The 63,810-nt window shown below is 39.2% G+C and overlaps 7 protein-coding genes across 9 annotated transcripts; all 7 read right to left on the bottom strand.

Moving 5' to 3' along the window:
- Nucleotides 1-9,342: 9,342 nt before the first annotated feature.
- Nucleotides 9,343-10,906, bottom strand: LOC121893519 (nuclear factor 7, ovary-like). Its single transcript, XM_042405562.1, has one exon. The coding sequence runs from the start codon at nucleotides 10,893-10,895 to the stop codon at nucleotides 9,507-9,509; it is 1,389 nt and encodes a 462-aa protein (XP_042261496.1). The 5' UTR covers nucleotides 10,896-10,906; the 3' UTR covers nucleotides 9,343-9,506.
- A 2,478-nt stretch (nucleotides 10,907-13,384) lies between these two features.
- On the bottom strand, nucleotides 13,385-18,072 carry LOC121893434 (nuclear factor 7, brain-like). The gene is made up of 2 exons (XM_042405555.1): nucleotides 17,978-18,072; nucleotides 13,385-14,895 (listed from the first exon to the last, which is right to left on the bottom strand). Exon 2 carries the CDS (start codon nucleotides 14,876-14,878, stop codon nucleotides 13,487-13,489), a length of 1,392 nt encoding a protein of 463 aa, XP_042261489.1. The 5' UTR covers nucleotides 14,879-14,895; nucleotides 17,978-18,072; the 3' UTR covers nucleotides 13,385-13,486.
- Nucleotides 18,073-22,036: 3,964 nt separating this feature from the next.
- Nucleotides 22,037-42,823, bottom strand: LOC121893483 (zinc-binding protein A33-like). 3 transcript variants are annotated; one of them, XM_042405561.1, is made up of 2 exons: nucleotides 42,646-42,823; nucleotides 22,037-23,576 (listed from the first exon to the last, which is right to left on the bottom strand). In XM_042405561.1, the coding sequence occupies exon 2, from the start codon at nucleotides 23,557-23,559 to the stop codon at nucleotides 22,171-22,173; it is 1,389 nt and encodes a 462-aa protein (XP_042261495.1). In that variant the 5' UTR covers nucleotides 23,560-23,576; nucleotides 42,646-42,823; the 3' UTR covers nucleotides 22,037-22,170. The 3 variants fall into 3 exon arrangements, with proteins under 3 accessions (XP_042261495.1, XP_042261494.1, XP_042261493.1); XM_042405560.1 differs by lacking the exon at nucleotides 42,646-42,823 and adding an exon at nucleotides 33,575-34,355; XM_042405559.1 differs by lacking the exon at nucleotides 42,646-42,823 and adding an exon at nucleotides 27,682-27,788 and having other exon boundaries at nucleotides 22,085-23,576.
- Nucleotides 31,872-37,579, bottom strand: LOC121893418 (nuclear factor 7, brain-like). Its single transcript, XM_042405554.1, has 2 exons — nucleotides 37,211-37,579; nucleotides 31,872-33,465 (listed from the first exon to the last, which is right to left on the bottom strand). Exon 2 carries the CDS (start codon nucleotides 33,446-33,448, stop codon nucleotides 32,054-32,056), a length of 1,395 nt encoding a protein of 464 aa, XP_042261488.1. The 5' UTR covers nucleotides 33,449-33,465; nucleotides 37,211-37,579; the 3' UTR covers nucleotides 31,872-32,053.
- A 6,627-nt stretch (nucleotides 42,824-49,450) lies between the features above and the next one.
- LOC121892234 (zinc-binding protein A33-like) lies at nucleotides 49,451-50,952 on the bottom strand. The gene has a single exon (XM_042405143.1). It carries the CDS (start codon nucleotides 50,849-50,851, stop codon nucleotides 49,451-49,453), a length of 1,401 nt encoding a protein of 466 aa, XP_042261077.1. The 5' UTR covers nucleotides 50,852-50,952.
- Nucleotides 50,953-52,197: 1,245 nt separating this feature from the next.
- LOC121892242 (nuclear factor 7, brain-like) lies at nucleotides 52,198-53,904 on the bottom strand. The gene is made up of 2 exons (XM_042405153.1): nucleotides 53,743-53,904; nucleotides 52,198-53,633 (listed from the first exon to the last, which is right to left on the bottom strand). The coding sequence occupies exon 2, from the start codon at nucleotides 53,614-53,616 to the stop codon at nucleotides 52,198-52,200; it is 1,419 nt and encodes a 472-aa protein (XP_042261087.1). The 5' UTR covers nucleotides 53,617-53,633; nucleotides 53,743-53,904.
- Nucleotides 53,905-58,429: 4,525 nt separating this feature from the next.
- Nucleotides 58,430-59,851, bottom strand: LOC121892246 (nuclear factor 7, ovary-like). The gene has a single exon (XM_042405167.1). It carries the CDS (start codon nucleotides 59,849-59,851, stop codon nucleotides 58,430-58,432), a length of 1,422 nt encoding a protein of 473 aa, XP_042261101.1.
- Nucleotides 59,852-63,810: the final 3,959 nt, after the last annotated feature.

The raw sequence follows: 63,810 nt of genomic DNA on the forward strand, positions 1-63,810 counted from the left end.
TGGCTCCCCTCCCTCCTCTACTAACTTCACTGACATTTACTTTTACTTTGACTCCAGTTTCTAGTCAAACTCACATTCAGTGTGTGGAGAGTCAGCAGGTTGAAGCAGCAGAGTTCTAGTTTTCCACTTTTCTCTCGTGTAGCTGTACTCACTCAGAGGAAGTTGTTAGTTTGGTCTGAAGGTGATTCTGATCGTCTGTTTTTCAGTCTGTGTGTCTCTTTAGAGACGAAGAATAAACTGTTTCCTGCTTCATCTCAGGTGAGTCAGGTGATTATTGGAGCTTTGTCAGACCTCTTTTAAATGCTGTCGTTTCACATGTAACACAGGGTGTGTTTCATTCCAAAGTTCAAAAATACACCTACCAACACCTCTAAAGATCAATGACTAACAGGTTTTATATGATTTTATCTGTGAAGTACAGAACATCATGACATTTATGAAGCTTATAAAATAATCAGAAGTCAGAAGGGCATTCAGAGGATCAGTGGTTCTGTTGTGATGGACTTTTATTATGCAGGAACTTAAGGTTCACATAGCAGTGGTGTAGGCAGAAATCGTATTTTGGGTGGTCAATCTTTTCCCAGAAAAACTGACTTATGAAAAGTTAGAAGAAGAAAAAAGAACAAACATTCAAACTGAAAAACAAGCGACCAGTTTACTTTGCAATGTTCTGCATCACAAAGACAGTAACAGCAAAACACTGTCTATCCAACAAGCTCAACCAACAGAGCATCAGACCAAAAAGGCTGAACACAACACTATAGACAAAAAGAGTCTTTTATAGCCTGTCCAGCCTAAAATACAGTATATATGCACCATCAAGACCAGCTGCTCATCAGCTCTATAGCACACAGCTGTTAATTAACCATTTTATTGCACAAAGTGGCAACTAAACATAAACCCAGACAGCAGAAAAGGTGTTAATTTAGACACAAACATCCCTCATGCATTCATTATTACAGCCTACAGCCATGTTGCTTCAGTACCAGTCAGCTCACGTAAAACAAATTTTACAGAAAATTGTGTCCTTACACTCTTTTAACTGTCTATACCACTGTGGTGAGAAGCAATTTGATTTCCCATTCTTGGCTGTGCAGGGAAATACGTACACATTCAGCTGTGAATGTGGTTCATAAATGGCACATAAATCAGCGGGTGAACCCATAGCCGCAAGAACATGATTTCAGTTGGAGGTGCTGACGATTAAACATCCCCTCCCAATTAAATGTTTGAGTTTATAAAATACCTGCATTGATCCCACTGCAGCAGAAACAATATGTGCGTCTCCCCACTAAGAGAGAGCTGCTGCACATTTAAGCACAAGGCAGAGCAGTTTTACTTCATTGATTATTTAAATCTCCAGACATGCCAACAGGATCAGTCAGGATCTAATATTAATTAATGTTCTATATTCTTCTACACATCCAAAAGGATAGTCCAGGTTCATACAGTAAAATTGAAATCTTACCGGCCACTTTAACAAGACTTCCAAGTCTATTCTTATTGGACAGATTAAGGTTTCCAAACCAAACAGTAAATCCTGAGCTCCATCAGAGCTGTTTAAAAAAACATTTCAGAAGCTAAAAGTTTAATTCTGTTTCCTCTGGAGAGTTTTCTCTGTCCTGTCAGTTTGATAACTACAGTTTTTAGTAATCGAGCTGCCGGAGAAAATTCTAACCGGGATATGTCAGCCGTGTGTCTCAGGTTTCTTTTCCCCACTCAGCTGTCACTACACGCAGGGTCTATTTTTGCTGGACCAGCTCACACTTGACAGAAAAAAAATACTCCAACAACAAAAATGGGCCTATAGGCTGCAGTCACCTGGAGGCTGCAGCTCCCTCAGCACCACTGCTTCCAGCAGTTATGGGTGAACCTGCATCGGGCTGACCAGAAGAAAGCGCTATACCGCCAGGGAGTGAGCGGCCAGGCTGATGAATCTGGTGGACCCAGTTGATGGAGGCCGTGGAGTTTCTTCTTCCTTAACTTTTTGTCAAACAGCACATTTAAAACTTTGTGTAGCCATTGTTGTAGCGTTAACGTTATATCACCTGAAAAGCAGCAAGCTGGCTGATGGCAGCTCAGGAAGTTACAAAATGTGTTTTGATCAAACTTGGCTGGGTGGACCAGTGCCGCCCATTACTGGCTACGCGCCTGCAGCCCACTAAAGCCACAGATATATTGTAAATGATAACTGCATTTATATAGCGCCTTTCTAGTTTTCTGACCACTCAAAATGCTTTACAATATACGTCAACATTCACCCATTCACACACACATTCACACACTGATGGCAGAGGCTGCCATGCAAGGCGCCAAAATGCTCATCAGGATCTAATCTAACGCACATTCACACACCGCTGGCGCAGCCATTGGGAGCAATTTGGGGTTCATTATCTTGCACAAGGACACTTCGACATGCGGACTGGAGAAGCCGGGGATCAAACCACCAATCTTCCGATTAGTGGATGACCCACTCTACCTTGAGAGCCACAGCCGCCCCATGAGATATACTCCCGAGGGGACACATACACGGACAGCTGTGGCCACCACGGACGCATAGTAGTTCTGTTTCTACTACTTTCTGGAGTCCGACGCGTTCCACACATGCACAGTTGATCAGAATCTACAGGAAGACAGTGTAGTGGCTGTGCGGACACACAACAAAAGCCAAAATTATACCAAAATGAATGAGGATCTGCCAGGGTTTTTGTGACGTAAATTTCATCATCAGAGGGTGTACATGTAGGCTCTGTGGGGATTTTCAATGGATGTATTATAAGAGCTGGATGCCGGATTAAAATGACGGCCATTCAGTCCGATAGGAATTGCTTGGCTGGCACATACGCCAAAAAAAAGGAGTGGGTTTGAAAGGAGTGCATTCGGTTATTAGTTATAATTCATAATCATGGATCATTAGATCAGAAATTATTAAACTAACTTAATAATACCTGGAAACCGGGACCAATAACCAAACTGTAAAAGTAGTCTCATAAACAAATTATTCAATTAGGGGGAGCTGATACCTGGTGTATCAGCACCATTAAGTGAACAGTAATCATCCTCTTATCACAGTAAAATATGCACAATAATGACCAGAAGACTTATCTTTAAAGCTATAAATAGTATTTATTAACCTCCACAAGGATAAACAAAGTCAACAATTGTTTCAATCAATAAATACTATGCTGCCAACTAATACTAATACTAAGTGTGTGTGTGTGTGTGTGTGTCACAAGATGGCTGACGTGAATCATGTGACGATGCACGTGGTTCAAGATGGTGCAGCTTCTGGGGGAAGTCATGTCACGTGAGAAACAACCGGCGGAAGACACTGCAGAGTTCTGGTTAACAATAGCAGATAGCGCTGACCGGTGGTGTTTCTGCACACACGTGTCTGATGGCAGATAACAAAAAGGGCAAGGCGGCACTATGTCCTGCATTATCTGACCATCAGATGTGTGGAAAACATGCATGATCAGGTGGATATGCGTGTGTGTATATGTTAGTAAAAGAGAAGGAAAGAGAAGAAGGGAGGCCGACTCTCGGTCCCGCAACCGTGAGAGGAGAGCAGCGGTTGCTTTACCTACAGAGAGCGAATGTATGGACGGTAGTCTGTACGCACGTTGTCTGGTTGTGGACTGACAAAGCAATTACTTTTCACAAACACAGAAATCCCGAATGGGATAACACAAACAGTTTAGCGTGGTGAACACAAAACTAAACAGGCAGCAACTTAAAAATACTTCTGTTCCGTTAAAACCTACAACAACAATACAAGCACTAAGCTTATAAACACAAAAATCTAATATTATCTCTGCCCAGACAACCTCTTACTTGTGTCACTCTCCAAAGCGAACCGGTGTGTGTGTGTGTATGAAAGTCCGTCAGTGAGATCCAGCAGCAGGTCCTCCAATGCGTAGTACTGATGGTGCCGTCCTTGTTCCTTGAGGCTGACGGTGCTGGTTTCTCGGTGGGGCAGTGAAGAAACGCAGGCTGGTCGACTCAGTCAGTAGACAGCGGGGTGTAGAAGTTATCCACTTCTCCGTAAAGAAACTCTTTCCTTCCTTCTGCAGGTAACAGTGAGAGTGCTGGGTTGCAGCAGCAGTAGTGTTTCCCCCACTGCCTTGCCCGCAAGTTCCCGCTCAGCCCATAGACTTTACAACTTTATGACATCACAGATTTCTAAATAGTTTTTCTCCACTCAAGGAAAGTTTTACAAATACAAAACCTCCATGGATCAAAAGTTCATGGTAGAAAGAGTCATAATTGACCTTGTTTGCAGTTCAAGGTGTCCTGTCAACAGTTTTACAGGTGTCTCTTTTACAGTGGTGGTCTATGGGGAAAATGCTTTTTGGGCTGCAGGGGGATTTTCCACTGCAATACCCCAAGTGGCCACTGGGAAAATTGGCTGCAAGGGTGAGCAGCAGTGCCCTAAACAGCTCTTATTATACATCATGGGACATCCACGCACCTCCAATGAGTTGTCGGCGTGGTCACTACGCTGTCTTCCTGTAGACGCAGAGTTACTGCGCATGTGTGGAACAGGTCGGACTACAGAAAGTAGAATAAACAGAGCTACTACACATCTGTGGTGTCCGCAGCTGTGAGTTTATGTGTCAGCTTGTGAGTATTTCTGTGGCTTATCTGTGGCTAAACTGGAAGTATGTGGATCTCTGCACAGAGCCTACGTGTACACCCTCTGACGACGACATTTACGTCAAGCAGACTTATTAATTTCGGCTTAAATCTAAGCAGGGTTTGAGTATGGAGTGCAGTGCTCAGCAAATATCCGCAGGACAAATCTAGTCCTACAGCAGAAATATTTGGCCCTCTGATGATAGTTGAAGTTTTGACTTTAATGGTTTACATTAGAACTTTTACATAATTTCTCACCAATCTTCTGTAGATAACAAAATAAATCCAAATGAATATAAGCTCATCCATCTAAGGAGAGGCGTTAGAACCCTAATTTCGCAGTGCTGTTTGAACTCTGCATGCTGCTGAAATTAAGTCTAATAAACCCACCAGAAATTACATTTTACTGTGTGACTTCTAACTCTGTTTTAATTCCTCAACTTTAGCCCGTTGAACCAGAACAGAGGCTCATGAAATATAGGATACTCATGAAAGTGATTTATGAGCGATTTGTTACACACAGATCACAAATGTTGCCACTGTCCCGTTTCTCAAATTGCAGATAAATTTGCAAGTCCTACACTCTTCTCGCATGCACATGCATATGCGTGGGTTCCAAGTCTGGTGTTTCTTTTGTTTAGTTAAATGTGTTAAAATGAAAGTTAGAGGAAATTATCTCATGTTGAAAGTCGCAGTTTACATATAGAAAATTTGGTGAAACGGGTCCCTGATTTGTTCTTCACAAACACAAATGTGGCAGTTTGTTACGGCTGTAGCGTCATGGATGTGTGTGTGTGTGTGTGTGTGTGTGTTTTTTCTCTCTGGTGTCCCTCCAGGTTCCGCCCTCCTCCTCCCTACTCCTGCAGTGGGTGGTGGATCACACCACACTGATTAACTATGATATCAAGGTCTGGAGCTTAACAGCTTGAAGAGAGCTGCAGACGGGGCCAGTTGGCCAGTAGGCAGCATTTCTGTTGTGTGATGGTGATTTTTGTATTTGTTTTTTTTGACTTTGGCTTAACTTAACTCAGACTCAAGCTGTCTCAGGGGCATCTGATACATTCAATGGGCCCCCTCTTCACAATGTTTTCCTCCCATACAGTGCACCCTATAGGGCACCTTTTTTCATTGAAAGGAAACTCAATTCTGCACTTCAGTATGTTAGAATTAGGAGAACCCTAAATTTCCCTTTTTTTGTGTTCACTAGAAGGGCACCCATACAGAAACTCCAGCTCACCCCATTACAACAGCATCATAGGGCACTGCATTACATCCCACTATCACCTTTTCCTCCACTGAAAGGGCACTATATATATATATATATATATATATATATATATATATGGGGAAATAACAAAATCAAAATGTTTTTTTTCTACAACTAAAAAATACCAGGTAAATCCTTCAGTTAAAACCATTTATTGTTTGTGAAAACAAACTAAAAGCAACACAATTTACAACAAAGGACAAAGGGGCTGCAGGTGGAGCCAAATCAGAGAATTACTTACAAAATTAACAGTAACTTCTACTTCCAACACAAATACCAGTTTGTGACCTAAGTGGAGACATCAGTTTGTATCTATCAAGTATAATACATTATTATAGTATTACTAGTATAGTACATTAGTAATAACATTAGCTGCATTAACACCTGGAGGTCATCTTACCATGTTTACATAAACCCTGCTTTATATTCAGTCCAGATCAGACCATGAAACCCTCCTGCAGTTTGTGGTTCAATGTCTCCATCTAGTGGCCGAACATTTTAACAGCTGTTATCTCAAACCTGTGGGACAACTACAAACCAGTGATACCAAATTCCCAAATTACAATGATTTTAAAACAGGGCTGTAGATACCATTGATCATACTGAGGTAATGTCCTCTGTATTTTATTTTACTGTAATTGTGTGTGTGTGTGTGTGTGTGTACTGTCATACAGGTGCAGCTGGGAATATTGTCAGTTAGGGGTACCCTGTATATTATAAGTAAGGGATACCCTGGAGTATCAAAGGAAAGGGGTATCATGGACTATTATAAGGAAGGGGTATGATGGAATACTGTTAGATAAGAGGTATTTTTAATTTAAAAACATATAGACAGCAGGAGATTTGTGTGATTTGAAGGCTACCTGTGGATGCAACAACGGAAACTGAGAGAAAAGAGACAAATAGTTAAAAAACATGATGGATCCTGTAGAGTCTGTGTGTATTGTTACATTTGATAAAATGGAAGTCAGAACTAAAACATGACGACAATAAATCTGAACACATTTCCTGCTTCAGTTTTTATTGGTTTCCATACAAAGTTTTCCAGTTAAAAAGAATCACAGCAGGTTACAGGTTACATGAACATCCAGCAAACATCAGACATTTACATTTTCTACATTTAGCAGGTTTTCTTATTCAGAGAGAAACAGCAGAGAAAACTTCAGCCCTTAAATCACCAAAATGAACCCAAACTCACATGTCCACCTTAAAACTCACATGTCCACCTTGAATAAACTGATGAAAACTGAAAAAAACAGACAGAATTATTTTGACTTCATCACATCAAATGTAAAATTGTGCAGATATTTTGAATTATTTCATATAGAGTTTTATATACAGTATATTTAATTAAATAATGAATACAATGAATGAAATGAAAAACAATGAAAACAAAACAATGAATGAAATGACACAGTATCAATAAAATACAGCTGGAGAGACCAAATGTAAAGATCAGAAAATAATGTTTAATGTTTGACAAACACAAGCGAAACAACATGAACATATTTTGGAATAATGAGACAGCAGGAGGACAGAAGCTTCAGAGGTTAAATTCAGAAACTTCTCCCTTTCATTGTTGTCCTCCGGTCAAATTTGACCCGTTTTCAAATGTTTTTATATCAGAAATATGGATTTCTTTCATCTAATTGCCTGAAAATCACATGGATGGGTCCATACTACACTCTTTGCAAGTAAAAGTAATGATCACCGCTTTAATTGAATTGTGGGTGTTTTATTAAAATTTATAGCATCTGTGGTCTTCCTGGTTCAAATTTGACCCGGCCACCAATAGGTGCAGCAATGGGGCGATTGGTCACATATTATGCTTTCCAGCAGATGAACACACACACACATGCACATGTACATGCACGCTAGCTTTGGGCAATATGGCCTTAAAATAATCTCACGATATTCAGGATATTTCTGCAATACCATGTGTCTATCACCGTCTATCACTGTTTTACTTCGCAAGGCAGCTGGATTTGCAAGATCATGAGATCACGCGAGAATCCATCTTGTCAGGCTTCAAGTTATGTGTTTGTGTCTGAACCACCCAAGTAGGTCTATCTGCAGACTTGCAGTATCTACACAACACACCCACTTTACTATATGACACACCCACTTGCTTAGGTTTAGGCATGAGGAGGGGGATGGTTAGGGTTAGGGGTCGGGGTCGGGGGGGAAGGGCTTGTCGAGTAGCTTGCCGTTAGGGTGACAGCATCAGAGGGGGGGTTTCGTGTAGTAAAGTAGGCTTGTCACAAAATAAATTGGGTGTGTCGTGTAAGTCTGCAAAACTGCACACAGACCGTTCTTGAACCACTGGTTGTTCGGACGAATCAGCGTCTTATGAAGATTCTCACATGATCTCGCGAATCCTGCTGCCTCGTAAGGTAAGACAGTGATAGACGGTGATAGACAGTTGGTTCATCCAATCACCTGCCAAGTATTTTTTGAAAGTGCATGCCCTTTTCCAAACAGTTTCCAAGGACGACTTCTCAGATGTGTAACAAACCATTTGGCGTGTGAGGTTAGCGATAATAATATCTTGGCAATATGACAAAATACTCCTGGTAGGATCTTTTGCTCTCCTCGTACTCAACCGGGTGCTTCAGCTTGAGGTGGGGAAATAACTTTGTTGTATTGCCCCCTTTTGTTGTTACAATCTTCTTGCACTTCTTACATATTACCGTGGTTTGTTGTACATCTGATCTTTTGTAACCAAACCACCTCCACATTAACTCCTCCACTGTGGAGTCGGTAGCAATGTTACTTTTGCCTCCAGCCATGCTTGTTGTTGCTGTACATCATTACATCAACATGTCAGAATACTGCCATTATCATGATATGATTTTTTTTATCATATTAAAAATTATACTGATATTAGCGTGAACGATATGATATGGCACACCCCTAACACACACACACACACACACAATCAAACACATACAACTTCAAAGCTACAGGTCTGTAAACCTGATTTCATCACAATTGAGGTATAATTTCATGCAAATGAGGTCTATTGACCTCTATTGAACAAAAAGTAGTGTAAAAATTGTGGTAATGAGTTGGAATGAAGTTGGCTAAAAAGATGTAACACAGAACTGGGTGATAATGTATACTTTATGCTTTATAAACAGTCAAACGAAACCGGGTCAATTTTGACCCAAGGGACAACGCGTGTTATTATGTGCGGCCATTAAAAAATTTGAAATAGTGTCAAAACAGTGTCCTGATTAAACTTTGACATATACCAGTCTGTGATAATCTATCAACATATTTTCCTCTGATCTTAAATATAATTAAATTAGTTCATAATTTCTGCTATTTTTTCACTCAAAAACAATGTATGACTTCATGTAAATGATGTCTATTGATCATAAATTAAAAAAGCAATGTAAAATTTGTGATACTGAGTTGGAATGAAGTTGGCTAAAAGATGTTACACAGTTTTGAGTGATAATTTATACTATATGCTTTCTAAACAGTCAAACCAGACCGGGTCAATTTTGACCCGGGAGAACATGTGTGCACAGTCGACGGGAAGACAACAGGAAGGTTAATAGATAAATTAGAGTAATTATAAGAACCATCATCATCGTCTCTAACAGCTCTGTTCCACTGTCACAGAGACCTTCTGTGGGGAAATCTTCAGTTTATCTACAGTGTCAATGAATGGAAACAGTCTGTCAGTGAAAGTGTGTTTGAAGGTGTGTATGTGTGTGTTAGTATCAGGATCAGAGAAGGACAGATTTCTTCTGTTCCAGTCCAGATTCACTCTGATCCTCTGGAGCTTCTTCTTCACTGAGAGAACAGTGGGGGGAGTGGGTGGTGACCATGCTGAGTATTTACCTTTATAAAACCATATTCCCCATAATCCAGACTGTATGAATCCCTTCCTCTGGACAGACTCTGATAACACACCCAGTCTCCAGTATGTATTGTCTCCAACCTCGACATCCCAGCTGTGAGTCCCTGAGTTAAAGCCCTCAGAGCCCAGGACAGAGTAGAAGAGATCAAACCTCTCTGGATTATCAGGAAGCTGCTGTTTCTCTCCTAGTCTCACACTGGTCAGATCTTCAGACAGGATGAGTACTGAATTTGCAGTGTTTGGATCCAGACTGACAGGAGTGTAGGAGACCATCTCCTTCATCTTGTTCCAGATGTTGAAGGCCAGGTTGCCCAGGTGTTTGGCCTGGTCTATCAGAGCTCCTGAGAGCAGCTGTGGATCATCCAGCAGGGGGCAGCGCTGGACTCTTTCCACTGCAGCCTTGTAGTTGTGCAGGAATGAGACGTCTTCAGCTCTCAGCTCCTCCTCTGTGGCTCTGACTGTGAGTGAAAGAGCTGCTATCTCTCTGCTCAGAGCCTCCATCTTCTCCTTCATCATCCGACTCTTCTGCTCCTCTTCCTCCCTCAGAGCAGCCATCCTGGCCTCCTCTTCCTCTTCTAGAAACTGGTGAAGCATCTTAAACTGCTCCTTAATCTGTCTCTCTGTGTGTCGAGCCTGGACCTTAATGTGTTCTGCTGTTTGTTCAAATTTCACTTTAACTTGTTCACAAACCTTTAACTTCTCCTTCAAAGGCTTCAGAGTTTCTTCAAGTTCCTTCTTGTGTTGTCGTGCAGCTTCATCAACAGGTCTGAATCTGTGGTTGGTGTGTTTTTCTGAATCTCTGCAGACGACACACACTGGCTGCTGATGGTCCAGACAGAAGAGTTTGAGTTTCTCAGAGTGCAGACTGCAGAGAGCCTCTGAAGCTCTCTGATCTCTGTCCTGTAAGAAGGACTCACACAGGTTCTTTAACAGCAGGTTACGAGGTGGTTCTGACTTTGAAGATCTTCTCTTACAAACTGGACACTCATGTATTGGTTTCTCTCTCCACCAGCTCTTCAGACAGTCTTTACAGAAGCTGTGGCTACATGACAGAAGAACAGGATCTCTAAAGACGTCATGACAGACCGGACAGCAGAGATCCTCCTCTGATCTGAAAGACATTTTGTCTCGGAGTGAAGCTGAAAACACAGCAGACAGTTAGTACAGTCAGTCATGGCTCCCCTCCCTCCTCTACTAACTTCACTGACATTTACTTTCACTTTGACTCCAGTTTTTAGTCAAACTCACATTCAGTGTGTGGAGAGTCAGCAGGTTGAAGCAGCAGAGTTCTAGTTTTCCACTTTTCTCTCCTGTAGCTGTACTCACTCAGAGGAAGTTGTTAGTTTGGTCTGAAGGTGAATCTGATCGTCTGTTTCTCAGTCTGTGTGTCTCTTTAGAGACGGAGAATAAACTGTTTCCTGCTTTGTCTCAGGTGAGTCAGTTGAGGGGTGGAGTTTTGTCAGACCTCTTCTAATAAATGCTGTCGCTTCACATGTAACACAGAGTGTGTTTCATTCCAAAGTTCAAAAATACACCTACCAACTCCTCTAAAGATTAATGAGTAACAGGTTTTATCTGATTTTATCTGTGAAGTACAGAACAGCATGACCTTTATGAAGCTTAGAAAATAATGTGTCATTCAGAGGGGCAGGAATTTAAGGTTCACATAGCAGTCATGTAGGCAGAAATTGTATTTTTGGTGGGCCATCTTTTTCCAGAAAAACTGACTCAACCTAACGGGGCTCACCCGAACTGATAAGAGGCCTGGCTCAGTGTCTACTTTTGTTTGCTGCTGCGTGATGACCTGTGTGTGATATTTGCTACTTTCTCCAGTTGACTGTGCACCAGATGCATTATTTCAGTAAGTTAAGGAAATTTGTTATAGTTATTGCTGTTTCTTTGTTTAATGACCAAATGAGTGCTTTGATATGATTAAGATTTACAGTATTAGAGTACCTTTGCAAACTGATTATTGCTTTGATTAAGATTTATTAGAATACCTTTGTTCACTGATTATCGTTTTCATTTGCCTTTTAGCCTTTGAATTATGAAATATGGAAGCCCATTTCTGCCACTGTGATGAAAAAAAAGATCCTTTAAGTCATTATAATGAGAAACTATCTCAAAATGATGTCTTAGTATCTCATAATAATGACTTAGTATCTCATAATAATGACTTAGTATCTCATAATAATGACTTGGTGGCATAACGCCTGTAGATGGCGTTGTTCCGTCATTTTCAAGCTAATTCATGAGCTGAAAAACATAAATGGGGGGAAGATGACATGAGAATGAATCATAGAATGAAATGGTCTTTAATTGATTTATAATCCTAAATTTTGATTATTTTAACTGTAGCATTTTTTTCTCATTGCCCTTACTCATGGTTAACTGATTTTCAGTCTTATTGCTATTCCTGCCTATTTGCTGCCTGCTCAGTATTAAAAAGTCTCAAGAAACCAATACACTAATATGTCAGGAGACATCACAGGGTGTCATAATCCTGAGTTTTATTAATTTTTACAGGAGCATTTTTTTCTTATTGACCCAAACTCACACGTCCACCTTAAATAAAACCCCTCCTCTGATTAAATGACAGAATTCAACTGATGAAAACTGAAAAAAACATTTTCACAGACAGAATTATTTTGACTTCATCACATCAAATGTAAAATTGTGCAGATATGTTGAATTATTTCATATCCATGGCCAAAGCGCAAAACCTCCTATCTGCAGAATTTTCTGATTGGCGGATTTCACTTTGGATGATGAGAACAAGGAAGGCTGCTCATATTCAGTCTGTCTGCAAGATAATCCCGCCCTTCGTTGTGACAGAAAAGTCACCTGATGAAAACCTCCCATGAGGTTTGCTGGGAACATGTTGAGGCACATCACCTCCTGTCTGCATCAGCACCAGACCAAGCTGAATTCTGACCCTAGTATACTACAATGTAGTAACTATTACATTTACTACACTGGCCCATCTTTTTACCTGAAAACAAACTTAATTTTATTTTTAATTTAATTTTAATTATTAACTTAATTTAGAGCATCATTTTGTAGAACCTCTTCCAACTTGCACCAAGTGCAAAAGCGCCTATCTGCAAAATGATCCAGGAAAAGTGGGGAAAAACCACCTATCTGCACTTTGCTAGGCACTAATACCTAGTCGGTATTGTTAACACATAATATATTATGTATTGAATATCTTTAACAAATAGCATTCTGCAAGAAAACAATACGTTTTTTTTTTTGTTTTCTCATAAAAGTGCATTTTTCAGAGGAGGTTTTGCTCTTTGGCCATCGATATACAGTTTTACATACAGTATATTTAATTAAACAATGAATTACATTTAATGTTTGTAAACTTTATAATCTGAACTAGAATTTAAAATAAAGTTCAACATGCAGTAATTGATTCTTGGCTGCTGGTCTTCATGGCTCCACACAAAGTCAACATCAGAAAACATTAACAACCATTTAAAATGACACAGTATCAATAAAAAAAACTAAAGGCTGAAGAGACCAAATATAAAGATCAGAAAATAAGTTGAATCAGTTTATGTTTGACAAAAACAGCAACAAGTGAAACAACATGAACATATTTGGGAATAATGAGACAGCAGGAGGACAGAAGCTTCAGAGGTTAAATTCAACGACTTTTCCCTTTAAGAAATAAATGAGAGTAATTATAAGAACCATCATCATCGTCTCTAACTGCTCTGTTCCACTGTCACAGAGACCTTCAGTGGGGAAATCTTCAGTTTATCCCTTGTGAAAATGAATGGAAACAGTCTGTCAGTGAAAGTGTGTTTGAAGGTGTGTATGTGTGTGTTAGTATCAGGATCAGAGAACGACAGATTTCCTTTGTTCCAGTCCAGATTCACTCTGATCCTCTGGAGCTTTTTCACTGAGAGATCAGTGGAGGGAGCTGGTGGTGAAAATGCTGAGTATTTACCTTCATAGAACCCTATCCTCCATAATCCAGACTGTATGTTTCCCTTCTTCTGGACAGACTCTGATAACACACCCAGTCTCCAGTTTGTATTATTGTCTCCAACCTCGACATCCCAGCTGTGAGTCCCTGAGTTAAAGCCCTCAGAGCCCAGGACAGAGACATAATAATCAAACCTCTCTGGATTATCAGGAAGCTGCTGTTGTTTCTCTCCTTCTCTCACACTGGTCAAATCTTCAGAAAGGATGAGTTCTGAATTTGCAGTGTTTGGATCCAGAATGACAGGAGTGTAGGAGACCATCTCCTTCATGTTGTTCCAGATGTTGAAGGTCAGGTTGCCCAGGTGTTTGGCCTGGTCTATCAGAGCTCCTGAGAGCAGCTGTGGATCATCCAGCAGGGGGCAGCGCTGGACTCTTTCCACTGCAGCCTTGTAGTTGTGCAGGAATGAGACGTCTTCAGCTCTCAGCTCCTCCTCTGTGGCTCTGACTGTGAGTGAAAGAGCTGCTATCTCTCTGCTCAGAGCCTCCATCTTCTCCTTCATCATCCGACTCTTCTGCTCCTCTTCCTCCCTCAGAGCAGCCATCCTGGCCTCCTCTTCCTCTTCTAGAAACTGGTGAAGCATCTTAAACTGCTCCTTAATCTGTCTCTCTGTGTGTCGAGCCTGGACCTTAATGTGTTCTGCTGTTTGTTCAAATTTCACTTTAACTTGTTCACAAACCTTTAACTTCTCCTTCAAAGGCTTCAGAGTTTCTTCAAGTTCCTTCTTGTGTTGTCGTGCAGCTTCATCGATGGGTCTGAATCTGTGGTTTGTGTGTTTTTCTGAATCTCTGCAGACGACACACACTGGCTGCTGATGGTCCAGACAGAAGAGTTTGAGTTTCTCAGAGTGCAGACTGCAGAAAGCCTCTGAAGCTCTCTGATCTCTGTCCTGTAAGAAGGACTCACACAGGTTCTTTAACACCAGGTTACAAGGTGGTTTTGACTTTGAAGATCTTTTCTTACAAACTGGACACTTACGTGTATGTTTCGCTTTCCACCAGCACTTCAGACAGTCTTTACAGAAGCTGTGGCTACATGACAGAAGAACAGGATCTCTAAAGACGTCATGACAGACCGGACAGCAGAGATCCTCCTCTGATCTGGAAGACATTTTGTCTCAGAGTGAAGCTGAAAACACAGCAGACAGAAAGTACAGTCAGTCAAAAGTCAAAAGTAGCACAATCCAAAGCAAAGACACACAAAAAACCCAAAATGTAGATATCTTTCATGCAAGTGGTTAGTGCTAATGTTTTAGTGGTTAGCTGTCAGGTAAGCTAGTTCATGGCTACAAGAGTCTGGGTTAGTAACATGTGATAAAATGTTACAACCTACCCCAAGCAAAAAATTAATTGTATTTATATGTTTACTTTGAATTTCAGTATGCATAGGTCATGGAAGAGAAAGACTGCCAAGGGCTTTCTCTCAACATTTTGGAGTGCCACACATACTGCATACATACTTGTCACACACTGACACAGACACACTCACACAGAAACACACTAATGTTCAATTGATTGATCTGGTGCATATTTGCACATTTTGTTTAGTTTTATCATAATGTTAAAATGAAAGTGTAACACACAGACACAATCGCAATTACATTAAAAACTCATCAAAAATCATTTAAGTGTTGAATAAAAAGTTTTCAATATCTTAAGTTTTTGTCATAATCCTTATTTCATAATGTTCAGTTTCACCCCAGGGTATCTTACAACTAACCCGGACTATGGGGTCAATTGTAAAATTTTACTCCTTGTGTTTGCGACTAAACCATGCATTTTCTGTTTGTGTTGCAGAGATAAAACCTACATCATTTAATAGCAGACACATGCCAGTAGTTTGCATCACATTTTGAACGCGCTGGTTTAACAGAGCTCCAAGCTACAGACATTTGAAATGTCAAAAATGTTACAACCATCCGCGGTCTCCCTTACATGGGACGATTGGGGATTATAACGTATTTCCAAAGTGATGAGAAAACATATAGTCATTCTATAAGGCTATTTCTACAATTGTACTTGCACGCAGCAACTAAATACACTACTGTGTGAAGAGGTCATGTTCACACTCATGTCAAAACTGTGCGCAAACCAACTAGCAGCAGCTAGTAAACACGAATAAACTATAAATGAATAAACTATAAATAAATGTCTAGTTGCTGTCACTTTGGATTCAGATTTAGGGGAGCCTGGTGACAGAAGGAAAAAAGAGGCCAAACCCAAACACCAGCAGTTCAGTGAAAAAGATATTTTGTACGGATTTACTTGTACATCCGTGGATCCACCGCCAGCCAGTGTTTACTTTGCGGTGAAATCTTGACAACTAATTCAATGAAGCCAGTCCATCTACAGCGGCACCAGAGCACCAAACACTCAGGAAGTCTTGGTAAAACTGAGGAGTTCTTCGATTGAAAACTGTCCAACTTCAAGTCAAGTCAGACTACACTGAAGAAAGCACCAAGTGTGTCAAGCAAAGCACTGAAGGTGTCGTATGCTGTGTCGCTACTTGGCTAAATCAAAAAAGCCACACTCTTATCGTTGAAGATCTCATTCTCCCTGCAGCCATAGTTTTGGCTGAAACTATGATTGACAAGAAAGTAGCCGACACACTCAAGACAGTTCCATTATCAAACAACGCAGTGTCCAGTCAGATCGATGATATGTCCACTGATATTTTTGGACAAGTGGTGCATATAATGTAACAAGCAGGTCTGTTGGCTTTGTAGTTGGATGAAATGACTGATGGCAGCAGAGAGGCTCTGCTCCTGGCCTTTGTGCGTTGTCGAGCATAAATGAGCAAATTTTGTTTTGCAAGAAGCTTACAGGAAAGACAACTGGAGAGGAAAATTTTCAGGTTATAGACAGCTTTTTCAAAGACAACAAACTGGAGTGGAAATCCTGCAGTCACATTTGTACCGATGCTACAGCAGCAAAGACGGGGATTTCTTTATGATTTCTTTAGTTGTGTTGCCTTATTAAGTTAATGCCAATGTCTGGTCTTAATTACATATGAATAAGCTGCACTGGAAATATGTTCACTGAAAAAAATGTTGGTGTGTTGAATACTTGCACCAGATGCCATATGGTCATCCTTAAAACTAGAAAGCACAATTAATGGAGGAGAATCTACTATCTACTGAAACACCTCTGTGTATGCAATGCACCAATCACTTTTGGAGGAATATATTATCTATAGAAACTTGCAGTGGAGGAAATATGTGCACTATTTTTCACTTATAATGTTTTTGACTAGCATTAGCTAGCTAACTTGGAAAGTTTACAAAGACCAGGCAAGGATTTCACCGTTGTCACTTTATTGCGCAATACCAATCAACCATATAGCCCAACTCTTCCTTTATTCACGAGTGGTAGAATTAAGATATGAACATACCAATACTAAAGAAAGTGTGACAATACTGTAGGAAATTGTTTCTTTCCTCATTGAAGTCAAGTGCAAGAGGTGAATTGCCACAACAACACAAACTGGATATAGAAGTTGATATGGCAAACATGTTGGCACACAGTGCTTTTTTATTACATAGAAGCCACTGAGCACCATTAGCTTAGTTTGGAGTGGTGTCATTGTCCATGCCTACAAATATGAATCTCTTTAACTGTTCCACTTTATTCACCAGCAGGTCTCTGAATGTGTAAAACCAAAACAATGAGTTCAAACACTCTAAAAGGCTGATTGGAGCTGAAGGGAACTGCAGAGTCTGGTAATAATTTACCGCGGGTTCATCACTATGTGCGACCCCTTTCACATCACATGTACAAGTCTCATCTTATCCTCTTTTAATATAAAATATTTTCATTGTTTTAATACTTTTAAAAATAGTTTTCAAAGGTTTTAATACCTTTTTCCTGCCGTTAAAGAATGCACCTAGAAGTTGCTCCTTCTTTAAAAATAAATCTTAACTTACAACATTTAATTATGGCCTAAGTGTCCTTAGTACCAGAGGACATTCATTTACCATTTTCTTGACATTTTATTTCCACAGATGTAAACAACTTGTGGATAATAATAATAATAATAATTTCAAATAACCTTCACAAGGGATGAACGGCAAGGAAAATGTAATCTTCCCAAATTCAACCTCAACAAAATGCAAACAGAGATACATATATAATTTAAAGACCACCAATATTGAGGTATTTTATATTTGAGCACAGATAAATGTGTTTTTTAATTTATATTCAATAAAACTCACCAAGCAGGATTCAGCATTCAGATTCAGGATTCAGAGTTCTTCACATGTAGAAACACGGACGATACAGTTAAATTATTCCATCTTACACTTCAACTAAAGGTTGCCTTTCAGTTTTGGTCACAGAGAGGTAGATGCTGTTTTGACGTCAGCTTGCTCTTTCTTCTTTCTGTTGAATTTCCAGCTCCCACATAAAAAGCCACTTACTTACGTACGTACAGGCAACACCCCCCCCCCTCCCTCTTGCTTGGTTTCCTCATTCAGGGACACTCTACGTGAGCACAGACTCGACGCATCAGACCACTACCAAAAACACATACAAGCAGAAAACAAAACATAACACAATCTACATCTATGATGGGAGATGTGCTTCCTTCTGCTCCAGCAAGATAAACCTTCTTCAACTTAGTTATTACTATAATTATAGAAGCAAAATGTTAAAAAGTTAATCTAATTTCTATGTCTTCCTCTCATCCTTGATAGGTCGAAAAGCAACTACAGTGCAGAGTGAAAACCACATGACTGATGGTAATAATGTGCAGACAAAGATCTGCCTTTCCTTTTGCTGAGTGAAACTTTCTCAAGAGAATTTTCGCACATGTTTACCACAAATGACGAAATGTTTATTACATGTTGTACGTCCTGCTTCTGTCACCTCATTGTTATTGTTAGGAGCCTATATTTTCCATAAAAGCAAAGTTATCAGACAGATAAATCCACAGACGGAGGCTGGACGCACATTATATATCATATTATTATGATTTGTTGAAATATAGAGTATATGTGATTGCATAAGCAACAATCAAAGTTAACAAACATAATTAGATGTGAATTATGAAGAGTTGGATACTCTAAACTCTAAAAGCCTCTCACTCATAAGGACTGTATGAGCGAAAAACAGAAATAAAGAAATCTCTTGTGTAAAATAGTCAAAACTGTTCTAAACTTTGGCAGAAAATTGTGTTCATGTAGAATCAAATCATTCATAACTCAGAAACTTGGTTGTTTGGGCCTTTAAAGACACTTTGATTTGTATCTCCTCCTGCATGATGCTACCAAGATGATTTGTGTGCCAAATTATGCACAATTCTGATCAACAATATAAAATCAATGAATAAAAAACAAGAAAGTGGCAGAAAACATTAAATGTGTTTTGTGTGTGTGTGTGTGTGTGTGTGTGATTCAGGTATTCCTCACGTTGTGGGGACATAAATCAACAGCACATAAGCTCATTATGATGACATGTACAGTATATGAGTTATTTACAGTGATGCACTAAAGCCCAATGCAGACGTTAGACCTCTAAAGGGTGGTCGGGCTTTTGCTGTCGGAGCCTCCAACTCTCTGGAACTCCACTGAACTCAGACACACTTGGTCTTTAGCTTCTTTTAAAACTTGTCTTAAAAACTTTTTTCTTTGTGAAAGCTTTTGGAAATGTTTGATATGTTTTAATTACTGTTTTTACACGTATTAGTTGATGTTATTTTATCGTATTTTTTATCATTATTTTGCTCCTGTGCATTCTATTGTCCTATTATTACTATTATTGTGCATCTTCTATTGTTACTATGTACTTCTGCCTTTAACTCTTTGTTCCTCTTTGCTTATTTTATCTGCCTTGTTGGTTTTATTTTCCTTTGTAAAGCATTTTGTAACATTGTTAAGAAAAGTGCTATATAAATAAAATGTATTATTATTATTATTGTTATCTACAAATTAATTCATTTTCATATGATTTTAAAGTCATTCAAAAAATTATGCCAATTATCATCAGTCCTTACAGCAGTCACACACTTTTCTTCAGGAAACACTTCTAGTTACTTTTACTTTAATTGACTTGTATATATGATGGAGGAACTCAGGAAGACCAGAGTTCCAGAGCTCAGAATTAAGATTTTAATGAACCTGCCAGTCATCGTTGAAGCGTGTGGCCGTGGCATGGCGTTGACTTTTGATGTTTCGCCATGACAAAGGACATTGCTATAACTTTAGTGCAAATGCTCCAGTCTGCCCCAAACTTTGCATGTTTGATAAGAGTCCCGGCCTGAACACGTCCTCATGACAATATTCAGTCAGTGATGCAAACCGGCTGACTAGTGCCCCCTATGAAATTGCAGCAAAGCAGCCCCAGCAGCGGGCAAAATAGTGGACAAAGGAAGTGATGTTTATCTCCTTCTTGCACTGTCTGAAAACAGCCCAGGTCTGAAGACATCTACATGCCTGAGACAGAAGCAGCTTTAATTTTTTGTGTGTTTGTTTGTTTCTTTCTTTCTTTCTTTATTAATCTGCCACTTAAACCCTTTATTTCACCCCTTAAACATGCTCCAAAACTCACCAAATTTGGCATGCACATCGGATCTGGTGAAAAATTTGATAAAATGTAAAATATATCCCCTAAAGTGCCAAAATGTGCTCTGTAGCGCCACCTATGTAACTAAAATGACCCCTGACCTAAATCCAACAGGAAGTCCACAATCAGACTTTCAAAGTAAGACTTTGCTCCGATTTTGGACCCCGAACAAATGCTATCTCCTCCGAGGATGTACTTTGTGTCAAACAGAGGCTGCTGACGTCTAAACTATAAGTCTGACCACTTTCAAACCTGCATCAATGGAATCGCAACGGAATTTTCTACTAAAATGTGATTTTTAATGTAAGATTTGGCCAAAGTCATGGGATTTATGAGGAGATTTCACAAGAAGCATACTCTAAAATCCTCCTCTCCAACTGCTCCTGGTGATGTCACTCCCTCAGTGCTGTGAAACATTCCGCAATACACACTCATTATAAAATCACAGGAGGAGCAAGAAAAGACTTTAAAACTCACACTCTAATATCTCAAAAACAGTAAAAGATAGAAAAAACATGTAAATTCAAGATTTGTAGGTCAAAGTCTCGTGACTCATTTAAAGTTCAAATGAAGTTTGTATCTAAAACTATGTGGAATCAGTAAATGTTCAAAAAGGTGCAGGTTTGCTCACGCTCTCCATTCAAATATATGAGTATTTTTCTGTGTCCAACTGCAGTTACTAATTGTCTCTATACACCTGACAGTACACATTTCAATCAAACTTTCAAAATAAAAGCACATCACACCTATAAGAAATATCCCTCATTTTTAAAAAGCAAAATGATCTGATCCCGACGGGCCAGAGTGCGAGGTCCCGACCAACGCTGCGTGCAGCTTTAATTTAATATATTTATTAGACAAAATCAGTGTTGATGTGTCAATCTTAGGAGCTGAGGCCATTTTTTGCTAGAAAAACAATATCACAGATTTAATTTTGCAATAAAAACTTCTAAAAGTATTTGTAATTTGCTCATAATGCACCCAGTGTCTCTTTGTTAATAAAGTTACAAGAGGTCCAAGCTTTAATTCTTATCAATGATGACAGAATGGAAACTGTTGCAGAAAACACTGAATGTTAAGTGTCAACTCACATTTTATATTTCAGTATTTTTGTGTTCATTAATTTCATCTAATTACTTACGTTTAAATGACAAACACATGGCAGAATGAGATTCATCTAAAATTCACTCCAATGTTTCTTTTATTTACAAAATTTATTATTTACAAACAATAATAACAGGAAATAATGAACACTTAACGTCACCTATATTTTTTATGATTTTTTCGTCAACAATAATACATTTTTGGCAGGACCGGCTACAGACCAGCCCTCTAACCCTGGCATGAATGTCAGATGAACATACAAAGTGTTAAGGATAATACAATTCATTAAATAAAATAAAATCAATGAATAAAGAACAAGAAAATGGCAGAAAACATTAAACGTGTTTTGTGTGTGAGTGTGAGTGTGTGTCTGTAGTGTTTTTTTTTGTTTTTGTTTGGGCATGTGTGTATGCATGCTTGTTTGTGTGTGTTTGTGAACGATTATTAGATGACTGAAGATTAGGCTAATCTAATTTCACAATTAGTCCTTAGACCACAGTGTGTGTGTGTGTGTTTGTGTGTGTGTGTGTGTGTGTGTGGTCCAGGTATTCCTCACATTGTGGGGACGTAAATCTGTTCACACAGTCATGTTGTGGGGACTCGCCTCCCTTACGGTGAAACAACATGAACATATTTTGGGATAATGAGACAGCAGGAGGACAGAAGCTTCAGAGGTTAAATTCAGCGACTTTTCCCTTTAAGAAATAAATGATAGTAATTATGAGAACCATCATCATCGTCTCTAATTGCTCTGTTCCACTGTCACAGAGACCTTCAGTGGGGAAATCTTCAGTTTATCCCTTGTGAAAATGAATGGAAACAGTCTGTCAGTGAAAGTGTGTGTGAAGGTGTGTATGTGTGTGTTAGTATCAGGATCAGAGAACGACAGATTTCCTTTGTTCCAGTCCAGATTCACTCTGATCCTCTGGAGCTGCTTCTTCACTGGGAGAACAGTCGCATGAGCTGGTGGTGACCATGCTGAGAATTCGCCTTGATTGAACCATATTGTATGTACTCCAGACTGTATGTTTCCCTTCCTCTGGGCAGACTCTGATAACACACCCAGTGTCCAGTATGTATTATCTCCAACCTCGACATCCCAGCTGTGAGTCCCTGAGTTAAAGCCCTCAGAGCCCAGGACTATGGGATAATAATCAAACCTCTCTGGATTATCAGGAAGCTGCTGTTTCTCTCCATATCTCGCACTGGTCAGATCTTCAGAAAGGATGAGTTTTGGATCAGCAGTGTTTGGATCCAGAATGACAGGAGTGTATGAGACCATCTCCTTCATCTTGTTCCAGATGTTGAAGGTCAGGTTGCCCAGGTGTTTGGCCTGGTCTATCAGAGCTCCTGAGAGCAGCTGTGGATCATCCAGCAGGGGGCAGTGCTGGACTCTTTCCACTGCAGCCTTGTAGTTGTGCAGGAATGAGACGTCTTCAGCTCTCAGCTCCTCCTCTGTGGCTCTGATTGTGTGTGAAAGAGCTGCTATCTCTCTGCTCAGAGCCTCCATCTTCACCTTCATCATCTGACTCTTCTGCTCCTCTTCCTCCCTCAGAGCAGCCATCCTGGCCTCCTCTTCCTCTTCTAGAATCTGGTGAAGCATCTTAAACTGCTCCTTAATCTGTCTCTCTGTGTGTCCGGCCTGGACTTTAATGTGTTCTGCTGTTTGATCAAACTTCACTTTAACTTGTTCACAAACCTTCAACTTCTCCTTCAAGGGCTTCAGAGTTTCTTCAAGTTCCTTCTTGTGTTGTCGTGCAGCTTCATCAATAGGTCTGAATCTGTGGTTGGTGTGTTGTTCTGAATCTCTGCAGATGAGACACACTGGCTGCTGATGGTCCAGACAGAAGAGTTTGAGTTTCTCAGAGTGCAGACTGCAGAGAGCCTCTGAAGCTCTCTGATCTCTGTCCTGTAAGAAGGACTCACACAGGTTCTTTAACACCAGGTTACAAAGTGGGTCTGACTTTGAAGATCTTTTCCGACAAACTGGACACTCACGTGTTTGTTTCTGTCTCCACCAGCTCTTCAGACAGTCTTTACAGAAGCTGTGGCCACATGACAGAAGAACAGGGTCTCTAAAGACGTCATGACAGACCGGACAGCAGAGATCCTCCTCTGATCTGGAAGCCATTTTGTCTCAGAGTGAAGCTAAAACACAGCAGACAGCAAGTACAGTCAGTCATGACTCCCCTCCCTCTTCTACTAACTTCAGTGACATTTACTTTCACTTTGACTCCAGTTTTTAGTCAAACTCACATTCAGTGTGAAGAGAGTCATTTCCTGGTCAACTGTGCCTCCTTTCCCTGTTTGGAACTGGCGACAGAAGTAGAGGGGCCAAGGGGCCATTGCCCCCTCTACTTTACCCTACTCCTACATTCTATACAAGTTATGAATCACTCTATCCCTTCAAATGCCCCTATATTGCAACACTTACGGTAAAAAGACGTTTTAATCATTCTCATCCACTCTAAGACATTAGGTAAAATAAAGCAGGCAAACATAAAACAGGAAGAATATTTACATTTTAATCCAATCAATGAGCACATTGTCACACAGATCAAATGCAGACAGTGTACACTACAACCAATAAAATTGTTTCAATGCTGAGTGTCTGCTGGGCCCCAGAAGATTTGATGGGTGCACCCCAAACTCCGTTACCAATATATATCTTGTCTCCATGGTAACATTACATTGATATGTAATAAACGTTGTATAACTTTGTGTTTATAGGTAAAGGTGTGTTGCATGTACTTTGTCCAGTATCCAGTTGGGATGTGCAGAGGGCCCAGTATTTGTACTTGTATCTATATTTGTTGAGGCAGCAAAATAATTTATATTTGTATCTGTATTCGAATAAAAGTGGAAATAGACACGTGTTTGGTGTATAGTTTGATGTGTCATCGCAATCAGTGATGAATGTTTGAATGTTGAATGTTTGGATTGCTATGTGTGTAGTCATCTTGGCGTCTATTATTGCTGATGTAATGCAGTGTTTCCTCTATAATAATACAGGTCTGGCGGGCCGCCAGGCCAACGAGAACCCCTGCCAGGTCAAAAAATAACGCCAAATATCCATTCATTTGGAAATCAACAGTGTTTGGGAGCCTCTAAGCAGCGCTGTTTCGAAACATGAGTCAACGTCTGTGTCGTTGCCTGAGAAACTCCAGGTAGCGTAACTCCTTTTAAAGGAATAGGGCAGTATGTAAGCAAGTGAGTGGTTAAGCAAGAGGGGAGTGTCAGAAAAGTGACGGTGAATTCGAGTAGAGCAGAGGAAAAGGTTGGCAGTAAGTTGTCAATCTGACAGTAAATGTACAGTATAGACTACAATGTGTCAGTTAATAAATGCAGCTTCTCAAGACCAAGAAAAGTCACGTCTATTTTTCTGCTGGAAAAGTGAAGGGGGTTAGCTCCGAAGTTAGCACAATAGGTTAGCCTAACCTGTCGATGCTAAATAGAGAAATAGAGGACGGAGAAATGTGTGGCTGCTAATCAACCCCTCAACCCTCCCAACCCCGCCAGGCCAAACCACTAAACCTAGGGGAAACACTGTAATGACAGGCAATAATCGCAAATATAATTTTCACGTTGGGGTTGAATAGTCGGGAACATTTGAGATGCTATTTAATAGTTGAAATGAGACAGCTGACTGTAATTTTTGCGCTGCTGAATAAGACTGCTGTGGCCGGGAGTCTTATCAAACATGTAAAGTTTGGTGCAGACTGGAGCATTTACAATAAAGTTATAGCAACTTCCTCTGTCATGGCGAAACATCAAATCTAAACTATGTGAGGATGAGAATTTTCTGCTGGGTCATCCCCACTACTGAATTATAAATATAAGACCTATAATTATTGTAAAATAAATGATAATAACACCAAACTTCATAGAAAGTTTGTATAGAATGTACTGTATGTATATAGGCCTTTCTGCTCTATCCTACAAAAATGAGCTGCACTCAACCCTCACACCAGTGGCGGCTGGTGACTTAAAAAATTGGAGAGGACAGGAGGAAAACCAACATGGAATCTTACAAAAACCGCATCAAACTATATCGTTGTCCCCCACCTGATGAAATCGGAGGAGTGCGGGGCAATTTTATATGCCAATAAAATGATTTGCTTTTAAAACCAAAAACCCCTGAGTGGTGTAAAGGCTGCTTCTTTAAAGACATTTAGCATATACATAATGTTTCTAAACAAAGAAGAGCTCATTTTAGCCATGGACTGGTTCAGATGTGTGATTTTACCAACAAAGTGAAATTCAAATTTATAGTATTGTTCTATTGTGACAACAGATTTATGTTCTCATCAAAAACAGACAAGATATCACATGATTTACACGTGTTTCCTATGTATTTTCTTACTATACAGAAATATATAAAGTAGCACAAAGCTTATAATGTGATACAGGAACAGATCAGTGCTGAATACTTGAAAGACTGAACACTAAAAACATTCACAGATCTAAAAGTGTAGGTTCACATCAGAAAGTATTAATGCATGTATCAAATACATGACTTACACACTCTCATCTATGTGCATGACATACAAAATGTAGTCTACAAAGCTGACATGTTAACACTAGGGGTGCAACAGATCACAAAACGGTTCGGATTGTATCACCGACTTGAGTCACAGATTGGATCATTTTTAGGATCAGCAAAAAAATGGGGAGACAAATAAAACTTTGTTTTCTATTTATTCTGTAACACACTTACAGCACAAAACAGCAATGAACTTTTGCCCATGGTCTTGGTCATATTCAGTGCTCAATTATTGCAGTATGAGGCATGATACCTTCCTCTTTTAAACACGGTAGTGAATGAAACAGCCGCAGTCCACATCATCAAAACTTGATGATAACTTAGAAACATGTCCTGCAGCTTGTTGAACGAGCCACCAAACAAACATTCACCGGTCCAGGTATCATCGGATAATTCGTAATTCATTTGTAATTCAATGTTATTTGTTTCAAAACAAAAAACAACAAAAAGTTTTTTGGTGTCAGAATCAAATAACGAAAAACCAATCAAACCCGGCCCATTTTTGGTTTTTGCCGATTTGTTTTATCGTTATTCCTTTTTGTATTGAATATCGAACAGGTCTGCGGACATTCAGCCAATTCGTTTTTGCGTTTGAGACCAAAAAGGAAAGTCACATAGTTTCTTGCTTTTTTCATTTTAAACCTAAAACGAAAAATGAAATCACGTGATCTATTCCTTTTTTGTTTCCCAACAAAAATCCAGAAAACCAAATTCAAAAGACTGAGCAATTTTGGTTTAGAAATCAAGTATTTTTGTCAGTTTTGTACGATAGCGGAAGCGACAACATTAGCCTACCCATGATCCTCAGCGACCGTTACTACGGTGAAACCAAAATTGCACGGCCTTTTGAATTTGGTTTTCTGGATTTTCGTTGCAAAACAAAAAAGGAATAGATCACGTGATTTCGTTTTTCGTTTTAGGTTTAAAATGAAAAAAGCAAAAAACCATGTGACTTTCCTTTTTGGTCTCAAACGCAAAAGCGAATTGGCTGAATGTCGGCAGACCTGTTCGATATTCAATCCAAAAAGGAATAACGATAAAACGAATCGGCAAAAAACCAAAATGGGCCGGGTTTGATTGGTTTTTCGTTATTTGATTCTGACACCAAAAATGTTTTTTTGTTTTGAAACAAATAACAGATTTACCGTTTTTTGGTTTTTGAATTACAAATGAATTACGAATTATCCAATGATACCTGGACCGCAGAGCCTGTTAATAATTTACTGTGAGTTCATCACTACGTCTAACCCCTTTCACATCACATGTACAGTACTCAGATATGGATTTAATGGTTATTTCATCTCATGCCTTCTCACTAGTTCAACTGTTCAAGACCTGCATGATAAATGCAACTCAACTTTCAGAGATTTTAATACCTTTTTCTTGCTGTTAAAAATGCATCTTGAAGTCTCTCCTTCTTTAAAAATAAGTCTTAACTTACAACTTTTAATTATGGCCTAAGTGTCCTTAGTACCAGAGGACATTCATCTACCATTTTCTTGACATTTTATTTCCACAGATGTAAACAACTTGTGGATAATAATAATAATAATGATTTCAAATAACCTTCACAAGGGATGAACAGCAAACATCACCAAAATGCAAAGACCAAGAGAGTCACATATATAATTTAAAGACCACCAATATTGAGGTATTTTATACTTGAGCACAGATAAATGTGTTTTTTAATTTATATTTAATAAAACTCACCAAGCAGGATTCAGCGTTCAGATTCAGGATTCAGAGTTCTTCACATGTAGAAACACGGACGATACAGTTAAATTATTCCATCTTACACTTCAACTAAAGGTTGCCTTTCAGTTTCCAGAAGAAGTTTCTGCTCTTTAGTCACAGAGAGGTAGATGCTATTTTAACCTCAGCTTGCTCTTTCTTCTTCCTGTTGAATTTCCTGTCCCCCCTTAAAAAGCCACTTGTATCTTTCACAAACCACCACCTCTTGTCATCTTTCAGTTTTGTACATGCACCCTCCACCCCCCTCTCTTGCTTAGTTTACTCATTCAGGGACACTGTACGTGAGCACAGACTCGACGGATCAGACCACTACCAAAAACACATACAAGCAGAAAACAAAACATAACACAATCTACATCTATGATGGGAGATGTGCTTCCTTCTGCTCCAGCAAGATAAACCTTCTTCAACTTAGTTATTACTATAATTATAGAAGCAAAATGTTAAAAAGTTAATCTGATTTCTATGTCTTCCTCTCATCCTTGATAGGTCGAAAAGCAACTACAGTGCAGAGTGAAAACCACACGACCTGATTTTCTGAAGATCTGACTTTCCTTTTGCAGAGTGAAACTTTCTCAAGAGAATTTTCGCACAGGTTTACCACAAATGTAGAAATGTTTACTACATGTTGTACTTCCTGCTTCTGTCACCTCATTGTTATTGTTAGGAGCCTATATTTCCCATAAAAGCAAAGTTATCAGACAGATAAATCCACAGACGGTGGCTGGACGCACATTATATATCATATTATTATGATTTGTTGAAATATAGAGTATATGTGATTGCATAAGCAACAATCAAAGTTAACAAACATAATTAGATGTGAATTATGAAGAGTTGGATACTCTAAAGTCTAAAAGCCTCTCACTCATAAGGACTGTATGAGCGAAAAACAGAAATAAAGAAATCTCTTGTGTAAAATAATCAAAACTGTTCTAAACTTTGGCAGAAAATTGTGTTCATGTAGAATCAAATCATTCATAACTCAGAAACTTGGTTGTTTGGGCCTTTAAAGACACTTTGATTTGTATCTCCTCCTGCATGATGCTACCAAGATGATTTGTGTGCCAAATTATGCACAATTCTGATCAACAATATAAAATCAATGAATAAAGAACAAGAAAGTAGCAGAAAACATTAAATGTGTTGAACATACAAAGTGTTAAGGATAATACAGTTCATTGAATAAAATCAAATCAATGAATAAAGAACAAGAAAATGGCAGAAAACAATGGAATATTGTGTGTAAGAGGTACTGTACCTGGTACCTCTATATTATAAGTAAGGGATACCCTGGAATATTAAAGGGTATCATGGACTATTATAAGTAAAGGGTATGATGGAATATTGTAGGAAAAGGCTATTTTGAGAGAGACTTGATCCATTTTATACATACAATTATTGATCCATCATTATAGATACGGATATTTTAACAAGTTAAAAACATATAGACAGCAGGAGATTTGTGTAATTTGAAGGCTTCCTGTGGACAGAATTTACTAACAGCAACTGAGAGAAAATAGACAAATGGTTAAAAAACGTGATGAATCCTATAGAGTCTGCGTGTATTGTTACTTTTGATAAAATGGAGTTCAGAACTAAAACATGATGATAATAATAATAATTACGCGCAGGCTCTAGTTTTGTGCCAAAAAGTGATTCCTGTCCGCGGGAGCGCGCGCAGCCACTTAAAGATGTGTCGCCCAACTTACGTTCATCTACAGCTGTCCGTGGTAACAGAGCAAAGGTATGTCTTTGTGAAACTTTAACATTTCTTGTAACCGAATAATCACAATTGTGGCCAAAGAAGTGTAGTTTGTATCGTAATCAGGTATGACATTTACACAATTATATGCAATACTGTAGTATTGTTTCCGAAGTTTATATGTGTTTGGCATGTCGAATATCCTTGTTTATGCCTATATTTGGAAATTAGGCGGTAATTAATATGATTTATGGATGGGTTATCTATAACATAAAGAGATGATCTCTTTTGGAATTATTCTTCTGACTCTTCGTTATTTTAACTGCGATGTGTCCACGATTATAACCAGTCCATTTTTTTTTTTTTACCAATTTAAATATCTTGAATCTAATTCAATATAATGCAGGTTTGAGCCTCTTCATTGTGTGCTGTTTGATAGACAGATCTTTTTCATCCCTGGTCACCGAGGAGAAAAGCAATGTCCAACCGAATCATTCTAGGTCCTGCAGTGAGTCAACTCTGAAACCAACAGAGCAAACAGAGAGCTGTGAGAGAGAAAACACAAGGAAGTGCTGCCTCCTGGTGGCTGTTGTCAACTGTTGCACTTCAGAGAGCAGCAAGAATTAATTTCAATGCTAAGAATTAGACTTAAGATGCTCTAAAGAACCAATTTAGAGGTAAAGAAAAAGTGAGTATTAAGACACATTTATCAAGTGACTTACTGCTAAACTTTTAACACTTTTAAAGGATATTTCTGGTGATTTTCTATACTTTTCTTCTTCTCAACAAATCTCAATAATCAAAATTGGATCCAAACCAACAATTAACTGATCTACAACAAGTATTGTGTGTGTATCCAAAGCCTGATATATCTTATTTCTCTGTGCTGTAGACGTATGTTGTTGTCCAAAAAATATTTTAAAAAGAGCCAAACCGCTGCACTGTTTAGAAACGGCTCCAAAGACTAATAACGTGCAGGAATGTGGTTCTGTTTACAACTTCACTAGCTTGTTGTGCTACATATCACAACCTCTTGACTTTGTACTACACTGTAGCCTGTAAATATTGGGCGAAGAATGTAGTACTACATTTACTTGAAGAATTGGGAACCTCTCCTTTAACCCAGTTGTTATAATTGGTGCCATGACAAAGAAGTTGACTTCTGTCACAACTTTTTTGTTCTATTATTTGGATTTTATGCTGCTGTATATATGGGGAAATAACAAAATCTAAATGTTTTTTTTTTTTGCCACAATGGAAAAATACCAGGGAAATTCTTCCTTTAAAACCATTTATTGTTTGTGAAAACAAACTAAAAGCAACACCATTTACAACAGAGGAAAAGGGGGCTGCAAGTCGAGTCAAATCAAAGAACTACTTAAAAAATTAACAGTAACTTCTTCTTCCAACACAAATACCAGTTGGTGACCTAAGTGGAGACATCAGGTTGAATCCATCAAGTGCACTAGTATAATAGATTATTATAGTATTACTAGTATAGTACATTAGTAATAATAATAATCATACCAGGAGGCCATTTTTTACCATATTTACATAAACTCTGCTATATATTCAGTCCAGATCAGACCATGAAACCCTCCTGCAGTTTGTGGTTCAATGTCTCCATCTAGTGGCCGAACATTTTAACAGCTGTTATCTCAAACCTGTGGGACAACTACAAACCAGTGATACCAAATTCACAAATTACAATGATTTTAAAACAGGGCTGTAGATACCATTGATCATACTGAGGTAATGTCCTCTGTATTTTATTTTACTGTAATTGTGTGTGGGGGGGTGTACTGTCATACATGTGCAGCTGGGAATATTGTCAGTCAGGGGTACCCTGTATATTATAAGTAAGGGATACCCTGGAATATTAAAGGGTATCATGGACTATTATAAGTAAGGGACATGAAGGAATGTTGTAGGAAAAGTCTATTTTAAGAGAGACTTGATCAATTTTATACATATGATTAATGATCCATCATTATAGATACGGTTATGTTAATAAGTTAAAAACATATAGACAGCAGGAGATTTGTGTGATTTGAAGGCTTCCTGTGGAGACAATTTACTAACAGAAACTGAGAGAAAAAATCTGATTAAATGACAGAATTCAACTGATGAAAACTGAATAAAAACATTTTTTTACAGGCGGAATAATTTTGACTTCATCATATCAAATGTAAAATTATGCAAATACTTTGAATTATTTCATATATAGTTTTACATACAGTATATTTATTTAAACAAGTGATTAAATTTAATGTTTGTAAACTTTATAATCTGAACTGGAATGTAAAATAAAGTTCAACATGCAGTAATTGATTCTTGGATGCTGGTCTTCATGGCTCCTCACAAAGTCAACATCAGAAAACATTAACAACCATTTAAAATGACACATAATCAATAAAAAAACTAAAGGCTGAAGAGACCAAATATAAAGATCAGAAAATAAGTTGAATCATTTTATGTTTGACAAAAACAGCAACAATTGAAACAACATGAACATATTTTGGAATAATGAGACAGCAGGAGGACAGAAGCTTCAGAGCTTAAATTCAGCGACTTTTCCCTTTAAGAAATAAATGAGATTAATTATAAGAACCATCATCATCGTCTCTAACTGCTCTGTTCTACTGTCACAGAGACCTTCAGTGAGGAAATCTTCAGTGGTAGTTTATCCCCAGTGCTAATGATTGGAAACAGTCTGTCAGTGAAAGTGTGTTTGAAGGTGTGTATGTGTGTGTTAGTATCAGGATCAGAGAACGACAGATTTCTTCTGTTCCAGTCCAGATTCACTCTGATCCTCTGGAGCTTCTTCACTGAGAGATCAGTGCGGAGACCTGGTGGTGAAAATGCTGAGTATTTACCTTCATTGAACAGTATTCCCCATAATCCAGAGCATATGTTTCCCTTCCTCTGGACAGACTCTGATAACACACCTAGCATACAGCGTTTATTGTGTCCAACCTCGACATCCCAGCTGTGAGTCCCTGAGTTAAAGCCCTCCGAGCCAAGGACAATGGGGTAATAATCAAATCTCTCTGGATTATCAGGAAGCTGCTGTTTCTCTCCTCCTAGTCTCACACTGGCCAGATCTTCAGACAGGATGAGTTCTGGATAAACAATGTTTGGATCCAGAATGACAGGAGTGTAGGAGACCATCTCCTTCATCTTGTTCCAGATGTTGAAGGTCAGGTTGCCCAGGTGTTTGGCCTGGTCTATCAGAGCTCCTGAGAGCAGCTGTGGATCATCCAGCAGGGGGCAGCGCTGGACTCTTTCCACTGCAGCCTTGTAGTTGTGCAGGAATGAAACGTCTTCAGCTCTCAGCTCCTCCTCTGTGGCTCTGACTGTGTGTGAAAGAGCTGCTATCTCTCTGCTCAGAGCCTCCATCTTCTCCTTCATCATCTGACTCTTCTGCTCCTCTTCCTCCCCCAGAGCAGCCATCCTGGCCTCCTCTTCCTCTTGTAGAAACTGGTGAAGCTTCTTAAACTGCTCCTTAATCTGTCTCTCTGTGTGTCCGGCCTGGACCTTAATGTGTTCTGCTGTTTGATCAAACTTCACTTTAACTTCTTCACAAACCTTTAACTTCTCCTTCAAGGGCTTCAGAGTTTCCTCAAGTTCCTTCTTGTGTTGTCGTGCAGCTTCATTGATGGGTCTGAATCTGTGGTTGGTGTGTTTTTCTGAATCTCTGCAGATGAGACACACTGGCTGCTGATGGTCCAGACAGAAGAGTTTGAGTTTCTCAGAGTGCAGACTGCAGAGAGCCTCTGAAGCTCTCTGATCTCTGTCCTGTAAGAAGGACTCACACAGGTTCTTTAACACCAGGTTACAAAGTGGGTCTGACTTTGAAGATCTTTTCCGACAAACTGGACACTCACGTGTTTGTTTCTGTCTCCACCAGCTCTTCAGACAGTCTTTACAGAAGCTGTGGCCACATGACAGAAGAACAGGGTCTCTAAAGACGTCATGACAGACTGGACAGCAGAGATCCTCCTCTGATCTGGAAGCCATTTTGTGTCAGAGTGAAGCTAAAAACACAGCAGACAGCAAGTACAGTCAGTCATGACTCCCCTCCCTCTTCTACTAACTTCAGTGACATTTACTTTCACTTTGACTCCAGTTTTTACTCAAACTCACATTCAGTGTGTGGAGAGTCATTTCCTGGTCAACTGTGCCTCCTTTCCCTGTCTGGAACTGGCGACAGAAGTAGAGGGGCCAAGGGGCCATTGCCCCCTCTACTTTACCCTACTCCTACATTCTATACAAGTTATGAATCACTCTATCCCTTCAAATGCCCCTATATTGCAACACTTACGGTAAAAAGATTCTCATCCACTCTAAGACATTAGGTAAAATAAAGCAGGCAAACATAAAACAGGAAGAATATTTACATTTTAATCCAATCAATGAGCACATTGTCACACAGATCAAATGCAGACAGTGTACACTACAACCAATAAAATTGTTTCAATGCTGAGTGTCTGCTGGGCCCCAGAAGATTTGATGGGTGCACCCCAAACTCTGTTACCAATATATATCTTGTCTCCATGGTAACATTACATTGATATGTAATAAACGTTGTATAACTTTGTGTTTATAGGTAAAGGTGTGTTGCATGTACTTTGTCCAGTATCCAGTTGGGATGTGCAGAGGGCCCAGTATTTGTACTTGTATCTATATTTGTTGAGGCAGCAAAATAATTTATATTTGTATCTGTATTCGAATAAAAGTGGAAATAGACACGTGTTTGGTGTATAGTTTGATGTGTCATCGCAATCAGTGATGAATGTTTGAATGTTGAATGTTTGGATTGCTATGTGTGTAGTCATCTTGGCGTCTATTATTGCTGATGTAATGCAGTGTTTCCTCTATAATAATACAGGTCTGGCGGGCCGCCAGGCCAACGAGAACCCCTGCCAGGTCAAAAAATAACGCCAAATATCCATTCATTTGGAAATCAACAGTGTTTGGGAGCCTCTAAGCAGCGCTGTTTCGAAACATGAGTCAACGTCTGTGTCGTTGCCTGAGAAACTCCAGGTAGCGTAACTCCTTTTAAAGGAATAGGGCAGTATGTAAGCAAGTGAGTGGTTAAGCAAGAGGGGAGTGTCAGAAAAGTGACGGTGAATTCGAGTAGAGCAGAGGAAAAGGTTGGCAGTAAGTTGTCAATCTGACAGTAAATGTACAGTATAGACTACAATGTGTCAGTTAATAAATGCAGCTTCTCAAGACCAAGGAAAGTCACGTCTATTTTTCTGCTGGAAAAGTGAAGGGGGTTAGCTCCGAAGTTAGCTCAATAGGTTAGCCTAACCTGTCGATGCTAAATAGAGAAATAGAGGACGGAGAAAGGTGTGGCTGCTAATCAACCCCTCAACCCTCCCAACCCCGCCAGGCCAAACCACTAAACCTAGGGGAAACACTGTAATGACAGGCAATAATCGCAAATATAATTTTCACGTTGGGGTTACATTGTCAGGAACATTTGAGATGCTATTTAATAGTTGAAATGAGACAGCTGACTGTAATTTTTGCGCTGCTGAATAAGACTGCTGTGGCCGGGAGTCTTATCAAACATGTAAAGTTTGGTGCAGACTGGAGCATTTACAATAAAGTTATAGCAACTTCCTCTGTCATGGCGAAACATCAAATCTAAACTATGTGAGGATGAGAATTTTCTGCTGGGTCATCCCCACTACTGAATTATAAATATAAGACCTATAATTATTGTAAAATAAATGATAATAACACCAAACTTCATAGAAAGTTTGTATAGAATGTACTGTATGTATATAGGCCTTTCTGCTGTATCCTACAAAAATGAGCTGCACTCAACCCCCACACCAGTGGCGGCTGGTGACTTAAAAAATTGGAGAGGACAGGAGGAAAACCAACATGGAATCTTACAACAAACCGCATCAAACTATATCATTGTCCCCCACCTGATGATATCAGAGGGGTGGGGGGCAATTTTATATGCCAATAAAATAATTTGCTTTTAAAACCAAAATCCCCTGAGTGGTGTAAAGGCTGCATTCTTTAAAGACATTTAGCATATACATATTGTTTCTAAACAAAGAAGAGCTCATTTTAGCCATGGACTGGTTCAGATGTGTGATTTTACCAATAAAGTGAAATTCAAATTTATGGTATTGTTCTATTGTGACAACAGATTTATGTTCTCATCAAAAACAGACAAGATATCACATGATTTACACGTGTTTCCTATGTATTTTCTTACTATACAGAAATATATAAAGTAGCACAAAGCTTATAATGTGATACAGGAACAGATCAGTGCTGAATACTAGAAAGACTGAACACTAAAAACATTCACAGATCTAAAAGTGTTGGTTCACATCAGAAAGTATTAATGCATGTATCAAATACATGACTTACACACTCTTATCTATGTGCATGACATACAAAATATAGTCTACAAAGCTGACATGTTAACACTAGGGGTGCAACAGATCACAAAACGGTTCGGATTGTATCACCGATTTGAGTCACAGATTGGATCATTTCTAGGATCAGCAAAAAAATGGGGAGACAAATAAAACTTTGTTTTCTATTTATTCTGTAACACACTTACAGCACAAAACAGCAATGAACTTTTGCCCATGGTCTTAAATAAAAAACAACAAACAACATTTGGGATGTCCAATGTTTAAATAAAATAAAATGAAATATATGAAATATTCAATGCTCAATTATTGCAGTATGAGGCATGATACCTTCCTCTTTTAAACATGGTAGTGAATGAAACAGCCTCAGTCCACATCATCAAAACTTGATGATAACTTAGAAACATGAACACACGTCTTGTCCTGCAGCAACGAGCAACCAAACAAACATTCACCGGTCCAGGTATCATCGGATAATTCGTAATTCATTTGTAATTCAATGTTACTTGTTTCAAAACAAAAAACAACAAAACGTTTTTGGTGTCAGAATCAAATAACGAAAAACCAATCAAACCCGGCCCGTTTTTGGTTTTTGCCGATTCGTTTTATCGTTACAACTTTTTGGATTGAATATCGAACAGGTCTGCGGACATTCAGCCAATTCGTTTTTGTGTTTGAAACCAAAAACGGAAGTCACATGGTTTCTTGCTTTTTTCAAAAGCGAATTGGCTGAACACCAAAAATGTTTTTTTGTTTTTAAACAAATAACAGATTTACCATTTTTTGGTTTTTGAATTACAAATGAATTATGAATTATCCAATGATACCTGGACCGCAGAGCCTGTTAATAATTTACTGTGAGTTCATCACTACGTCTAACCCCTTTCACATCACATGTACAGTACTCAGATATGGATTTAATGGTTATTTCATCTCATGCCTTCTCACCAGTTCAACTGTTCAAGACCTGCATGATAAATGCAACTCAACTTTCAGAGATTTTAATACCTTTTTCTTGCTGTTAAAAATGCATCTTGAAGTCTCTCCTTCTTTAAAAATAAGTCTTAACTTACAACTTTTAATTATGGCCTAAGTGTCCTTAGTACCAGAGGACATTCATTTACCATTTTCTTGACATTTTATTTCCACAGATGTAAACAACTTGTGGATAATAATAATAATAATGATTTAAAATAACCTTCACAAGGGATGAAAAGCAAAGATTGGAAAATGTAATCTTCCAAAATTCAACCTCACCAAAATGCAAAGACCAAGAGAGTCACGTATATAATTTAAAGACCACCAATATTGAGGTATTTTATACTTGAGCACAGATAAATGTGTTTTTTAATTTATATTTAATAAAACTCACCAAGCAGGATTCAGCGTTCAGATTCAGGATTCAGAGTTCTTCACATGTAGAAACACGGACGATACAGTTAAATTATTCCATCTTACACTTCAACTAAAGGTTGCCTTTCAGTTTCCAGAAGAAGTTTCTGCTCTTTAGTCACAGAGAGGTAGATGCTATTTTAACCTCAGCTTGCTCTTTCTTCTTCCTGTTGAATTTCCTGTCCCCCCTTAAAAAGCCACTTGTATCTTTCACAAACCACCACCTCTTGTCATCTTTCAGTTTTGTACATGCACCCTCCACCCCCCTCTCTTGCTTAGTTTACTCATTCAGGGACACTCTACGTGAGCACAGACTCGAAGCATCAGACCACTACCAAAAACACATACAAGCAGAAAACAAAAAATAACACAATCTACATCTATGATGGGAGATGTGCTTCCTTCTGCTCCAGCAAGATAAACCTTCTTCAACTTAGTTATTACTATAATTATAGAAGCAAAATGTTAAAAAGTTAATCTGATTTCTATGTCTACATCTCATCCTTCATAGGTCAAAAAGCAACTACAGTGCAGAGTGAAAACCACATGACCTGATTTTCTGAAGATCTGACTTTCCTTTTGCAGAGTGAAACTTTCTCAAGAGAATTTTCGCACATGTTTACCACAAATGTAGAAATGTTTATTACATGTTGTACTTCCTGCTTCTGTCACCTTATTGTTATTGTTAGGAGCCTATATTTCCCATAAAAGCAAAGTTATCAGACAGATAAATCCACAGACGGAGGCTGGACGCACATTATATATCATATTATTATGATTTGTTGAAATATAGAGCATATGTGATTGCATAAGCAACAATCAAAGTTAACAAACATAATTAGATGTGAATTATGAAGAGTTGGATACTCTAAACTCTAAAAGCTTCTCACTCATAAGGAGTGTTCTAAACTTTGGCAGAAAATTGTGTTCATGTAGAATCAAATCATTCATAACTCAGAAACTTGGTTGTTTGGGCCTTTAAAGACACTTTGATTTGTATCTCCTCCTGCATGATGCTACCAAGATGATTTGTGTGCCAAATTATGCACAATTCTGATCAACAATATAAAATCAATGAATAAAGAACAAGAAAGTGGCAGAAAACATTAAATGTGTTTTGTGTGTGAGTGAGTGTGTGTGTGTGTGTGTGTGTGTGTGTGTGTGTGTGGTGTCTTTTGTTTTTCTTTGCGCGTGTGTATATGTGTGTATTGTTTGTGTGTATTTGTGAATGATTATTAGATGACTGAAGATTAGGCTACTCTAACTTTACAATTAGTCTGTAGACCACTGTGTGTGTGTGTGTGTGGTCCAGGTATTCCTCACATTTTGGGGACGTAAATCAACAGCACATAAGCTCATTATGATGACATGTACAGTATATGAGTTATTTACAGTGATGCACTAAAGTCCAATGCAGACGTTTGACATCTACAAATGAATTCGTTTTCATATGATTTTAAAGTCATTCAAAAAATTATGCCAATTATCATCAGTCCTTACAGCAGTCACACACTTTTCTTCAGGAAACAGTTACTTTTACTTTAATTGACTCTTTTAGATTTTTGAGCAAATTTTGTCTGCTCAGTTATTCCTACGTTTTTGAGTTTAAGAGCAAATAATCAAGTCTTTTATACTTTTTAAAATAATTTTAAAAATGAGCAAATTTGTGAAATAAATGATCAATTTGTAAACATGTTACCTTAAAAGCAAATTCAGCAAATCAGTAATACGGTTATCAACTCTTTAAGTTCAGAGAAAATTTCAGTTCAGTTCAATTTTTTTATTTAATATATTTATTAGACAAAATCAGTGTTGATGTGTCAATGTTAGGAGTTGATTTCTTGCTAGAAAAATAATAACACAGATTTAATTTTGCAATAAAAACTTCTAAAAGTATTTGTAATTTGCTCATAATGCACCCAGTCTCATTGTTAATAAAGTTACAAGAGGTCCAAGCTTTAATTCTTATCAATGATGACCGCGGGAGCGCCAGTTCAAGATGTGTCGCCCAACTTACGTTCGTCTACAGCTGTCTGTGGTAAAAGAGCAAAGGTATGTCTTTGTGAAACTTTAACATTTCTTGTAACCGAATAATCACAATTGTGGCCAAAGAAGTGTAGTTTATATCGTAATCAGGTATGACATTTACACAATTATATGCAATACTGTACTATTGTTCCGAAGTTAATATGTGTTTGGCATGTCGAATATCCTTGTTTATGCCTATATTTGGAAATTAGGCGGTAATTAATATGATTTATGGATGGGTTATCTATAACATAAAGAAATGATCTCTTTTGGAATTATTCTTCTTACTCTTCGTTATTTTAACTGCGATGTGTCCTCAATTATAACCAGTCCATTTTTTTTTTTTTTTTACCAATTTAAATATCTTGAATCTAATTCAATATAATGCAGGTTTGAGCCTCTTCATTGTGTGCTGTTTGATAGACAGATCTTTTTCATCCCTGGTCACCGAGGAGAAAAGACATGTCCAACCGAATCATTCTAGGTCCTGCAGTGAGTCAACTCTGAAACCAACAGAGCAAACAGAGAGCTGTGAGAGAGAAAACACAAGGAAGTGCTGCCTCCTGGTGGCTGTTGTCAACTGTTGCACTTCAGAGAGCAGCAAGAATTAATTTCAATGCTAAGAATTAGACTTAAGACGCTCTAAAGAACCAATTTAGAGGTAAAAAAAAAAAAAAAAAGAAGTGAGTATTAAGACACATTTATCAAGTGACTTACTGCTAAACTTTTAACACTTTTAAAGGATATTTCTGGTGATTTTCTATACTTTTCTTCTTGTCAACAAATCTCAATAATCAAAATTGGATCCAAACCAACAATGAACTGATCTACTAACAAGTATTGTGTGTGTATCCAAAGCCTGATATATCTTATTCCTCTGTGCTGTAGACGTAGGTTGTTGTCCAAAAAATATTTTAAAAAAATCAGTGAGCCACACCGCTGCACTGTTTAGAAACAGCTCCAAAGACTAATAACGTGCAGGAATGTGGTTCTGTTTACAACTTCACTAGCTTGTTGTGCTACATATCACAACCTCTTGACTTTGTACTACACTGTAGCCTGTAAATATTGGGCGAAGAATGTAGTACTACATTTACTTGAAGAATTGGGAACCTCTCCTTTAACCCTGTTGTTATTATTGGTGCCATGACAAAGAAGTTGACTTCTGTCACAACTGTTTTGTTCTATTATTTGGATTTTATGCTGCTGTATATATGGGGAAATAACAAAATCTAAATGTAATTTTTGTTTTGCCACAATGGAGAAATACCAGGGAAATTCTTCCTTTAAAACCATTTATTGTTTGTGAAAATAAACTAAAAGCAACATCATTTACAACAGAGGAAAAGGGGGCTGTAAGTCGAGTCAAATCAAAGAACTACTTAAAAAATTAACAGTAACTTCTTCTTCCAACACAAATACCAGTTTGTGACCTAAGTGGAGACATCAGGTTGAATCCATCAAGTGCACTAGTATAATACATTATTATAGTATTACTAGTATAGTACATTAGTAATAACATTAGCTGCAATAACACCTGGGGGTCATTTTAATATATTTACATAAACCCTGCTTTATATTCAGTCCAGATCAGACCATGAAACCCTCCTGCAGTTTGTGGTTCAATGTCTCCATCTAGTGGCCGAACATTTTAACAGCTGTTATCTCAAACCTGTGGGACAACTACAAACCAGTGATACCAAATTCCCAAATTACAATGATTTTAAAACAGGGTTGTAGATACCATTGATCAAACTGAAGTAATGTCCTCTGTATTTTATTTTACTGTAATTGTGTGTGTGTGGGTGTACTGTCATACATGTGCAGCTGGGAATATTGTCAGTTAGGGGTACCCTGTATATTATACAAACAACATGAATATATTTTGGAATAATGAGACAGCAGGAGGACAGAAGCTTCAGAGGTTAAATTCAGCGACTTTTCCCTTTAAGAAATAAATGAGAGTAATTATAAGAACCATCATCATCGTCGATAACTGATCTGTTTCTCTGTCACAGAGACCTTCAGTGGGGAAATCTTCAGTGTGTGTTTATCCCCAATGCAAATGAATGGAAACAGTCTGTCAGTGAAAGTGTGTTTGAAGGTGTGTATGTGTGTGTTAGTATCAGGATCAGAGAACGACAGATTTCCTCTGTTCCAGTCCAGATTCACTCTGATCCTCTGGAGCTTCTTCTTCACTGAGAGAACAGTGGGGGGAGCTGGTGGTGACCATGCTGAGTATTTACCTTTATAGAACAATATTGTCCATAATCCAGACTGTATGTTTCCCTTCCTCTGGACAGACTCTGATAACACACCCAGTATCCAGTGTTTACTTTCTCCAACCTCGACATTCCAGCTGTGCATGTGTGAGTTAAAGCCCTCAGAGCCCAGGACAGAGCAGAACAAGTTAAACCTCTCTGGATTATCAGGAAGCTGCTGTCTCTCTCCTCCTCTCACACTGGTCAGATCTTCAGACAGGATGAGTTGTGGATAAGCAGTGTTTGGATCCAGAATGACAGGAGTGTAGGAGACCATCTCCTTCATCTTGTTCCAGATGTTGAAGGTCAGGTTGCCCAGGTGTTTGGCCTGGTCTATCAGAGCTCCTGAGAGCAGCTGTGGATCATCCAGCAGGAGGCAGCGCTGGACTCTTTCCACTGCAGCCTTGTAGTTGTGCAGGAATGAGACGTCTTCAGCTCTCAGCTCCTCCTCTGTGGCTCTGACTGTGTGTGAAAGAGCTGCTATCTCTCTGCTCAGAGCCTCCATCTTCTCCTTCATCATCTGACTCTTCTGCTCCTCTTCCTCCCTCAGAGCAGCCATCCTGGCCTCCTCTTCCTCTTGTAGAAACTGGTGAAGCTTCTTAAACTGCTCCTTAATCTGCCTCTCTGTGTGTCGGGCCTGGACTTTAATGTGTTCTGCTGTTTGATCAAACTTCACTTTAACTTCTTCACAAATCTTTAACTTCTCCTTTAAGGACATCAGAGTTTCCTCAAGTTCCTTTTTGTGTTGTCGTGCAGCTATTTCTGTTTTATGTCTGTCCTGTAAGAAGGACTCACACAGGTTCTTTAACACCAGGTTACAAGGTGGTTCATACTTTGAAGATCTTTTCCTACAAACTGGACACTCACGTGTTGGTTTCTCTCTCCACCAGCTCTTCAGACAGTCTTTACAGAAGCTGTGGCTACATGACAGAAAAACAGGATATCTGAAGACATGCCGACAGACCGGACAGCAGAGATCCTTCTCTGATCTGGAAGACATTTTGTCTCCGAGTGAAGCTGAAAACACAACAGACAGTTAGAACAGTCAGTCATGGCTCCCCTCCCTCCTCTACTAACTTCACTGACATTTACTTTCACTTTGACTCCAGTTTTTAGTCAAACTCACATTCAGTATGTGGAGAGTCAGCAGGTTGAAGCAGCAGAGTTCTAGTTTTCCACTTTTCTCTCCTGTAGCTGTACTCACTCAGAGGAAGTTGTTAGTTTGGTCTGAAGGTGAATCTGATCGTCTGTTTTTCAGTCTGTGCGTCTCTTTAGAGACGAAGAATAAACTGTTTCCTGCTTCATCTCAGGTGAGTCAGCTGAGGGGTGGAGCTTTGTTGACTAACAGGTTTTATTTGATTCAACAGTTCAACAGTGAACTTAGCAGAAGTTTTTTCTTTACAGTTTGCCTAGATTCATACCCAGGAAGACGGATAGGGAACTCCAGCCACAATGAATTTAAGTATGGCAAATCATTATGTCCTTGTTTCTGCAAATTATAAGTGTTATTTCAGAGGTCATCGTTCACAGTTTTAAAAATTTTTGAACATTAATGTCATTATTTCAATTAATAACATTATATAATTCAAAGCAGTCATGTTTTACTCTTTCTTTGCTGTTAGATGTTTTCCATATTTTTTAGAAATTGTTATATGATTACCATACATTTTTTTATGAAATAATCACAGAACGTGTTGCTTAAAATCTTTTTAAAAATGTAAGGAATATTACAGTATCTCCACATGATCTCATTGTGTTATTGTTAATATGTCTGTCTTTTAACATTTCATTAAAGTTAAAGACTGCTCTTGACTCATCAGCTGATCGATGTATTAAAGTAAAATATACTTTTAACTCAATTCAAATGATTAAAATCTAGTTACCACTAGCCCCCACCAAGGAGGCAATTGTAACACTCTGACTTCTTTCTTTAAATTTAATATTATAGTCTTGTCCTTATCTTTGAAAATATATCAATTGTATTATAAATTAGTGCAAATATATTTGTTTCTTGTATCAAAAGATGACTATTGTATTTCAAGTAGTCTGTGAGTTATGAAGGAAAATGTAAAAAATGTTACAATTGCCACTAGTCTATGAAGGAATATTTGAGCGAAATCCACAGGTCCTGCAGTGAGTCAACTCTGAACCCAACAGAGCAAACAGAGAGCTGTGATACATGAAAGAGAAAACATAAGGCCTTCTGGTGGCTGCTGTCGACTGTTGCATTTCAGAGAGCAGCAAGAATTAATTTCAATGCTAAGAATTAGACTTAAGATGCTCTAAAGAACCAGTTTAGAAGTTTAGAAGTTAAAAAGAGTGAGCAACAGTGATCATGTTTTCGGTCTTCAGAGAGTGCAGGAACACGGTTCTGTTTACAGCTTCACTAGTTTGTTGTGCTACATATCACAACCTCTTGACTTTATACTACACTGTACACTGTAAATATTGGGCGGAGAACGTAGTGCCTCATTTACAAGTGCAGACAATGAAGATGAATGAAAATCAGTTTTTTTAAAAATTCTTGTTTCTTTGTTTCTAAAACACGTCTCAGGTGTTCAGCCCTGTCTCAGGATGTACTCTGAACCAATTTTGGCCTCCGTCACTTACATTGAAAGCACATTTGAAAGATCTTTTAATAGTTAGTGTGAACAGGAGGAATGATTACAGCGAGAAAAACCTCTTTCACTGTTCATATGAACACCTGACTGTTGACTGAAAAACTGGGAACCCATCCTTTAACCCTGTGGTTATTATTTTTGCCATAACAACAAATGTGGCCTCTGTCACATCTATTTTGTTTCTATTATCTGGATTTTATGCTGCTGTATACATGGGGAAATAAAATCTAAATGTAATTTGTTTTTGCTACAATTAGAAAATACCAGGGAAATCCTTCAGTTAAAACCATTTATTGTTTGTGAAAACAAACTAAAAGCAACACAATTTACAATAAAGGAAAAGGGGGAATTCAACAGTTACGAGGACATTTTACTTGTAAAATTTAATGAAGAGTGTAACAATAAAAAAAAAAAATTTAAAAAGCTGATATGGAAAAAATTGCAGCAACAGTGAACAGTGTTAATCTCACAGTTGAGAGGGGCATCAAAGACGTTCAAAAAAGATATAAAAACATGGTACAAGACGCAAAGAAAGAAATGTTCTCCCCTTTTTTGTTGAGTGCTACTAGTCAGTTGGTGTCACTGATTGTTACCATGGTAACGTGGGTCTTAGGCCTGAGTTAGCCTGGGGGTAAGGTGTCTAATTTTTTTAGTTTAAAATTAGTCAGTCTTTATTTTTGTGAAACAGTGTAACTTTCATTAGACTAATCTATGAGCAAAATTAAGACTGGCCTAACACTACAGACCAGTCTAAAATACCTTTGTGAAACCGGCCCCTGATGCCAGTGGCAAAGTTCTGTTTAGCAAGCTGTTTTAGACCATACTTGGCACTAATTGCAGTATAGCCTAACAGCCCAAACGCACTGAAAGCATCTGACACGCACATTTTGAAGTACACCTATTATTTAAGCATTATGAGGTGCGTCAAACTGTCTTGACGCACCTCATAATGCTTTTGGTGACATAAAATTGCATTATGTCATAACGCAATTTTGACAGCTTGCTAAACGGAACTTTTTCGATCGATTTTAATGAAAAATGAATGAGAAAAAACTATTGATGATTTGAACTAATAATGCACATTTATTTTGGGGGGTCTAAAGCCCCCTAAAATAGGCGTAGCGAAGCATCAAATGACGCGCGTCAATTATCGCCTTGATAGATTGTGCAGTTCAACAGCCACACTTTAAGAACCGAGTGTGTTGAGTCATACCTCTCGTGGTACCTACGTTTCCCGAAGACAATTGAGGAATTGAGGAAGGCCCTCAGCCTTCTTTGTTATACTGTCACTCATGATTCCACGCCCCTCTCTGTTTATGCTACGACTCAAAAGAATTCCAGAACTGAATCTAAATTATATTTAACCTGAGAAACCTTTTCCTACACTTATTTTTAGTTTGAATACATTGTTGTATTTTCCAGTTCAAGATCAAAACTTGAACTTTCAGTTTCAAATTTTAGTTTTTCAGTTACAATTTATTTTTTCAAATTATCAAACTTATTGGCCCAGATTTAGCACCATACATTACCGCCACCCACTATGTTGGAGTGTGAACTAGAGTTATCTACCCCTTTAAACAAAATCAGAGAAAAGGAAAACAAAACAACAAACAAACAAAAAAAAATAAAATATATTTCCTGAGTACTAAATTCTGTTGATCAATCCAGTTTGTTTTCCTGATTTCTCTCTTTAATAATTCTTACTCTTGAGAATACTTATTGCAGTCCAAAATGACATGTTCCACTGATTCCTCTATTTGACATAGGTCACATAGTCCTGAGGGATGGTTGTTTATTAATTGCAGTGTTCTCTTTAGTCTGGTGTGTGAGTGGAGCTGCTGCTTCTTCTTCTTCTTCTTCTTCTTCTTCTTCTTCTTCTTCTTCTTCTTCTTCTTCTTCTTCTTCTTCCCCCATTACTGCCTCCTATTGGGTTCATCCAACATTATATTCCGATGTCAATATAGTCTCCTAATTAATCCAGTTTCCCTCAAGAAACTGAATACTAACGTCCTACCCCGCTCCGTATCCACACATTCAATCACATCCTTAATCCTTGCCTCCACTCTCTCAAGCCTCTGTAGATCTGTCATCATTCTTCTTCTCTCCTCATAATTCCTGCATGAAATCATGACATGCTCCACTGTCTCCCTCTACACCAATCACAATGGCCAGTTGGGTGTTTTCCAATAATGAATAGTGTGCTGTTCAGATTGCTATGACCAATTCTTAACCTGCTTATGATTACTTGTTCTTTTCTTTTACTTCCACTATTTCTTTCCAGTCCTACTTTATTCTGTATTCCATACAAGTGTCTTCCTTTTGTTGTACTCTCCCAATACTGTTGCCATTGCCTGATTATTTCCTTCCACACTACGCTTTTCCCTTCTGATTTTGACAATTTAACATTAACATCCACCACTATTCTCTTGACCACCTCCTTTGCTAGCTTGTCCGCCTTTTCATTTCCCAGAATCCCAACATGAGCTGGTACCCACAGGAATTGTCTTTTCCCTGACTGACTAACCTGGAATTGGTTAACAACAATTCATAGATTAAATCTTGATGATTTTTGCCTTCTCCTGTTTTGATGCTTGTAAGTGCTGATACTGAGTCACTACAGATGAGAATTTTGTTTGCCCTCACTCCTTCCACCCACTCCAATGCTAAAAGCATTGCAATTAACTCAACTGCATAAACTGTCGCGCAAATCCGAGAGCGGCGACGTCACATTGCGTGCGCTGCACCATGCTGTGCGCTGGACTCCGCATAAAGAGGTTGTTTACAAGGCAGGAAGAAGGACCTTCTTCTTTTTAAAACCGAGCTACCTTCAGAAGTGTTAAACTGAGACTTCGCAGCGGCGACGGCACATTCATTATCCTGCCGCCTGTAGCGCTCACGGATCAGCGGACTATGCTGGCGGGCCCTTAGCTCTCAGGGAAATAATGCGGCCAGTTTCTCTGTCCTGTGTCTGGTCACTACCATGGGCCCCTACGTGGTCGCCGTCGCCCTCTGGTCTCCTCCCTTACTTGAGACAACTTAAGAGCACTGAGGTCATGCAAACGCGGGAAGGGGAGAGGGGTGGAGGAGGGCCCTCTTATATGATTCTAGCCACTTGGCCTAACTTGGGCTCCTGCGAGCCCACAAACCTGCCCTGGTCTCTCCGACTTGGGAACCCTGAAGGGATGTTGCTCCCCTAAACCTATTTGAATCCTAACAGCTATAAGGATTCACCAGACGCAACCACCTGGGTCGGCCTGGGGAGAGGTCCTTTTACACAAGCTCCCTACCCTATAGTGTGAGGTGTGTGAGTGAAACTAACAGTCAGTGGTGTTGCCGTAGTGTGGATGCGCTGGAGCTTACCTCTCGGGGGCCAAGGGGTGGCCTTCTAGGAGAGTCTCCGGCCTCGGTTGCTTTGTGTTCTCTCTCAGAGGAAAAAAGGTATCACACTGGAGCTTTTAAGATTTTATGTGGTTTTTATTCAATCGGTTCAAATGTTATAAAATGTCAATATATAAAAAATGTAAAAAAGGAAAAAAGAAGAAAAAGAAACTGGTTTGGTTTGGTTTCACATGCCTTTCTTTTCCAGGCCTATTTAGCCAGAGTGGGTTTTATTAAGAAATTTTGGACTTATCAATTTAGTCTCTCAGAATCTATCTATGTCTAACTTTGTTAACTGGCTGACATTGACCGTTTACAAACTCTCGATCTCCGGTGTTCTAAAGTTACCACCAGGCACTGATTATCTGCTCACAGCCAACTTTCACCAGTTTTACAAAAAGCTGCAAAAATGCATCAAAAATTGAAGTCTATCACTATCTCTGCTCTGAAGCTTTTTAGTAACAGAACTTTTTAGTTCTGTGGTGTGTGGCTCTGAAAGGAGAGCCCGCAGACAGAAAGCGCTGTTTATATACTCTCCTTCGCAAAACCACGACAGAGGTTGCACGTGCCACGGCACGCATCTAACCTAGCCAGACATAACCAGTGTCTTAGTTCACCAAAAGGTCATGTCACCTAACATGAACTCGCACACAGCTGCACCTGCAGGTGCAAAGAGTAAACTTAAGTTCAAGTCACCCGAAATGAACCTGTGCACAGCTGCACTCACAGGTGCAAAAGGGAGCCCCCCCCCCCCCCCCTTTTTTTTCTTCAACAACAAGACTGTAACAAAGATGGCGGATACATTTGACGTCAAAACCAACACAACCCATATCTGATATGCAACGTGGTAATAACACCTAGTTACACAACTCCTGATGGTAATGATGGGTATTTTCCAAGAATTACAATCTCAACAAAAAATAAAAAATCAAGAGCAAATGGTTGCATGTCAACTGATATAGGTATTACTTGATTAAATCCAAAAATTAAAGAAAAACAAAGGTCACATTGTCAGTGTGATAACTAATACAAGTAGGAAAATATAAAATGTGATTATTATTGTAAGTAGGAAAATAAAAGATGTGATGATTAATATCAGTAGAATAATAAAAAATTCAATATATGTATAAATGTGTATTCACATGTATTGTGATTTTGTGTGAACAGGTAAGGGAGGGGTGAGTGGGTGGATGTGAAAGCAAATGAGGGTGAGCGGAGGAGTGTGTGTGTGTGTGTGTGTGTGTGTGTGTGTGTGTGTGTGTAAATGTGATGTTGAAAGTAAAAAGTAACTTACGAAATAACATATTAAAAAGATGTAATATAAGGATACCTGATTCATCAAATCAATCAAACCTTGATTACATTGCTTCGCCCTGCTGAACAGTCTATCATCCTAAACAAGATGATAACTAAAAGATGGTTTCTGACAATACATTGTCGGCACACTTGTGGAGGCAGCTCCTTTAGTTTTTTTTTCAGTTCATTGTTCTGTCACCCAAATTTATGCCTATTTATGGTGAATGGATATCACGTCTCCTTTCTCCATCATAAGGTCATACCAGCATTCAGCCAGTGGGTAGGCATAGAATCAACAAATAGTTACAACAATAATTACACACTTTTTCGCCTCTCTTAACAACCAAAAGAGCTCTATTTTATTTGGGGGTATTTTCAATTGCAATAGAAACATTTTTGTGAATGGTGTGTTGCAGAGATTGTGCAATAAACCTGCCAGCTGTTCTGTTTTAAAAGCAAAGTCTCCTTGTGAGTCTACCATACTGCTCAGAGCCTAGGTAAGTGAGGTATTGCTTTCCTTTCCAATTCAAAATAGAGGTGCTACAATGAGAACCATCATCATCGTCGAGCTTCAGAGGTTAAATTCAGCGACTTTTCCCTGTAAGAAATAAATGACAGTAAATATAAGAACCATCATCATCTGTAACTGCTCTGTTTCACTGTCACAGAGACCTTCAGTGGGGAAATCCTCAGTGGGAGTTTATCTCCAGTGTCAATGTATGGAAACAATCTGTCAGTGAAAGTGTGTGTGATGATGTGTATGTGTGTGTTAGTATCAAGATCAGAGAACGACAGATTTCCTCTGTCCCAGTCCAGATTCACTCTGATCCTCTGGAGCTTCTTCTTCACTGAGAGATAAGTGAGGGGAGCTGGTGGTGACCATACTGAGTATTTATCATGACAGAACCTTATTCTCCATAATCCAGACTGTATGATTCCCTTCCTCTGGACAGACTCTGATAACACACCCAGTCTCCAGGTTGTATTGTCTCCAACCTCGACATCCCAGCTGTGAGTCCCTGAGTTAAAGCCCTCAGAGCCCAGAACACAGCAGAAGTGATCAAACCTCTCTGGATTATCAGGAAGCTGCTGTCGCGCTACTCGTCTCACACTGGTCAGATCTCCGGACAGGATGAGTCCTGGACCAGCAGTGTTTGGATCCAGAATGACAGGAGTGTAGGAGACCATCTCCTTCATGTTGTTCCAGATGTTGAAGGCCAGGTTGCCCAGGTGTTTGGCCTGGTCTATCAGAGCTCCTGAGAGCAGCTGTGGATCATCCAGCAGGGGGCAGCGCTGGACTCTTTCCACTGCAGCCTTGTAGTTGTGCAGGAATGAGACGTCTTCAGCTCTCAGCTCCTCCTCTGTGGCTCTGACTGTGTGTGAAAGAGCTGCTATCTCTCTGCTCAGTGCCTCCATCTTCTCCTTCATCATCTGCCTCTTCTGCTCCTCTTCCTCCCTCAGAGCAGCCATCCTGACCTCCTCTTCCTCTTCTAGAAACTGGTGAAGCTTCTTAAACTGCTCCTTAATTTGCCTCTCGGTGTGTCGGGCCTGGACCTTAATGTGTTCTGCTGTTTGATCAAACTTCACTTTAACTTTTTCACAAACCTTTAACTTCTCCTTTAAGGGCTTCAGAGTTTCTTCAAGTTCCTTCTTGTGTTGTCGTGCAGCTTCATCGATGGGTCTGAATCTGTGGTTGGTGTGTTTTTCTGAATCTCTGCAGATGCGACACACTGGCTGCTGATGGTCCAGACAGAAGAGTTTGAGTTTCTCAGAGTGCAGACTGCAGAGAGCCTCTGAAGCTCTCTGATCTCTGTCCTGTAAGAAGGACTCACACAGGTTCTTTAACACCAGGTTACGAGGTGGTTGATCCTTTGAAGATCTTCTCTTACAAACTGGACACTCACGTGTTTGTTTCTCTCTCCACCAGCTCTTCAGACAGTCTTTACAGAAGCTGTGGCTACATGACAGAAGAACAGGGTCTCTAAAGACGTCCTGACAGACTGGACAGCAGAGATCCTCCTCTGATCTGGAAGACATTTTGTCTCCGAGTGAAGCTGAAAACACAGAAGATAGTTAGTACAGTCAGTCATGGCTCCCCTCCCTCCTCTACTAACTTCACTGACATTTACTTTCACTTTGACTCCAGTTTCTAGTCAAACTCACATTCAGTATGTGGAGAGTCAGCAGGTTGAAGCAGCAGAGTTCTAGTTTTCCACTTTTCTCTCCTGTAGATGTTCTCATTCAGAGGAAGTTGTTAGTTTGGTCTGACGGTGAATCTGATCGTCTGTTTTTCAGTCTGTGTGTCTCTTTAGAGACGAAGAATAAACTGTTTCCTGCTTTGTCTCAGGTGAGTCAGCTGAGGGGTGGAGCTTTGTTGACTAACAGGTTTTATCTGATTTTATCTGTACATTACAGAACATCATGACCTTTATAAAGCTTAGAAAATAAACTGTCATTCAGAGGGGCGGTGGTTCTGTTGTGATGGAGCTTTTATTGTGCAGTAACTTAAGGTTTACATAGTGGTGTAAGCAGAAATTATTTACAATTTGGGTGGTCCATCTTTTCCCAGAAAAACTGACTTATGAAACGTTAGAAGAAGAAAAAAGAACAAACACAAACTGAAAAACAAGCAACCAGTTTACTTTGCAACATTTTGCATCACAAAGTCAATAACAGTAAAACACTGTCTATCCAACATGCTCAACCAACAGAGCATCAGACTATAAAGGCTGAACACAACACTATAGACAAAAAGCGTCTTTCATAGCTTGTCCAGCCTAAAATATAGTATATATGCACCGACAAGACCAGCTGCTCATCAGCTCTACAGCACGCAGCTGTTAATTAACAACTGTATTTATTTTTAGGGCATAAGTTGAGGGGAGGACCACTGTATAAGCCTCTTGAACTCTTCTGTTACATCTGTTATGTTCCTATCCGGATTTTATGCTGCCGTATAAATGGGGAAATAAAATCTAAATGTAGTGTTTTGGGGTTTTTTTGCTAGAATTAGAAAATACGAGGGAAATCCTTTAGTTAAAACCATTTATTGTTTGTGAAAATAAACTAAAAGCAACACAATTTACAACAAAGAAAAAAGGGGCTGCAGGTGGAGCCAAATCAAAGAACTACTTAAAAAATTAACAGTAACTTCTACTTCCAACACAAATACCAGTTTGTGACCTAAGTGGAGACATCAGGTTGAATCCATCACATGCACTAGTATAATACATATAAGTATAAGTCGAATCATTTTATGTTTTACCAAAACAGGAACAAGTGAAACAACATGAACATATTTTGGAATAATGAGACAGCAGGAGGACAGAAGCTTCAGAGGTTAAACTCAGTGACTTTTCCCTTTAAGAAATAAATGAGAGTAATTAAAAGAACCATCCTCTTCGTCTGTAACTGCTCTGTTCCACTGTCACAGAGACCTTCAGTGGGGAAATCTTCAGTGGGAGTTTATCCACATTGCAAATGAATGGAAACAATCTGTCAGTGAAAGTGTGTGTGAAGGTGTGTATGTGTGTGTTAGTATCAGGATCAGAGAACGACAGATTTCCTCTGTCCCAGTCCAGATTCACTCTGATCCTCTGGAGCTTCTTCTTTACTGAGAGATCAGTGTGGAGACCTGGTGGTGAACATGCTGAGTATTTATCATTATAAAACCTTATTCTCCATAATCCAGACTGTAGGCTTCCCTTCCTCTGGACAGACTCTGATAACACACCCAGTATCCACTCTGTACTGTCTCCAACCTCGACATCCCAGCTGTGAGTCCCTGAGTTAAAGCCCTCAGAGCCCAGAACACAGCAGAAGTGATCAAACCTCTCTGGATTATCAGGAAGCTGCTGTATCTCTCCTAGTCTCACACTGGTCAGATCTTCAGACAGGATGAGTTCTGGATTTGCAGTGTTTGGATCCAGAATGACAGGAGTGTAGGAGACCATCTCCTTCATGTTGTTCCAGATGTTGAAGGCCAGGTTGCCCAGGTGTTTGGCCTGGTCTATCAGAGCTCCTGAGAGCAGCTGTAGATCATCCAGCAGGAGGCAGCGCTGGACTCTTTCCACTGCAGCCTTGTAGTTGTGCAGGAATGAAACGTCTTCAGCTCTCAGCTCCTCCTCTGTGGCTCTGACTGTGTGTGAAAGAGCTGCTATCTCTCTGCTCAGAGCCTCCATCTTCTCCTTCATCATCTGACTCTTCTGCTCCTCTTCCTCCCTCAGAGCAGCCATCCTGGCCTCCTCTTCCTCTTGTAGAAACTGGTGAAGCTTCTTAAACTGCTCCTTAATCTGTCTCTCTGTGTGTCGGGCCTGGACCTTAATGTGTTCTGCTGTTTGATCAAACTTCACTTTAACTTCTTCACAAACCTTTAACTTCTCCTTTAAGGACATCAGATTTTCTTCAAGTTCCTTCTTGTGTTGTCGTGCAGCTTCATCGATGGGTCTGAATCTGTGGTTGGTGTGTTTTTCTGAATCTCTGCAGATGTGACACACTGGCTGCTGATGGTCCAGACAGAAGAGTTTGAGTTTCTCAGAGTGCAGACTGCAGAGAGCCTCTGAAGCTCTCTGATCTCTGTCCTGTAAGAAGGACTCACACAGGTTCTTTAACACCAGGTTACAGGGTGGTTGATCCTTTGAAGATCTTCTCTTACAAACTGGGCACTCACGTGTTGATTTCTCTCTCCACCAGCTCTTCAGACAGTCTTTACAGATGCTGTGGCTACATGACAGAACAACAGGATCTCTAAAGATGTCATGACAGACCGGACAGCAGAGATCCTCCTCTGATCTGGAAGACATTTTGTCTCCGAGTGAAGCTGAAAACACAGCAGACAGTTAGTACAGTCAGTCATGGCTCCCCTCCCTCCTCTACTAACTTCACTGACATTTACTTTTACTTTGACTCCAGTTTTTAGTCAAACTCACATTCAGTGTGTGGAGAGTCAGCAGGTTGAAACAGCAGAGTTCTAGTTTTCCACTTTTCTCTCCTGTAGCTGTACTCACTCAGAGGAAGTTGTTAGTTTGGTCTGAAGGTGAATCTGATCGTCTGTTTTTCAGTCTGTGTGTCTCTTCAGAGACGAAGAACAAACTGTTTCCTGCTTTGTCTCACGTGAGTCAGGTGAGGGTTGGAGCTTTCTCAGACCTCCTCTAATAAATGCTGTTACTTCACATGTAACACAGAGTGTGTTTCATTCCAAAGTTCAAAAATACACCTACCAACACCTCTAAAGATTAATGACTAACATCAATTTGTCTGATTTTATCTGTACAGTATAGAACATCATGACATTTATGAAGCTCAGAAAATAATCTGTCATTCAGAGGATCAGTAGTTCTGTTGTGATGGAGCTTTTATTGTGTAGGAACTTTAGGTTCACATAGCAGTGGTGTAGGCAGAAACTGTATTTTGGGTGGGCCATCTTTTCCCAGAAAAAATGATTTATGAAAAGTTAGAAGAAGAAAAAAGAATAAAAACAAACTGAAAAATGAGCGACCAGGTTACTTTGCAATGTTCTGCATCACAAAGTAAAACACTGTCTATCCAACAAGCTCAACCAACAGAGCATCACACTATAAAGGCTGAACACAACACTATAGACAAAAAGTGTCTTTTACAGCCTCTCCAGGCTAAAATACAGTATATATGCACCGGTAAGACCAGCTGCTCCTCAGCTCTACAGCACGCAGCTGTTAATTAACCTTTTTATTAATTTTTGGGGCATAAGTTTAGGGGAGGACCACTGTATAAGCCTCTTTAGCTCTTCTGTCACATCTGTTTCGTTTCTATTACGTGTTTTTTATGCTGCTGTGTATATGGGGAAATAACAAAATGTAAATGTAATGTTTTTTTTACTACAATTTAAAAAAAAAAAAAAACAGGGAAATCCTTCAGTTAAATCTATTCATTGTTTGTGAAAATAAACTAAAAGCAACACAATTTACAACAAATGAAAAAGGGGCTGCAGGTGGAGCCAAATCAAAGAACTACTTAAAAAATTAACAGTAACTTCTACTTCCAACACAAATACCAGTTTGTGACCTAAGTGGAGACATCAGGTTGAATCCATCAAGTGCACTAGTATAACACATTATTATAGTATTACTAGTATAGTACATTAGTAATAACATTAGCTGCAATAACACCTGGAGTTCATTTTAATATGTTTACATAACCTCTGCTTTATATTCAGTCCAGATCAGGCCATGAAACCCTCCTGCAGTTTGTGGTTCAATGTCTCCATCTAGTGGCCGAACATTTGAACAGCTGTTATCTCAAACCTGTGGGACAACTACAAACCAGTGATACCAAATTCCCAAATTACAATGATTTTAAAACAGGGCTGTAGATACCATTGATCATACTGAGATAATGTCCTCTGTATTTTATTTTACTGTAATCGTGTGTGTGTGTGTGTGTGTGTACCGTTATACAAGTGCAGCTGGGAATATTGTCAGTTAGGAGTACTCTGTGTATTATAAGTAAGGGATACCCTGGTATATTAAAGGAAAGGGTATCATGGACTATTATAAGTAAGGGGTATGATGGAACATTGTAGGAAAGGGGTAAGACAGGAAATGGCTATTTTAAGAGCGACTTGATCCATTTTATACATACGATTATTGATCCATCATTATAGATAATGTTGGGACTCAGTAGGAGCAGTTTGATTATTAGTAATAATTAATAATTACCAAAGATCATTATTAATTATTAAAAATAAATAAAGTTATAAATGTAAATCAATAACTATGGGGCATTACCCTGATGTCAGGGACCAATAACCAAAACAGTGAAGTCAGTCTCAAAAGGGGTGTTCACTTTAAGAATGTCAATATCTGAGAGACACCGACATTTATAAAGATATCAAGAAGAACAGTGAAGGTTCGAGTCTAAGCTCTGACTCTCTCAATCAGCCACTTTTCACAATAAATGAGCACAATAATCACAGAAGACTTCTCTTTAAAGATATAACAGTGTTTATTAAACAATGGCAAAGTTAACAAAGTTAGCTGATGCTTTGACCAATAAATCACTATCTTAAAATCTAATTTTACCTAAGCAACAACAGCTATATACAGTGAAAATGCATGCAAGCGGGAGCGTGCGTGTGTTCTGTCGTCTTGCGCGAGCCTCCCTCACTCTAAATCTGGCAAAATGTGAGTTTGAGAAGGGCACCTTGAGATACCTATGCAGGCAAGTCGGTCAGGGTCAGGTTCATCCCATTGAGGCAAAAGTTAGCACTATAACTGAGTTCCCTGTTCCCACCATCAGGCGTGCCCTTTGGGTGACAGGCTACTACAGAAGTTTCTGTAGGAACTTCTCCACAGTGGTTCATCCCCTGACTAGTCTCACTGGCCCTAAAGCAGAGTATAGGTGGACCCCAGAGTGCCAACACGCTTTTGAGAGTGTGAAAGCCCTCCTGTGCCACGCTCCTGTACTCACTGCCCCTAATTTCTCCCAGCCTTTTAAGTTAGAGGTTGATGCCAGCGCTGTAGGTGCCGGGGCTGTGTTAATGCAGGAGGATGCTGATGGGATAGAGCATCCCATCAGTTACTTCTCCCACAAGTTCAACAAGCATCAGTTCAAGCACATTGCCATGAGAAGGAGACACTAGCCCCACTGTGGTCTCTGCAACACTTTGAGGTATACATTGGTTCCTGCAGTTTGTCCCTGGTAGTGTATACTGATCACAATCCTATGGTGTTCGTGTCGCACACGCACAATCACAACCCCCCCCCCCTTTTCCTTACTACAAGTGCTTGCTCATGGGGGAATTGTTGGGTCTCTCTTTAAATTAAAGAGTACCATCTAGACCTGCTCTATGTGAAACGTGCCCTTAGATTACTTTTGTTGTGATTTGGCACTATATAAATAAAATTGAATAGAATTGAATTGAATTGAATTTTTTGCAGAATAAGTTGTGGGGAGGTCTGTTGCATAAACCTCTTGAGCTCTTCTGTCACATCTGTTTTGTTTCTATTATCTGGATTTTATGCTGCTGTATATATGGGGAAATAACTAAATCTAAATGCAATAAATAAAAAATACCAGTGAAATCCTTCAGCTAAAACCATTTATTGTTTGTGAAAACAAACAGTAACTTCTTCTTCCAACACAAATACCAGTTTGTGGCCAAAGTGGAGACATCATGTTGAATCCATCAAGTGCACTAGTATAATACATTATTATAGTATTACTAGTATAGTACATTAGTAATAACATTAGCTGCAGTAACACCTGGAGTTCATTTTACCATGTTTACATAAACCCTGCTTTATATTCAGTCCAGATCAGACCATGAAACCCTCCTGCAGTTTGTGGTTCAATGTCTCCATCTAGTGGCCGAACATTTGAACAGCTGTTATCTCAAACCTCTGGGACAACTACAAACCAGTGATACCAAATTCACAAATTACAATGATTTTAAAACAGGGCTGTAGATACCATTGATCATACTGAGGTAATGTCCTCTGTATTTTATTTTACTGTAATCATGTGTGTGTGTGTGTGTGTGTGTGTGTGTGTGTGCTATTACACAAGTGCAGCTGGGAATACTGTCAGTTAGGGGTACCCTGTATATTATAAGTAAGGGATACCCTGGAATATTAAAGGAATGGAGTATCATGGACTATTATAAGTAAGGGGTATGATGGAATATCGTATGAAAGGACTATTTTAATTTAGAAAAATATAGACAGCAGGAGATTTGTGTGATTTGAAGGCTTCCTGTGGATACAATTTACTAACAGAAACAGAGAGAAAAGAGACAAATAATTAAAAACAGATGGGTCCTGTAGAGTCTGTGTGTATTGTTACATATGATTAAAAGGAGGTCAGAACTAAAACATGATGACAATAAATCTGAACACATTTCCTGCTTCACTTTTTATTGGTTTCCACACAAAGTTTTCCAGTTAAAAAGAATCACAGCAGGTTACAGGTTACATGAACATCCAGCAAACATCAGGAATCATTTACATTTTCTACATTTAGCAGGTTTTCTTATTCAGAGAGAAACAGCAGAGAAAACTTCAGCTCTTAAATCACCAACATGAACCCAAACTCACATGTCCGCATTAAAACTTACATGTCCACCTTGAATAAAACTCCTCCTCTGATTAAATGACAGAATTCAAACTGATGAAAACTCAATAAAAACACTTTTACAGATAGAATTATTTTGACTTCATCACATCAAATTAAAACCTTAACAAATATTTCAAATTATTTCATATACAGTTTTACATACAATATATTAATTAAACAGTTAATTACATTTAATGTTTGTAAATTTTATCATTTGAACTGGAATTTAAAATAAAGTTCAACATGCAGTAATTGATTCTTGGCTGCTGGTCTTCATGGCTCCACACAAAGTCAACATCAGAAAACATTAACAACCATTTAAAATGACACAGTATCAATAAAAAACTAAAGGCTGAAGAGACCAAATATAAAGATCAGAAAATAAGTTGAATCATTTTATGTTTGACAAAAACAGCAACAAGTGAAACAACATGAACATATTTTGGAATAATGAGACAGCAGGAGGACAGAAGCTTCAGAGGTTAAATTCAGCGACTTTTCCCTTTAAGAAATAAATGACAATAATTAAAAGAACCATCCTCTTCGTCTGTAACTGATCTGTTCTACTGCCACAGAGACCTTCAGTGGGGAAATCTTCAGTGGGAGTTTATCCCCAGTGCTAATGAATGGAAACAGTCTGTCAGTGAAAGTATGTGTGAAGGTGTGTATGTGTGTGTTAGTATCAGGATCAGAGAACAACAGATTTCCGCTGTTCCAGTCCAGATTCACTCTGATCCTCTGAAACTTCTTCTTCACTGGGAGAGAAGTGGGGGGAGCTGGTGGTGACAATGCTGAGTATTCACCTTCATCAAACCATATTGTCCATAATCCGGACAGTGTGCTTCCCTTCCTCTGGACAGACTCTGATAACACACCCAGTCTCCAGTATGTATTATTGTCTCCAACCTCGACATCCCAGCTGTGAGTCCCTGAGTTAAAGCCCTCAGAGCCCAGGACAGAGCAGAAGTCATCAAACCTCTCTGGATTATCAGGAAGCTGCTGTATCTCTCCTTCTCTCACACTGGTCAGATCTTCAGACAGGATGAGTCCTGGACCAGCAGTGTTTGGATCCAGAATGACAGGAGTGTAGGAGACCATCTCCTTCATGTTGTTCCAGATGTTGAAGGTCAGGTTGCCCAGGTGTTTGGCCTGGTCTATCAGAGCTCCTGAGAGCAGCTGTGGATCATCCAGCAGGAGGCAGCGCTGGACTCTTTCCACTGCAGCCTTGTAGTTGTGCAGGAATGAGACGTCTTCAGCTCTCAGCTCCTCCTCTGTGTCTCTGACTGTGTGTGAAAGAGCTGCTATATCTCTGCTCAGAGCCTCCATCTTCTCCTTCATCATCTGACTCTTCTGCTCCTCTTCCTCCCTCAGAGCAGCCATCCTGGCCTCCTCTTCCTCTTGTAGAAACTGGTGAAGCTTCTTAAACTGCTCCTTAGTCTGCTTCTCTGTGAGTCGGGCCTGAACCTTAATGTGTTCTGCTGTTTGATCAAACTTCACTTTAACTTGTTCACAAACCTTTAACTTCTCCTCTAAGGACATCAGAGTTTCCTCAAGTATCTTCTTGTGTTGTCGTGCAGCTTCACTGATGGGTCTGAATCTGTGATTGGTGTGTTTTTCTGAATCTCTGCAGACGAGACACACTGGCTGCTGATGGTCCAGACAGAAGAGTTTGAATTTCTCAGAGTGCAGACTGCAGAGAACCTCTGACGCTCTCTGATCTCTGTCCTGTAAGAAGGACTCACACAGCTTCTTTAACACCAGGTTACAAGGTGGTTTTGACTTTGAAGATCTTCTCTTACAAACTGGACACTCACGTGTTTGTTTCTCTCTCCACCAGCTCTTCAGACAGTCTTTACAGATGCTGTGGCTACATGACAGAACAACAGGATCTCTAAAGACGTCATGACAGACCGGACAGCAGAGATCCTCCTCTGATCTGGAAGACATTTTGACTCCGAGTGAAGCTGAAAACACAACAGACAGAAAATACAGTCAGTCATGGCTCCCCTCCCTCCTCTACTAACTTCACTGACATTTACTTTCCCCAGTTTTTAGTCAAACTCACATTCAGTGTGTGGAGAGTCAGCAGGTTGAAGCAGCAGTGTTCTAGTTTTCCACTTTTCTCTCCTGTAGCTGTACTCACTCAGAGGAAGTTGTTAGTTTGGTCTGAAGGTGAATCTGATCGTCTGTTTTTCAGTCTGTGTGTCTCTTTAGAGATGAAGAATAAACTGTTTCCTGCTTTGTCTCAGGTGAGTCAGGTGAGGGGTGGAGCTTTGTCAACTAACAGGTTTTACCTGATTTTATCTACAGCACAGAATATCATGACCTTTATGAAGTTTAGAAAATAAACATAGTCATTTAGAGGATCAGTGGTTCTGTTGTGATGGAGCTTTTATTGTGCAGGAACTTAAGGTTCACATAGCAGTGGTGTAGGCAGAGATTGTATTTTGGATGGGCCATCTTTTCTCAGAAAAATTGATCAATGAAAAGTTAGAAGAAGAAAAAAGAACAAACACAAACTGAAAAACAAGCAACCAATTTACTTTGCAACGTTCTGCATCACAAAAGCAATAACAGTAAAACACTGTCTATCCAACATGCAATCAACAGAGCATCAGACTAAAAAGGCTTCACACAACAGTATAGACAAAAAGTGTCTTTTTCCAGACTAAAATACAGTATATACGCACTGGCAAGACCTGCGTACTAGTGTACTAGTATAATACATTATTATAGTATTATTAGTATAGTACATTAGTAATAACATTAGCTGCAATAACACCTGGAGGTCATTTTTACCATATTTACATAAACTCTGCTTCATATTCAGTCCAGATCAGGCCATGAAACCCTCCTGCAGTTTGTGGTTCTCCATCTAGTGGCCGAACATTTGAACAGCTGTTATCTCAAACCTCTGGGACAACTACAAACCAGTGATACCAAATTCCCAAATTACAATGATTTTAAAACAGGGCTGTAGATACTATTGATTACACTGAGGTAATGTCCTCTGTATTTTATTTTACTGTAATCGTGTGTGTTTGTGTGTGTGTGTGTGTGTGTGTGTGTGTGCGTGTGTACTGTTATACAAGTGCAGCTGGGAATACTGTCAGTTAGGGGTACCGTGGAATATTGCTTGTAAGGGGGACCCTGTGTGTTATAAGTAATACCCTGGTATATTAAAGGAAAGGGTATCATGGACTATTATAAGTAAGGAGTATGATGGAATGTTGTAGGGAAGGGGTAAGACAGGAAATGGCTATTTTAAGAGCGACTTGAGACCATTTTATACATATGATTATTGATCCATCATTATAGATACTATTGGGACTCAGTAGGAGCAGTTTGGTTATTAGAAATAATTAATAATTACCAAAGATCATTATTAATTATGAAAAATAAATAAAGTTATAAATATAAATCAGTAACTATGAGGCATCACCCTGATGTCAGGGACCAATAACCAAAACAGTGAAGTCAGTCTCAAAAGGGGTGTTCACTTTAAGAATGTCAATATCTGAGAGACACTGACATTTATAAAGATATAAAGAAGAACAGTGAAGGTTCGAGTCTAAGCTCTGACTCTCTCAATCAGCCACTTTTCACAATAAATGAGCACAATAATCACAGAAGACTTCTCTTTAAAGATATAACAGTGTTTATTAAACAATGGCAAAGTTAACAAAGTTAGCTGATGCTTTGACCAATATCATCATTTCACTATCCTAAAATCTAATTCTACCTAAGCAACAACAACAGCTACATACAGTGAAAACGCATGCAAGCGGGAGCGTGCGTGTGTGTGTGTATGAATATGGGAGTGTAGATGGGTATATGTGTGTCTCTGTGAGTGTGTGTGTGTGTATGAATATAGGAGTGTAGATGGGTATATGTGTGTCTCTGTGTGTGTGTGTGGGCAAGATGGCGACCATGATCTGGGAAGATGATGTCGCATGAGATTTAGGATGACTGATGTGATCTCGTGATATGACATCATGCGATCTTAAGGATGGCAGATATAATGAAGTGATGTGTCTGATGGTAGATAACGTGGGGCAGAGCAGCGCTGTGTTCCACGCTATGTGACCATCAGATGTGTAAGTGTGACAGGGAGAACCTGTACCTGTGTAGTAGGGGAACAGTGCTACTATCACCAGACGGCAGGAAGACCAAGATCTAGTCCTGGCCCCCCAACACAATTCGACTCAGACCTACACTGTGCTGTGGTGCTAAGAAGAGTAGAACTTCAGGCATTTTCAGTGTCACAGGGTTTACCTGACAGGGGTTATGGTCTAGTGTGTTACCTCTGTACCTGTACTCATGTGTAATATCACCTAAATGCTCCTCTTATTCCCTTCCCCGACAGTTGCAGGAATAAGTCGCCTCTACTTTGGAGAGTTGCCTCTATGAAATGATCAATAAACAGCTTGAGTTTAAACCACATCAATAGAGGGTTTATTCTAGTACTGGAACTAAAAAAATAAAAGAAAATACAATAATAATAATAAATAATATTACTGTGACTAACAGTAGCTTGGAAGCCATTCTCAATGAACCATGTTCAGGTCAAAATAAAAAATAAAATTAAAGTCAAATCAGTTTCACCCCTCACAGACTAACTCTCACCAGTGAGGTACAAATAATCTATTACCCCATAACAATATCACACAGCAGAGTTAAATATGTACCTTAAACGTGGGGACTGCAAACATCATGGCTCTGCCGTCCATGCTGCCACTGTCCTTGTCCACGCTGCACACTTCTTGGATTAAAATAAAAAAAACAGAACTGGAGCATGAAGAGACTATCCTAGACTACTCACTTACTCTTCTCTATCTATGAGGTGTGTGCCTCATCTAAGCAAGTGTGTCAAACAAAATATCACCTCTTCAACTGCGAAAAGCAGGCTGGGAGATGGAGTCTGTGAGAGCAGCATTTTGGCGCTGTTCTTAGGTTTCAGGGGTTAAAGGAAAAGGGAAGCCTCATGGTCAGGTTTCACAGTTTGTATGTAGGCCTGCCTTTGTCTGACCACATGGTCGAGGCCCAACATCCCCCCCGTTTGGTCGGAAGAGTGGGCCGCAGTCTTCAGAGCAACCCAAGGGTGAACTAGTCCACGCAGGAGGCGTGACCTGTGGGTTACACAGTCCATGTCCCTGAAACAAAGAGTCCTTAATCCCTGAGGAAAAGCTAGAGAGTCTGTACAGTTCAACAGTTCCTGAGTTTTGTAGAGGCTTGTCTGGGCAGTTATTGAGGCAATGTCTGGGCAGAGTTCTAACTACATCTAGGTACACAAGGTATTAACCAACACAATCCTTTGCTGCTCTTTGGTTATCAACAATAACAACACAAAATCAAGAAAAGAAAACAAAAGAAAAAGGAAAGGTGGTTAGGTTAATAGGCTCACTCAAAGAGGTTGGAGTTATCTAGTGGAATGCTGAATGTCAAGGAGGGAGTCCAGTCTGACCTGTGTGTGTTTGAATGTTCCTGTAAGTGATGTGTGAATCACTTACAGGTACATTAATTATTAATAACTAATCATTCAAAAATGATTAACTATTGATTATTATGCATAAATATTCCAAAAAAGGCTGATATATTGAGGGCCTCACACGGGGCACCATTATGTTGGTACTGAGTAGGAGGTGTTTGGTTTTTAATTTTTTAATAATTACAAATTATCTTTGGTAATTGTTAATTATTGCTAATGACCAAACAGCTCCTACTGAATCCCAACAATATGATTATTTTAATAAGTTAACAACATATAGACAGCAGGAAATTTGTGTGATTTGAAGGCTACCTGTGGAGACAATTTACTAACAGAAACAGAGAAAAGAGACAAATAGTTAAAAAACGTGATGGATAGAGTCTGTGTGAATTGTTACTTTTGATAAAATGAAGGTCAG

The sequence above is a fragment of the Thunnus maccoyii genome, chromosome 3 (assembly GCF_910596095.1).
Source record: "Thunnus maccoyii chromosome 3, fThuMac1.1, whole genome shotgun sequence".
Lineage (NCBI taxonomy): Eukaryota > Metazoa > Chordata > Actinopteri > Scombriformes > Scombridae > Thunnus > Thunnus maccoyii.

Excerpts from the sequence above, each read along its gene's own strand:
- LOC121893519 (XM_042405562.1), bottom strand. The coding sequence starts at position 10,895 with ATGTCTTTCAGATCAGAGGAGGATCTCTGCTGTCCGGTCTGTCATGAC.
- LOC121893434 (XM_042405555.1), bottom strand. The coding sequence starts at position 14,878 with ATGTCTTCCAGATCAGAGGAGGATCTCTGCTGTCCGGTCTGTCATGAC.
- LOC121893483 (XM_042405561.1), bottom strand. The coding sequence starts at position 23,559 with ATGGCTTCCAGATCAGAGGAGGATCTCTGCTGTCCGGTCTGTCATGAC.
- LOC121893418 (XM_042405554.1), bottom strand. The coding sequence starts at position 33,448 with ATGGCTTCCAGATCAGAGGAGGATCTCTGCTGTCCAGTCTGTCATGAC.
- LOC121892234 (XM_042405143.1), bottom strand. The coding sequence starts at position 50,851 with ATGTCTTCCAGATCAGAGGAGGATCTCTGCTGTCCAGTCTGTCAGGAC.
- LOC121892242 (XM_042405153.1), bottom strand. The coding sequence starts at position 53,616 with ATGTCTTCCAGATCAGAGGAGGATCTCTGCTGTCCGGTCTGTCATGAC.
- LOC121892246 (XM_042405167.1), bottom strand. The coding sequence starts at position 59,851 with ATGTCTTCCAGATCAGAGGAGGATCTCTGCTGTCCGGTCTGTCATGAC.